The following is a 71,314-nucleotide window of genomic DNA, read 5'->3' as shown; positions in this document are numbered from 1 at the left end:
CAGAAATAAATGCTTGCACAAAATGATGATAAGCTCATTATGTGGCAGTAGTATCTTATTATATGATCTATGACTAAGACTGAAATATGGCCCTGGTGGCACAGCAAGAACGTGAACTCAGAAGTGGGTGTTACAACGAGGCGACATGGCTCCGTTAATATTTACAAGCATATAAACTAATTGTGTTAAGTTTCCAAGCTTTGCTGGAAATATAAGAGGTTGAAACCTCTGGCCTGGGGCTTCTTTTGAGGCAGGAGAGCTTGCCCCAGACCTTTTGACCCTTGCAACGACCATCTTTTTTTTTTTTTTTTTTAAGATTTTATTTATTTGACAGAGATCACAGGCAGGCAAGGGGAGGGGGGAAGCAGGTTCCCTGCTGAGCAGAGATCCTGATGTGGGGCTCAATCCCAGCACCCTGAGATCATGACCCGAGCCGAAGGCAGAGGCTTAACCCACTGAGCCACCCAGGTGCCCCTCGCAACCACCATCTTGAGCGGACCTCCTAGGAGGAGGCCCCAGAAGCCACCCTTGCCCCAGCTCCCTTCTTGCTAAAAGCCGTCTCTAGGCTGGCAGGCAAACGCAATTTGCATACTATCTCTGTTCCACTGGGGTCCTGCATTATCAGTGTGGGCCCTAAAAGCAATCACTGGTATCCTTCTCAGAGAAAGGGAAGAGAGATCGGACACACGGAGAAGGAGAGCACATCAAGACGGAGTAGGAAGAGATCCGAAGATCCCAGCTTTGAAGACAGGGATGATGTGATCACAAGCCGAGGAATGCCAGCAGCCCCCAGGAGCTGGAAGACACAAGGAGTGGCTTCTCCCCTAGAGTCCCAGGAGGGAGCATGACACCAATACTGTGAGTTTAGCCCAGTGATCTGGATTTTGGACTTCTGGCCCCCAGAACTACGAGACAATAAATTTCTGTGGTTTCAAGTTACGGAGCTTACAGGAATCCGTTGCAGCAGCCACAGGAAATGAATCAGATTGTGGAAGTCAGTGTTCTGTATTCACACAGTAAAATATTTAGTAACCCATTGCAAACGACCATGTAGAAGTCCACTTGGTGACGTGGAAGATCACATATCAAGAAGAAAGTGCCAGCTGTGGGGCGCCTGGTTGGCTCAGTGGGTTAAGCATCCACTCTTGATTTTGCCTCAAGTCATGATCTCAGGGTCATGGGACTGAGCCCCACATTGGGCTCTGTGCTCAGTGGGGAGTCTGCTTGAGATTCTTTCCCTCTGCCCCTCTCCTGGGCTCACACATGTGTGCACTCTCTCTCAGATAAATAAAACTTTAAAAGAGAGAGAGAGAGAGAGAAAAGGAGGAGGAGGAGGAGGAGAAGAAGAAGAAAAAGAAGAAGAAAAAAGAAGAGAGAAGAAGAAAGTGCCAGCTATAGAACAGCATGATCAACTCAGCACACGTACAGTCAATCCTCCTGACTTGCAGATTCTGTATCTGTGAATCTGCCTACTTGCTCAAATTTACTCTCAATCCCCAAATCAATCCTCATGGTGATTTCACAGCCATTTGCAGACATGCCAAAAACAGGAGGTTCCTTCCTGATGTGCAGGCCCCCAGCTGAGGTCAGACAAGGCATTACTCTGTCTTGCTCCTTTTTTTTTTTTTTTTTTTTTTAAAGATTGTATTTATTTATTTGACAGACAGAGATCACAAGTAGGCAGAGAGAGAGGAGGAAGCAGGCTCCCCCTGAGCAAGGAGCCTGATGTGGGGCTTGATCCCAGGACCCTGAGATCATGACCCGAGCCAAAGACAGAGGCTTAACCCACTGAGCCACCCAGGCACCCCGTTACTCTGCCTTCTTGTTTCAGCTCATCCTGGAAACAAGTTCTTTTTGCAGTCTACTTGGTACCATGTTTTTCATTTTTATGTTCTTTGTTGATGATTTCACTGTTTAAATGGCTGAAGTAGTGTCACTCCTAAGTACAGGAATGGTCTCATATGTCTTAGGGAGAAAATATGTATGTTAGATAAGTTTTGTTCAGGCAGAGCTGTAGGCTGTCAGCCAGGAGTTCAAGGTTAGTGAACCAATTAAATAAGTGGTCTTTACACACAAACATATATAAAACAAGATCAGGTACCCATCAGTTGATGAAAATGTTGTAGTCAGAGGTTCATAGGAATCCAAGCCTGTATTTCCTCTAGGAGCAATGGTTAAATATTCTCTAATGCACTGTTTGTGGGGGGCTTTAAAGAACTTAACTCCAGAGAATAATGAGAGCCAACTTTATATCCATTTCAATAAATTTTACATGATACACAGATGTATACAAGTATATAGAAAAATCTGAAAGGTCATGCAGACATACAAATGGTGATTATCTCAGGATAATGAATAGAAGTACAGTCATTGCCATTTTATTTTTGGCAACCTGCGTTTTCTAGTTTTTTTTAAATAATATATTCGTTGAATTATAAATATTAGAATGGATTGGGTGCTTCTTCACACAGAAAATATATTCAACATATTCAGGTACTTGATCATTTTCTTTTCTTTCCTTTTTTTAAGATTTTATTTATTTGAGTGAGATAACACAAGCACACAAGCAGGGGTAGAGGGAGAAGCAGACTTCCTGCTGAGCAAGGAACCCGACGTGGGGCTTGATCCCAGGACCCCAGGATCAGGATCTGAGCCAAAGGCAGACACTTAATGAATGAGCCACCTAGGTGCCCCTGATCATTTTTATTTTATTTTTTATTTTTATTTTTTTTTAAAGATTTTATTTATTTATGTGACAGAGAGAGATCACAAGTAGGCAGAGAGGCAGGCAGAGAGAGAGAGAGAGAGGGAAGCAGGCTCCCTGCTGAGCAGAGAGCCCGATGTGGGACTCGATCCCAGGACCCTGAGATCATGACCTGAGCCGAAGACAGCGGCTTAACCCACTGAGCCACCCAGGCTCCCACCCCTGATCATTTTCAAAGTATAACAAAGCAAGAAAAAATAAGGGGATGAGAAGTTTATTTTTTTAAGCCAAAATATGAATTTCAAGGTTAGAAGGCTGCTTTCAACCTTTCATCCATTCCGATGCTGCTTGGCTTTACCCTCAATCCACATTTTCACTGAATGAGCATATCTGGAAGTTTTTCATTAGCCACTTAAAGCTAATTAAAAATAAATGGCTCAGTCAGTTGTGCGACCGACCGACTTTCGATTTTGGCTCAGGTCTTGATCTCAGGGGTGTGAGGAAGAGCTCCAAGTAGGGCTTCCTGCTCAGCAGAGGTCGAGGGTGTGTTTGACATTCTCGCTCATTCTCTCTGTCTCGCCCTTCTTCACTGCTCTCCCTCTTTAAAATAAATAAATCTTAAAAAGAAAAGGCCAATTAAAGCTGAACTTGTGATTAAAAACCCAAATCTTCCTTCCATGGCGGGGACGGATAAACCAGCTGTGTTACAGCTAGATTTACGGAATAGAATATTATTCAAAGATAAAAAGAAATGCGCTACCAAGCCAGGACGCAACATGGAGGAAATGCAGATGCACATTGCTAAGTGAAAGAAGCCAGGCAGGGCTACATACTGCGTGAGTCTAACTCCATGACATTCTGGAGAAGATGAAACTATGGAGACCGTGAGAGATCAGTGGTTGCTAGGGGCTTGGAGGGAGGGAGGGAGGGAGGGAGAATTTTTAGAGCAGTGAAAATATTCTGTAGGATACTTTAATGGCGGATCGAGGTCATTACATAAAACCCACAGACTCTACAACACCAAGTGAACCCAAATGTAGCTGTAGCGGCTCATCAGCTGTAACAAATGTCGCTCGCTACACAGGATGCTAATAATAGGGGACGGGGAGAGGGGAGGAGGGTGGGAATGCTCTGTATGTTCCGCTCAGTTTTTCCATAAACATAAAAAACTGCTTTAAAAAACAAAGTCTATTAAAAACCACACCAAACACTCATTTTGTTTCTTTTGGAAAGTATAAAGGAATGTGTTGGCTTGACTTGGGCAAAGAGAGAGCTATGATCTTTTTTCTTAGAGTGTGCTTGGGTGAGCTTGGGGAAAGGGGCAGAGAGAGAGAAAATCCCAAGCAGACCCCGCACCCGGCACAGAGCCTCACGTGGGGCTCAATCCCAGGCCCCTGAGATCATAACCTCAGCTGAAATCAAGAGTCAATGCTTAACTGACTGAACCACCCGGGTGCCCTTAGAGTTAATGATCTTTTAACACCGGTAGATGCCTTGGCTACTAAGTTTCCCCATTAAGGACAACATAAACTCTGTAATATTCTTCCTCCATCTCTATGGTCCTTTTTTTTCCCAAATTGGATAAGAAAGACAACAACTTAATTGGTTGTTAATTGGATTCTACATTTATGAGATTTAAAATATTTTGTATTTTTCCCTTTTCTTAAAATCAATATGCCTTCATTTGCCTTGAAATAGTCTTACTATCTTATTTGTTCTTTCTTTTCTTTCTTTCTTTTTTTAAGGATTTTATTTATGTATTTGACAGAGAGACACAGTGAGAGAGGGTATACAAGCAGGGGGAGTGGGAGAGGGAGAAGCAGGCTTCCGGCTGAACAAGGAGCCTGACGCAGGGCTCAGTCCCAGGACCCCGGGATCATGACCTGAGCTGAAGGCAGACGTTTAAGACTGAACCATCCAGGCGCCCCTGTGCTTGTTTCCCTAAGCCAAGGTCTCACTGTGGCTGCTTTGTATCCTTTTCTCCATTTCCCCCGTTTATCCATTATGGTTTACAGATATTTATGATCATGTAAGTATACACATGATGGGGCTTTTAAAAAAGTATCAAATACTCTAACAGTAATGCAGAGCAAAACCAGGAAAAAACTCAGACTCTCAGGGGAAAAAACTGTCCATTTTCATTTTTTTTTTTTTAAAGATTTTATTTATTTATTTGTCAGAGAGAGAGACAGCAAGCACAGGCAGACAGAGTGACAGGCAGAGTCAGAGGGAGAAGCAGGCTCCCCGCAGAGCAAGGATCCCGATGCGGGACTCGATCCCAGGACGCTGGGATCATGACCTGAGCCGAAGGCAGCCGCTTAACCAACTGAGCCACCCAGGCGTCCCCATTTTCATTTTTTTATGTAATGTAATCATTGCAGAAATCCAATATTGTATTTTCCTTATAATAATTTATGTGTATTTTCATGTTTTTTTTTTAAGATTGTATTTATTTATTTGACAGAGATCACAAGTAGGCAGACAGTCAGGTGGAAAGGGAAGCAGGCCCCCTGCCAAGCAGAGAACCCGATGCGGGGCTCAATCCCAGGACCCTGGGATCACGACCTGAGCCGAAGGCAGAAGCCTTAACCCACTGACCCACCCAGGCGCCCCTATTTTCATGTTTTTATATAGTTTTGACAGTTATAATTTTAGACGAAAGATATTTCAAGTTAAAATAATGCAATTACTACTTATTTACTTTTTTTTTTTTTTTTTTTTTTTTAGAGAGAGCAAGCACACATGTACCAAGTAAGGGGAGTGGAGAGGGAAAGAGAATCTTAAGCAGTCTCCATACCTAGCACAGAGCCTCACGGCCTTGAGACCACAATTTAGGTTGAAATCCAGAGTTGGACACCTAACTGACTGAGCCACCCAGGTGCCCCTAACACAATTATTATTATTATACATGGTTTGTTTTCATTTTTAATTTTATAAACAAAATGTATGTAAAAGTCTTCATGTATATAACTTTTCACTTTTTATTTTTACTTTTATTTTTTTTTATAAAGATTTTATTTATTTATTTGTCAGAGAGAGAGAGAGCGAGAGCGAGCACAGGCAGACAGAGTGGCAGGCAGAGTCAGAGGGAGAAGCAGGCTCCCTGCGGAGCAAGGAGCCCGATGTGGGACTCGATCCCATGACGCTGGGATGATGACCTGAGCTGAAGGCAGCTGCTTAACCAACTGAGCCACCCAAGCGTCCCTCACTTAAAAAAAAAAAAAATGTTTCTTTAGGGGTGCCTGGGTGACTTAGTCATTAAGGGTCTGCCTTCAGCTCAGGTCATGATCCTAGAGTTCTGGGATCAAGGCCCGCATCGGGCTCCCTCCCCTGTGGGAAACCTGCTTCTCCCTCTCCCACTCCCACTCCCACTCCCCCTGCTTGTATTCTCTTTCTCATTGTCTGTCAAATAAACAAAATCCTTTTAAAAAAAATGATGTTACTTTAGAATAAATTTCTGGGTAAAGGATCCCTGATCTTTTAAATTTTGCTGCTATTATAGGTCAGAAATTCATTTATACCCAGAACTATGTTTTACCTTGAGGCAGATTTTGGACTTTAGGTCTCTCATTAAATGAAATTATAGAATACTTCATATCAAAATGATACCTAGATATAGCAGTGACTCAAGAATAAAAACTAAAACCAAAAAAGGAATTACAGTAAATATAGAAAGATACTGTTCTAATCTTGAATAGGAAGATGCTATTAAGCCAATTAAGAAGTTTAACAAGTGGGGCACCTGGGTGGGTTGGGCCTCTGCCTTTGGCTCGGGTCTTGATCTCAGGGTCCTGGGATAGAGCCCAGCATTGGGCTCTTTGCTCTGCGGAGAGCCTGCTTCCCCTTCTCTTTCTGCCTGCCTCTCTGCCTACTTGTGATCTCTTTCTGTCAAATAAATAAATAAAATCTTTAAAAGAAAAAAAAAAGTTTAACAAGTGACAACTAAAATTCTCTACAGAGTTGAGAACAAAATGCAAGCTGAGAAAATATATTTGCAACACACATGACAGTCAGTAGCCTAATAAGCTTAGTGCAGTGCTCGTAAATCATTAAGAATGGGGGAATTCTCCCATAGGAAATTGGGCAAAATGAGGAGCACAAAGGCAAAAGAAATGCAGATAAAATTAAATCTTCTTACAACTTGCAGCCCGTTGACAAACACTTGAGACAGGCAGACCGTGAGGACCCACAAGGAGTTCATGACTGCCTTAATGTCAGTGCTTTCGAGGGGCAAAAAGCCACCTTAGCTTGACAGTTAATAGCCAGACCTCCTGTAGTCTTCTTTAACACAGGAAAATCCTTTTGGGGAATTCTTTTATCTCTTCCCCCCCCCCCCAACTTGGAAGTATATAATCAATTGCTTCTCACAATCCCAGCATACTATTTTCTGCCCACAGGTCCTGCTCCCATGCTTTAATAAGAACATCTTTTGGTCTCAAAAATATGTCAAGAATTGTTTCTTGACCATTTGCTCCTGGCCCGCATCACATCAAAAAGACCAGAAAAGCAGGGGTTGTTCAATATCCTCAGACCAATCAATGTGATACACCACATTAACAAAAGAAAGGATAAGAAACATAGGATCCTCTCAATAGATGCAAAAAAAAAAAAAAAGCATTTGACAAAATATAGCACACTTTCTTTTTTTTTTTTTTTTTGCAAGAGAGAACTAGATTTTTATTATTATTATTACTCTACCAATTAGCCAACAGATAGTACATCACTAGTTTTTGATGTAGTATAGCACACTTTCTTGATAAAAAAACCCTCAACGGGGCACCTGGGTGGCTCAGTGGGTTAAGCCTCTGCCTTCAGCTCAGGTCATGATCTCAGGGTCCTGGGATCGAGCCCCCCATCGGGCTCTCTGCTCAGCAGGGAGCCAGCTTCCTCTTCTCTCTCTGCCTGTCTCTCTGCCTTCTTGTGATCTCTGTCTAAGCCATATGCAAAAGACCCACAGTTAATATCATCCTCAATGGGGAAAAACAGAGCTTTGTCTCTACAGTCAAGAATAAGACAGGGATGTCCACTCTCACCATTGCTATTTAACATAGTACTGGAAGTCTTAGCCTCAACAATCAAAGCAAAAGAAAGAAAATACATTCATATCAGCAAGGAAGTCAAACTCGGTATTTGCAGATCACATGATACTCTATGTAGAAAACCCAAAAGACTCCACAAAAAAATTGCTAGAATACATGAATTCAGCAAAGCTGAAGGATATAAAAATCAATATGCAGAATCTGTCCCATTGCTATCCGCCAGTAATGAAGCAGCAGAAAATCAAATCAAGGAATTGATCCCATTTACAATTGCGCCCGAACAGTAAGATACCTAGGAATCAACCTAATCAAAGAGTTAAAAGATCTACACTCGAAACTATAGAATTCTCATGAAATTGAAGAGGACACGGGAAATGGGAAAAAACTCCCCATTCATGAATTGGAAAAACAGACATTGTTAAAACGTCTATACTACCCAGCGCAGACTACAATTTAATGCAATCCCTACCAAAACACCACCAGCATTCTTCACAGAACTGGAACAAACAATCCTAAAATATGTATGGAACCAATTCTACTCCCCAAATCATTATTACACTCTATGTTAACTAACTAGAATTTAAATTTGGGAGGAAAAAGCAGAAAAGATATAAACATAGCCAATAAACATGAAAATGTACTCAATTTCTTTCATCACAAAAGCAATACCCATTAAATTAATGAGATTATTTATAGTTATCTGATTGACAGTGTAAGGTTTGGCCATACTTAGACTCCTGGGTAAATGGCAGTGTAAAATGGAGCTTTTTAGAATGCCCATCTTCTTTGATGAAAATTGTAGCTTGGATTTCCCAAAAAGCAGAGCCCGAGGCAAAGGTTTACATACCCCAGGCTTATCCCAGGAGACCAGAGAGGAGCAGAGGACACACGCGGCAGGAGGGAGACCCATCTGGGGGGCTCACTGAACCTATTTGCTCCCTCTTACAGGGCCGGCTCCCCGGAAGCACACACAGGAAGGCTGCTGGGGACAGCCCATCGAGAGAGGAGAGAAGCACGGAACCCCACCCCCCCGCACTCCCTGCTCAAAGCTTCTCCCTGTGGGCTTTCTTCTCCCACACTTGTACATCACGCAGACATCTTGCAGAGTCAAAGGAGAGCGGATTAAAGCAATTATGGGAAAACTGCGACAAATATTTTAAAACTATAGAAATTATAGTTGGCATGGCCATCCTGGGACTTTCCCATGTGAATAATACAGAATAAAACAAATAAGCAATTATGTAATATTCTAAATTCATAATTTTCAGTGTTCAGTGAAAGTATAATTGACATACAACATTATATTAGTTTCAGGCGTGCAACACAGGGACTCGCTAATTCTCTACATTCCGCAATGCTCATCCCACTAACTGTCGTCACCATGCGACGTTAGTACAATACCACTGACCATCTTCCTGTCTTGTACTTTTCATTTCCGTGACTTATTTATTTTATAAGCCGAAATTTGTACCTCTTAATCCCCTTCAACTAGGTCACCCATCCCGTCACCCATTTTCCCTCTGGCAACTATTCTCTGCATTTCAGAGGGCTTGCTTTTACGCCCGGGGCTGTTACCAACCCAGGCGCGCAACTAGAGCTTTTTTTATTGACTTACCAGGAGCCGGACCTGCCTGCATCCGGGTCTTCCCAGCCGACTCGCACACCTGAGCCCGCAGCCAGGTGGCAGACATCGCTGGCGTTTTCTTTGTGCCCTGTAGGTCCACTTCTGACTTCCTGAGTGCCTGTCCCGGCTCAGGCTCAGGCTCACCAGGGTCACCACTCAATCACCTGCCTTCTGTCCCAGGAACCTCTCATGGGCCACACGAGCTGGCTTGGCTTGGCAGTGCAAGAGTGTTAAGATCCTGAGCCAGCCCTCAAACAATGGGTCTAGCAGGTGGATAATGCCCATCACTCTGGTAGGCAATTCTGGAAGGCGTTCAGCTTCCTAGAGGTTCCAGGAGACTTGAAGGACAGGAATAGTACACTGTGACATTGAAGTACCCGCCTTCCCTGCGCCCTCACTCCTGCAGCCTGGGATCGCCTCCAGATAAGCCACTGCTCCCAAGTCTTCGCTTCAGGCTTTGCTTTCAGGAGAACTTGAACGATCGCAAGGGGTGGTCCTTGCTTTTGAGGATTTGGCTTGTAGTGTTCCTTTCTGCACCCTGCTCAGGATGGCAGCCATTGGTGAACCGAAAAGACCAGAGTCTTCTAGTAGGGGAGAGCCAGAAGGAACCTGTGAGAGGTGTCCATGACCTAGCCATGGAGCTCCGTGGGAAGGCTACTTTATCCTCACAGAATCCTTTCTTCTATACCAGCAATTCTCGAAGTGTGGTCCCCGGAAGGCGCCCGCAGCAGGAACGGCCTCAGAGCCTGGTTAGAAGTGCAGAGCCTCAGGCCCTCCCCCCAGAACTACTGGATCAGGAACTCTGGCAGTGGGCCAGCAAATTGTGTTTTAACAAGCCCTCCAGGTGATGCTGATGCTGAAGTTTGAAAACAGATGCTTTCCATTTACCACTGGTTTGAATAAAAATAGCATTTCCTTGCATGGGGGGGGGGGGCGGTGGTCCTCTTTCCTCTGTCCTTATTTTATGTGGACTCCCCTTCCCCCACAAATATAGGGGTTTTTTTCTTCCTCTAGTAGCAAAGCACTTGCTACCTAGATATAAGGCTAAATTCAAAACCTCAATGAACACAAATTTTTCCTTTTAGTTATTATTCAGTCAGAATTGACCTGCTGCTAATAAACTCATGAGTTTTGCTTTTTCACACATTTCCTGACTCCTTGTATGATTGAGTTATTCCAGGCACTTGTGAATTATGGGTTAGAGAAGTTACAAGATAACAGTGTGAAATTAATGATCACCACCAAATTGTATCAGTTATGGTAACAGATTCAGCAGTGAGTTTTGGAAGATTTTCCTTAAAGGTATATTGGATTCTGTAAGGAAGGGGGGAAAAAAAAACCAAAAAAACCCTCTTTTCTTCTATACTCTTAGTTCAATGACTGGGCCCTGCAGATTAAACTGACAAAGCTAGATCAACAGGAGAAAAGATTTATTTCGGACGCACATGGGGGAGCCTGAGAGAAAACAAGTGAAAACCCTCAAAGGTGTGAGGCCTGGGGGATTTTATAGCATTTTAACAAAGGTCAATAAATCGTGCTGACCTGACAAGATGAAGAAGATTTTGGCTTCTCAGAGTGGTCAATGGTGCCAGGCTAAATATATGGGGAAACTAATGGAAGAGAAAGCTGTTTAGTAAGATTTGTTACACAGGCTCAAGTCAGTGCTGTTTCCAGTGACAAGAGTCATCTCCTCTTGCTGGTACAGAAGAACAGAACAGGGGATACTGTTGCAAGGGGAAATTATATGTCCTGTTCTTGGGCAGAAAGGGAGAGGGCCGAGAGTTCAGAAGAGGGTGCTTCCATGTAGTGCAACATTCAAGGAGCATTTTTGGATTCGTTTTAGTTCAAGGAAAGTTTCGTCTTCTTGAGATTCTCTCTCCCTCTCCCTGCCCCTCTCCCCACTCACGTGGGTGATGTCTGTCTCTCTCAAATAAAACAGTAAAAATATTTAAAAACTATCTACAACCAGGGGCACCTGGGTGGCTCAGTGGGTTAAAGTCTCTGCCTTCAGTTCAGGTCATGATCTGAGGGTCCTGGGATCGAGCCCCACATCGGACTCTCTGCTCAGCAGGGAGCCTGCTTCCCTCTCTCTCTGTGCCTGCCTCTCTGCCTACTTGTGATCTCTGTCAGTCTAATAAATAAAATCGTAAAAAAAAAAACAAAAAAAAAAAACCTACAACCAGTGGCTAAGTGTGTGTGCGTATCTGTGTGGGAGATGAGAAAGTGGTTCAGAGGAGGGAGTGTTAATGTGTGTGGATGGGCAGGAGGCCTAGAAGGGTTCACAGAGGCAACAATGTTGCATAACAACCCACCCACAAACTCTAGGACTTATAACAACAAATATTTATTTATTTATTTATTTATTTTGAAGTAGCCTCCATGGCCAGCATGGGGCTTGAACTCATGACCCTGAGATGGAGAGTTACATACTCTACCGACTGAGCCAGCCAGGCGCCCCGGAATACAGTATTGTTAATCTTAGTCACCGTGGGGAACATTACATCCCCAGACTTATTTATTTTATCGCTGGGAGTTGGGACCTTCTGACTCCCTGCACCTGTTTCCCCTCCCCCCTTCCCACCACCTCTGGCAACCACCAAGCTGTTCTTCGAGTCTGAGCTTGGTTTTTGTTGTTGTTTGTTCATTTCTCAGTTCCACACATAAGTGAGATGGTAGTGTACTTGTCTGCTTCCTGACTGACTTCCCCTTCACCGTACTCCCCCTCGGCCATCTCATGCCTGCCCTGGGCCTTTCGAACCGGCCATTTGCTGTACCCGAAATGCTCTCCCCTTGAGTTTTTGCAGAACTGGGTCCTTGTCATTAAGAGCTCAGTTTGAATGTGTCTTCCCAGGGCGAACCTCCTTGGTCACCCAACGACAAGCACTGCCCAGTTCCCATCTCTTGTCTTCATGCCCTTAACTAGCGCCCCTCACCATCCGCAATCTTTGCGCATGTTTATACGTTCATTGCTATGTCCACACATCAGAATAAAGAGACGTTGTCTATGTCTCTGCTTATGGGGCAGTGCCCATCCCATAGGAGCTGCTCAGTAAATAGCTTTTTAATAACTATTTGAATGGGATCCCATTTCAATAAAACTATATTTTCTTTATTTTTTTAAGATGTTATTTATTTTGAGGGAGAGAGAGAAAGTGAGAGCAGGGGGAGGGGCAAAGGGAAAGAGAGAGAGAGAGAGAGAGAGAGAGACTCTCAGACAGACTCTGTGCTGAGCATGGAGCCCAAAGTGGGACTCAATCTCACCACCCTGAGGTCATGACCTGAGCTAAAACCAAGAGTCTGATGCTCAACCAACTGAGCCACCCAGGTGCTCCCTTTTCTTATCTTTTTGAATTATGCTTCTAATTTGCTATTTCTTTTTTGGCTTCTTGCACAAAATTATTACGCACATAGAATCATTTGTGCCAGACTGTGGAGAATCATGTTCCATACCCTCATCATTCATTCTTTACATATCATATATATATATAAAATTTTTTTTCAGTTCTGAGCAAAATTCCAAGAGCATTTTTTAGGGAGCTTCAAAAACTGATTCAACATTTTATATGGAAGATACAGGAAGAGGAAGAATATTGTAGGAAGAGCTAAAAATAATTTTGAAAGAGAATAGTAACCAGAGATATACATAAAACAGTGTGTACCTGTATAGTCTTGGACACATTTTTTAAAAAAATATTTTATTTATTTATTTGACACAGAGAGATCACAAGTAGACAGAGTGGCAGGCGGGGGTGGGGGGCAGGCTCCCCACTGAGCAGAGAGCCCAATGCGGGACTCAATCCCAGGACCTTGAGATCATGACCTGAGCCGAAGGCAGAGGCTTAACTCACTGAACCACCCAGGTGCCCCTTGGACACATCTTAAGAGGGACTGGGACTGCTTAAATAAATTATGAAACATGAATGCAATGAATTATCATGTGGTCATTAAGGAAAAATAAATAGCTATATGCCAGTATGGAAAGATCTTGATGCCAATTGAATGAATGAATTTGGGGCCGACTAAGCATTTGAGGCATCAGGTGACATCGTTGCCCTTCCCCACCTTTCTGCTGAGAACAGAGACACAGGGTCCTAAAGGCTTGACTCAGGGTCTCTGCTCCCACTGGGGACGCGACGAGACAGACCACGTCTTTATACCAAGAACAGCTGGAAGGCATTGAGTGATTTCTAGCAAATGTGAGAGCTGAACATGATTAGGTTTCCATTTTGCAAAGATTACTCTGGCTGCCATGTGGACAATAGATCAGAGAGGATTACAGAGGGATGAGCAACGATGCAAGGAGACCAGTTGGCTCCTCCGCAGGGCAGATAGTGGAGGCTTACAGTATGGAGGTGCTGATAAAGTTGGAGAGAAATGGATGGATTTAAAAAGCACGCATGGGGTAAAATGGATAGATATGGGGCATGTGTGAGGTGGAGAGTCAAGAGTGACTTCCAGGGACTGTCAGATCTCATTCCTGCCTTCAAGGAATTGGCAGTAGTTAAACCAATACAGTAACGGCTGAAATTAGTCTCCTTAGAGGCTTTCCTAGTGGCGGAGTGATGGTATCTCTCTCATTCCCAGCCCCCTTGTATCCCCCGTGTTCTCGTCTCTGGTTCTGCAGCAGCACCTAGCTGGGGGCCCAGCATGTGCTAATCGATGCCGCTTTGTGGAGTGAGGGGGAGTGCGGGTTACCACGGCGTGAACTGAGTATTTAAAACCCTGTAGCAGGGGATTCAACATAGGAGGAGCCAAATCAATGACTCTTTTTTGAAAGGGCCACAATAAAAAGCATGAGCAGTTACTAGAATATGACATGTGGTATTGAAACTGATGAACTGATTAAGATTAAGAGTTTTTTTTTTTTTTTTTTTAAGTCTAAAGAGCATAGAGAACATCAACACAAGGACTAAAGTTTATCATCTCTGTTCTGTCATACCTGCTGTGCCTCTGCTGGAGACAGCTTCCTTCCTGGGGCCCCAAATAACTTGAAAAGCTCCCATTTACTTTTTTGAGATGAGGCTTAACCTCTGCCTCTGGAAAGCTGCTCACAATCTATCCAAACCAAAAGAATTTCAGTGATGGAATTTACACTGGGCTGTACCTGTTTGTGACCAGCTATCCCGCACTAAGGGCAGGGATCCTGTCACATGTGCACCTTTTTTTTTTTTTTTAAGATTTTATTTATTTGAGAGAGAGACAGTGTGAGAGAGGGAGAGAGAGAGAGCATGAGAGGGGGCAGGGTCAGAGGGAGAAAGAGACTCCCTGCTGAACAGGGAGCCCAATGTGGGACTTGATTCCAGAACTCCAGGGTCATGACCTGAGCCAAAGGCAGACACTTAACCAACTGAGCCACTCAAGCACCCCTAGAATGCCTCTCTTATAGTAGTAGAATATCAGTCAAAAATCCTTTCGGGTCAAAGTGATCATGAGAATGAAAGAGAAAAAGGAAGGAGGGGAAGTAAAAAAGCAGAACAAAAATGTTCCATCAGTTATTGATGAATAAGAGATTGAAAAATGTAATAAGTTGGGGCACCTGGGTGGCTCAATCATTAAGCATCTGCCTTCAGCTTGGGTCATGGTCCCGGGGTCCTGGAATCAAGACCACATCGGGCTCCCTGCTCAGCGGGAAGCCTGCTTCTCCCTCCCCCTCTCCCTCTGCTTGTGTTCCCTCTCTCGCTGTGTCTCTTTCTGTCAAATAAATAAATAAAATCTTTTAAAAAAGAAAAAAAACTGTAACAAGTTAAAATGTATCAAGCTCCATGAAGCACATTTGTTTCGGTTCAGGCTAGAGGCAACATGCTTTCAGGAAAAAAACTCAAAAAAAAAAAAAAAGGAAAAAAACTCACGTGCCAGACCTCGAAGGCAGCAGTGCCGGTGTTGACCCTCCGCGTCGCTCAGACCCTCCCTCTGGCCTTTGGTTTCTCACCTGTTAAGTGAGGGAGGCTGGGCCACCTCCATAGGCTCCTTTCCAGTCCTGAAGAGTCAGGACCACAAGCTGGATTTGGCAGGTCTAAGTTCAAATTCTAGTCGCCCATCAAACATCACAGTCAGAGGCTGTGCTCAGCGGGAGGTCAGATAATGACTCCGAGCAGTTCGTCCTTTGTGCTCACATGGTTACTTACCTGTTTCCCAAAGTCAGAGTTGTATGCCCTTTTATACAGTAAGGTCACTCTCTTCCCTACCCCTCCAATCCTGCACCTCCTACCTCTCGAAGGCAATCAATCTGCTTCACAGTTTCCGGGTTAATTACTTACGTTTCCTTTTTCAGGATAAGCCCATCCGCATTGTTGCCTTATTTTCCTCCTCAAACAGAAGGTCGAGCATATACCACACGCGATCTTTTGCACTTTGCTCCTTTCGATTGACAGTATCTCCGAGAAATCACAGAGTATCAGTTCATGGAGATCTTCCATATTCTTATTTTTTTAAAGAGTTTACTCATTTATTTGAGAGAGAGAGAAAGAGAGCACATGACCCCAGCTGAAGGCAGATGTTCAATGACTGAGCCACCCAGGCACCTCAGGATAAATATATTTTTTTTAATGAAAAGAGACTTTTTTTACTTTCATGGAATATTTGATATTGTAAACTTATACATTCCTTTGTAATGTGAAACCATCAGCTGCTTCTCGGCTTGTCGAAGTCAAAAATTGAACCTGTGTAGATTTTTTTTCCTTTTTTTTCCCTCTGGGGAGAGTAATTTAGTGGTGATGTTCTCTTAGTTACAGCGAGTGGGAAATAAAAGTGAATAAAATATGTGTTCATCTCTTGATGTACTTGTTTGAATAAATAACAAAGCTGTCTGAATACCACATCTTAAGTGAGATAAGAAATTGAGATTGTGCTTTATAAATGGTAAAACTCTGAACAAATAATCATCATCTCTACAGCTCAGAGACCACAAGAACACATCAAAAAGGGCATGATGGGGCACCTGGATGCCTCAGTTGGTTAAGCATCCAACTCTAGATTTTTGCTCAGGTCAAGATTTCAGGGTCGTAAGTTCAAGCCCTATGTTGAGGTGGGAGCACCTGACTGGCTCAGTCAGTGGAGCCTGTGACTTTTTTTTTTTTTTTTTAAGATTTTATTTATTTATCCGACAGAGAGATCACAAATAGGCAGAGAAGCAGGCAGAGAGAGAAAGGGAAGCAGTTTCCCTGCTGAGCAGAGAGCCAGACTCAGGGCTCGGGGCTCGATCCCAGGACCCTGAGATCATGACCTGAGCCGAAGGCAGCGGCTTAACCCACTGAGCCACCCAGGCACCCCAGAGCCTGTGACTCTTGGACTTGGGGTTGTGAGTTCAAGCCCCAAGTTGGGTGGAAAGATTACTTAAAAGTAAAATCCATAAAACAATCAATCAGTAAGTGCATGCTTAGGTATTATTTGCAGTGGGAAGGGGACATCTAAATAAATATTATGTCCTAAATCTAAACCCCAAAGTACAAGGTAAGTTCTGTGTTTCAAAAGTCCAAGGCTTAGTTCAGTGCACTAGGTTTTGTTTGTATTCTTTTCTTCCTTCTATTCGTGTATATCCCAATGTCATCAAAAGATCTGGTTTATATCTCTCTATGCCTCTAATGATGTGAAAAATAATTCCCTTTCTCAAGATCACCATGTCTATTTCTATTTTCAGACTTGACAGTAATTGGATTATTGGTTTTGTTTCTGGACCTGGTAAGAGACCACAGCAGCTCCTTTTTAAGTGGCCCATTTCCCCCTTAATAATCATTTCTTAATAGAGAGCTATATTAATTCAGAATTATTGTGCTTATTTTCCTCATATGATTGTATCATTTAAACATTAATTTTCTCACAGAAATTTTGCAGATGATTATATTTTGTTGATTTCAGAATCCTGATTATGTTACCTACTCTTTTAATGAAACACTGTGTGTTTCTCTGCAGGCCCTAATCTTATTTTTTAAAATATGATTTACGTTGATTTTATTACCATTCTAGAAACAGATACAAATTACAGGGAAATTAGAAACCAAATTGGCACAACAGGCTCTCGATTTTATGATGCATTAAATTTGGAGGCAATTTATTACAAGTGGGAAAAGTTCAAGTGGCAGCAAGGACAATATAACTGAGAGCCTGGGGAGAGAGATGATTGTATCTTTAAGATCTAGAGCCAAGAAAACTCATCTATTTCCTGCCTGAATGGGATCGAGTTCATGGGCTTTATTTTCAATAGTGCAACCTACAGATTATTCAGAAATTGATTCTAAAATTTTTACTTTGGAAAATAATATGGCATATGCGTCATGGTATCGGCCACTATGGGGTTGGCAGCCATATTTGAAGCTGCCTGGAGCACTCCAAAAGCTGCAGAAATGCTATCTTCTCTGACGAATTTCTGGGGAAATGATTATGAGGTGAGACAATGAGTTGCATAGGGAAGAGAAGAGGTCGAGTTCCATAGAGATGTTCTCATTCAGTCAGTAGATAACTGGGATTATTTTATTCATTTATTCATTCACTCTACAAATAACCATGAATACTTATTAAATGTCAAGAAATGTTCTAGGCACTGGAAATACAACAAACAGAAGGACAGGGTTCCTAGTGGGAAAGAATGACCAATATTAGTGAATAATGGAAAAAAATCCTATTTAATTTAAATAATGAGATAGTAAAAAGTCATATATAATTTAAATAATGATATAGTTGTAGGATTATACAATCATCTAAATACTAAGCAAGGAATTAAAATGCCTGCATGGCTCAGTCAGTTGAGCGTCTACTTTCGGCTCAGGTCATGATCCCAGAGCTGTGGGATCGAGCCCCGCATCAGAATTCCTGCTAAGCTGAGAGTGTGCGTCTCCCTCTGCCCTTCACCTTGCTTGTGCTCTCTCTCTCTCTCTCTCAAATAAAAAACAAAATCATCTTTTTTTAAAAAAAAAAAAAAAGACTTAAACTAAGGTTGTGTGTGAGAGACAGATGGGATGGCCTGTTTGGACTAACTGGCCAGGGAGTGCTCTCTGAGGCAAAGAGTTAGAATCTGGGCTATGACAGATGAGGAGGAGGCAGCCATGTGAGATCCAAGGGGACACAACCCTTGGAGAGAGCTCAACGCCAATGTCCCAAGGCAAGAACAAACTTAGTAGTTGAAAGAACCCAAAGAAGTCAGTGTGGCTGGATGATGGGGTTGAAGGGGCGCTACACGTAAGACGGGGTCACCGAGTGGGAAGGGGCCAGAGGACGAGGATTCTGTGGATGTTCACTTATACCCCCATTGTTGGCATTGCCCAGTCCCTACCCTATTACCATCCATCCCCATTTCTTCCCTAACTACAATTTTGTTTGGGGTTGCTTTGTATCCACTGAAAAGTCTTCCCCAGAGTCCCTTTCATCGAGGGGTGGTCATGTTACATGGTTCTCTTAATAGTGTGTATCTAGAATTCTGACGGAAAGAGCTTCCCCTCCAGAATAAAAACAGAGGCTTGTCAAAGATGGCTTTTCATTCTTCCCCATTCTTCCTTCTTGAAACATTAATGCAATGCCCCTGGGTGTAGTAGCTGTTTTGAAACCGTTTGGAGAAAACCACACATAAGAATTGAGATAAGAGAAAGGCAGGAGTCTGAAAGACTGAAGATGGTGTCATGGACCTACAGGACCTCCCAGTTCTGCAGATCTCTGCACAGCTTGGTGGATGCAATGAACAGAACTTGGTGAATTTCAGGTCCTGGCATCTGGGCATTCTCTTACTTGTAACCAAACACAATCCTAAATCATATGACACAGAATAGAAAAAAACCCAATAGCCTAGGGAACTAGGAAAAGTATTGATGAAAATAAATCCAGCAATAATGGTAACTCCAAAAGAAGGAAAACTAATCTGGCACAATGCCTATATGTCATCCTGAAATTTGGTCTCAAATATTACAGAAGCCAAAACCAAGAGGAAATCTCTCAGTACAACTACTACTAGTACTATTGTTAATACTAGTAATGGTAATGGAGTGAAGGTATACACTAAAGCAAAGCTCATATTTCTTGTGTTCACCATGAGTCAGATTCTAAGCATTTGATATACATTTATTATTTTTTTTAAGATTTTATTTATTTGACAAGGAGAGAGAGATCACAATTAGGCAGAGAGGCAGGCAGAGAGAAAGGGGAAGCAGGCTCCCTGCTGAGCAGAGAGCCCAATGCGGGGCTCGATCCCAGGACCCTGAGATCATGACCTGAGCCGAAGGTAGAGGCTTAACCCACTGAGCCACCCAGGCGCCCCTCTAAGCATTTGATATACATTTAACCATTTAAGCCTCAGAAGAGCCTTGAATTACTTCACAGATGAAAATATTGAGATACAGAGAACTTAAGTGGCTTGCTTTGGGTCAAAGAGCCAGGATTTCAGTCCAGGTTGTCTGACCACAAGGCCTGCAGTAGTAACCAAATTTTAGCAAATTCTCATAATGTCTGATGTATTTTCTTTTGTTATCTTTGGCAAAGAGTCTGCTTGACTCTCTTGCCTGTCTTACAAAATTGGGTGGGATGAGCGGAAGGATGACTGGAGCAAAAACCCGTGGCTGGTTCTCCCAGGTCATGATTTTCCAGCACGGAAGGACTCTAAATAGCCCTTGATAGCTTGATTTATAACCTACTCAGATATACTGTTATGAACCTCCATTTGTACTCCTTCTCTGAATAATAAAAATGTTAGGAGGTGGGTCTTTCTATACAGAATTAAAATACATGAAAACGATAGTACAAACATTGGAATGGGGATGAGTATGATTGAAATGCAGTGAAACAACTAACACACATTGGTTTTTAAAAAGTTGAGGATTTTGCTATAATATTTAGGGTATCCACTACAAGTATAGGAAGATAATGTATAATTAAAAAGCAAATAGGGGGAATAATAAAAGTACTCGATCACCCAAAAGTAGATAAAAAAGTCAAGAAAGAGTAATGTAGTCCAGGTAGGAAAAATAGAGAGCAAATAGTAAGATGCTAGATATTGGTACACTAAATGATTAAATTCAATGTGAATTTAATGGAATGGAGTAAATACTTCAATGGAAAGCCAAAGATTGTCAGTCTGGATAAAATCATTCCAGTGGTATGTCGCTTATAGGAGACCTAGGTATGAGAATAAAAAAGGTTAAGTAGGAAAAGATCTATCATCTAGACATTAATAGAAAGCTGGTATATTGGGGCAGCTGGGTGGCTCAGTTAAGCATCTGCCTTTGATTCAGGTCATGATCACAGAGTCCTGGCATCAGGCTCCCTGATCAGAGGGGAGCCTGCTTCTCCCTCTCCCTCTGCTCCTCCCTTCTGCTTATGTTCGGCTCTCTCTCTCTCTCACTCTCTTTCAAATAAATAAATAAAATCTTAAAAAAAAATAAGCATCATTATTAGAAGGAAAGAAGATGTCTCCCTCTTAATCATAAAAGTTTTGTTCAGCCAGAAGATACATTTTTTAATTACACGCCTTGAATAACAGTCTTATAGAGGAAGCAAAAAATTAATCAAACTGAAAATAAAGGCAAAGCCCCTTTGAATCACAGTGGCAGGTGTTAATACACGCTTTCTCTCAGTGACTGACAAACAAAAATCAGTAGAGCTACTACTGAACATTTGAATGACATGACTAACAAATTTGACATAACTGATATAAATAAAAATCTATGCCCAATTATTGGGGCATATAAATATAAATTAATATATAAATTGAATAAAAATTCTTTTCAAGTAAGCACAAAACATTTACCAAAATTAACTATATGCTGGCCCCTAAGGCACATTTCATAGCACAGAAGTCACACAAAATATTTTCTCTGACTACAGTGGAATTAAGCTAGAAGTCAATAGTAAAAGAATAATGGAAAATATTCATATATTTAGCAACTAAGAAATATACTTCTAGTTATTTAAACACAATGTACTTTCAAATAATCTCAAAGAATTCAAAGATGATATCACACTGGAAATTGGAAATCATTTTCTTTTTCTAAATTCTGAAGATGAATGCTAAATAATTGAGTTTTGGCTTTTCTTCTTTTCTAACATATGCATTGAGGTCTATAATTTCCCCTATAAGCACATCTTTGAGCTACATCCCAGAAATGTTTTAGATACCCAAATGGAGAAACAATGAATCTTGCCCTCTTTCCTTACCTTGTAAGAAAATCAGTCCAGGTGGATTGTAGATCTACATATGAAATATAAACAATAAAGATCTGACAGCATAAGTAGAGAGCTTCACAATCTTGGCATAAGTAAAGAATTCCTAAACAGAACCCTCAAAGCTTTAGCCACAAAGGAAGAGATTGATAAACTAGACTCCATTAGAATTAGGAATTTGTCAGAAGACACTACTAAGGGGCGCCTCGGTGGCTCAGTGGGTTAAAGCCTCTGCTTTTGGCTCAGGTCATGATCTCAGGGTCCTGGGATCGAGCCCCGCATTGAGCTCTCTGCTTGGCAGGGAGCCTGCTTCCTCCTCTCTCCCTGACTGCCTCTCTGCTTACTTGTGATCTCTATCAAATAAATAAATAAATTTTTTTTTAAAGACACTATTAAGAAAATTAAAAGGCAATGCAGGGAATTGGAGAAGGTATCTGAAATACAAATACAAAAGAATTCATATCAGAATGAAGATTTCTGACAATCAGTTAGGGGAAAAAAAGGGCAACATAGTCACAAAATCTGGTCAGTAAGCACATGAAAAAGATCTCACCTCACAAGTAAGCAGGAATAGTGTAATAAAAATATAATAAAGTATCACTACACCTACTAGAACAACTCAAACTTAAAGGGTCAACAGTACAGTCTTAGAAAGCAGCGAGACTCCATATACTCCGCTGGTAGTGTTGGAACTTGGTAGCACCAATTCTGGAAAAATGTTTTACATTGTTTGCTAACGTTGAAAATCTTCAGACTCTGGAATCTAGCAATTCCACCCGAGAGAAGTGTGTGCACGTGTATCAGAAGACAGGAACATGACTTCATAGCAACGGGACTGTGCGGGTTAACTCCAGCAGACCTACAATTAGCCGGAGCTCTTTTGCTAAAGGTCCCACATCACAGTGACCTCCAGCCAAGGCATGAAACCTACTGATTTGTAGTGTGGCTTTGTAATCACAGGTCTAAGTCGTTTGGGGGTGGTTTGTACCACCTTCTCAACATGGCTATTGATAAGAGTGATATAAACAATTCTCACCTGTTTCCATGAGACTATCAGTTGCTGTTTATGGAGCAGGAATACGCCTACTTGACCAACAAAACATAAAAAACAAAGACTCCAATTCATACTCCCTAATTCTAAAGACTTCCATGCACACATTCCTGAATGTTCCTGAATGGAGAAAATGAGTGTGTTCAGTATGGTCCTTACAAGGGAAGGACAATTCGGGCCTGGGTCTGGTCTCTCTGGACCTCTTGCTGTCATCTGTGATGCACATCCTTACTTTAATGCTTTTCCATAATAGATCCTTTTCCTGCAATAAATTGGAGACTTGTACATCCAGACCTTAGGTCCTGGGGGTCTTCTCTAGCAAACAAACCTTGCTTAATGGCCAATGGCATTGCAAGGCCTTGTTTGTGATAACCTTAAGCTGCAAATAACCCAAATGTTCATGCACAGCAGGCTGGATAAATAAATCGGGCCATATTCATGCAATTGAATACTGAGCAGCAATGAAAATGACTGCGAACTGCACATAGATCAGACAAGCCTCTTACAAACATAATGTTGAAAGCAGCTAGATACAAGAGAATCTGCACATTCTATACATATGCACACACAATCTATACCTGTTCAAATGTGTGCTTACATTTGTATAAAACAGTGCAAAAATAGATAAAATGAACCCAAGATACATGCTGGTCACCTCTGGAGGGCAGGGATGGAGTTATGATTAGGAGAGAGGCTGTAGGTGTGTTCTGTTTCATAACCTGGGCTGCTTCCATGGGTATGTTCAGTGTGCTGTAATTACCAAACTTGCATTTTCTGTGTGATCTAATTTTTTAAAAAGCTTATTAAAGGGGTAGCTGGGTGGCTCAGTCAGTTAATCGGCCGCCTGCCGATTGGTCGTCATGATCTCTGACTCCTGGGATCAAAGCCCCATGTTGGGCTCCCTGATCTACGGAGCGTCTCCTTCTCCCTCTCCGTGCTTCTCCTCCTGCTTATGCTCTCTCTCCCTGTCAGATAAATAAGTAAATAAATAAAATCTTTTAAATTAAAAGAAATAAATAAAAAGCTTATTAAAGACAAAACAAACATCAGTAAGTCCACAGTGTTATTTAAAAAGAGAGAGAGAAACACTTTTTTGGTGACCCTTGAAAGTAACTAAAACATTGACACCTTAATCTGAAAATTGGAAACTATAGAAGGAAACCTCCTTGTTTGTACAGACAAATGTTTGTATATATACAAATAATACATAATATACAAAAATTTTTGTATATTTCAGTGTTGTTCAACAACCCTACTTGATGAAGAAAAGGCTTTCTTTACAAAGGATTCCTGATTAATAAATGTGAAATTAACAACAGAATTAGAAAATCCTCAATGAATACAACGAAAATAATTAATCCAAGCAAAGATCTCTGTGTTAGTTAGTTATGGCTGTATAACAGATCAGCCCAACATGTAGCAGCCTAAAACAATTCTGGGGATCAGGGATCCCTGTCAGGCTTAATCGGATGCCCCTGGCTCTGAGTCTCCCACTAGGTTGCAGGTGGTCAGCTGGGCCACAGGCATCTCTAGTCTTGACAGGGGAAGGGTCTGTTCCCAGGCTCACTCATGTGGCTATGGGCGGCGGGTCCCCTATGCTCAGCTGGCTGTTGGCCAGAGATACAGCGGTGACTTGCCCATGGACCTCTCCACAGGGAAGATCAGAAGATGGTAGCTGGCTTCCCTAAGAGCTAGCAAGGGAGGGCAAGAGAGGGAATCCAAGATACAACCCACATTTTTGTGACTTACAAGACAGAATCCAATTGTTTTGTAACTTAATCTAGAAGTGGCATCCCAGCATCTCTGCTACATTCTATTCATAGAAGCAAGTCATGAGTCCTGCCTAGACTCAAGGGAGGGCTGTAGACAGGGTGTGACTACCAGGAGGTGGAGATCACCAGGAGCCTCGAGGAGGATGCCGACCATCATCCCCAGTGCTGGAAGCCATTAAATGAGATGTTGATGGGTCACCACCTGAATCCATGACTCAATCCCATAATCACTAAAAAAGCAACAACCAGATTACTATTCACCTTCTGTTGTGATGCCATCTGAAGGACACAGCATCACCTAACAAAGTATTCCCTGAAAGATAATCAAGCTTTTAGAAAACATCCAATTTGCAAGAAATATGGATAGTGGAAGAAGTTAAATGACCATGAGGATACAATCTAGTTTGTGTGAAAGTCTACAGGCCAGTAGACCTAGGTCCTTGGTGAGTCAACTGCATGGAAAAAAACAGAAAAACCAAAAACCAAAACGAAACAAAGGAAGAATTTCCCTAGCTTAAAAGAACCTTATGAGACCGAACAACCAAATGCAGTCTTTAGACTTTGCCTGGATCCTGCTAGACAAAGGTAGGTTTTGAGACAATAAGGGGATTTTGAATATGGAAAAACAAATGGTACTGAGGAATAGCTGTTGACTTTTCTCGATATAATGATGACTTAATGGTTATGAAAGAAAATGTCCATATTTTTTCTGAGATGTGCACGAAAGCATATAAAGATGGTATCTTAGATAGGAAGCCCAAGAAATTGCTTTAAAAATGTTTCAGCAAGGGGGCGCCTGGGTGGTTCAGTCAGTAAAGTAGCCGACTATTGATTTCGGCTCAGGTCAGGATCCCATGGTCACGATCCAGCCCTGCATCAGGCTTCGCACTCAGCAGGGAGTCTGCTTCAGGATTCTCTCTCCCTCTGGCCCTCTCTACCCTCCCCACCCCCCATAAATAAATAAATCTCTTTAAGAAATAAAATACTTCAGCAGGGGTGCCTGGCTGGCTCAGTTGGTAGAGGCTAAGACTCTTGATCTCAGGGCTGTAAGTCCAAGCCCCACATTGGGTATAGAGATAACTTAAAAAAAAATTTTTTTTTTAAATACTGCAGCCAGGGTTCCTGGGTGGCTCAGTGGGTTAAAGCCTCTGCCTTCAGCTCAGGTCATGATCCCAGGGTCTTGGGATCGAGCCCTGCTTTGGTCTCTCTGCTCAGCAGGGAGCCTGCTTCCTCTTCTCTCTCTCTCTGCCTGCCTCTCTGCCTACTTGTGATCTCTGTCTGTGAAATAAACAAACAAAATCTTAAAATAAATAAATAAGTAAAATACTGCAGCTGACACAGCAGACCCAATAACAAAAGGAATAGATGAACTAAGCTTGGGAAAATCTTAGTAAGTATTGAATTAAGTGATGAGTATGTGTAGGTTCATTACACAATTTTATTTATTATGATGGTTTAAATATTTTCACAGCAAAAATGGGAAGAAAGAGGTCAGGACTAAATGGTTTTATAGCTGAGTTCTAGCTAGATTTTAAAGAATAAATATTTCCAATATTTAAGTAGCTATAGTTTCCCACATAAGATGAAATCCCTATTCATTTTATGAAGGTCACACAACTTTAAAACTTAAAAAATAAAAAGACCTATAAGATGCATGAAGAAAACTTCATAGTTGTGAGAACATAGCTGGGGGAGTTTCTGCATGCTTAGCACACTTGGGCACACACATGAAAAAACAGAATACAAGGGAAAAGAAAGGAAAAAAAAGAAAAAACAGAATACTCTGAGCACCCTAGAAACTCCCCTCATGCCCATTTCTAGACAGTTTCACCTGCTGAAGATATCCGCTATGCTGAAGGCAAAACTTGATTTTTTTTTTTGAAGATTTTATTTATTTGAGAGAGAGAATGAAAGAGACAGAGAGAGAGCATGAGTGGGGGAGGGTAAAAGGGAGAAACAGCCTCCCTGCCGAGCAGGGAGCCTGATGTGGGACTCAGTCCCAGGATTCCAGGACCATGACCTGAGTTGAAGGCAGTCACTTCATCAACTGAGCCACCCAGGCACACAGGCAAAATCTGATTTTAAAAAATAGTGCCAAAGAAAGAAACTATAGATTAACGACTTAAATGTAAGCAAATTTTCTTTTCTTTTCTTTTCTTTTTTTAGAAATTTTTTATTATTTTATTTTATTTTAAGATTTTATTTATTTATTTGAGAGACACAGAGAGCATGAACAAGAGGAGAAGGGAAGCAGACTCCCCGCTGAGCAGGGAGCCCAACACCGGGCTCCATCCCAGGACCCTGAGATCATGACCTGAGCCAAAGGCAGATGCTTAACTGAATGTGGCACCTAAGCACCCCTCTTTTTAAAAATTTTTTTAAAAGGGCCACCTGGTTAAGCCGCTGCCTTCGGCTCAGGTCATGATCTCAGGGTCCTGGGATCGAGTCCCCATCGGGCTCTCTGCTCGGCAGGGAGCCTGCTTCCCTCTCTCTCTCTCTCTGCCTGCCTCTCCATCTACTTGTGATTTCTCTCTGTCGAATAAATAAATAAAATCTTTAAAAAAAATTATTAAAAAAAATTTTTTTAAAGATTTAATTTTTAGGTAATCTCTATATCCACTGTGGGGCTCAAACATACAACCCCAAAGTCAAGGGTTGCTTACTTCTCTGAATAAACCAGCCAGGTGCCCCAAGTGGAAGCAAATTTTCTAAATAAAATATTGGGGACACGATTCCAGAAATATATTTTAGTATCTACACAATCACACACATATATTATTATTTTTTTATACACATATATTATTGATCATTCACGTGCTCAGCATTATATCTTGGACTCCCCCTGGGTTCTTGCTAGAGTACATACTTTCCTAGTGGTTTTTCCAGTAAGAGATTGTGGGTGGTAAACAAGTTGGCTTTTACATTTAAAAAAAAAAAAAAAAAAAGTATTTATTTTAACCCTGCTCTTTGAAGAGCATCTGGCTGGCTGGTGAATTTCCGGCTGCCCAGTGTTTTCCTTCAGCATTTTGAGTGTATTGTTAACGGAATCTGTCACTTCTGTCCACGCAATCCCTCAACCTCTCCTTCGTAAGCTGTTTTTTCCTTCCTTCCTTACTGTGGTGCAGTTACGCTATGGGGTTTCTGGAGAGAAAGTTATTTTTATTTTCTTGCCAATCATTCAGTGAGGTTTTTCCATTCCAGTTTTCATTCATTTCATCTCTGGAAAATTATCGGTCCTTTCATTTTCAAACATCGCCGTTCACACCCTGGTTTCTTTTGCAACTTCCACTGAATATACTTCTAAACATCTCATTCTACCCGCCATGATCCTTCCTTCAGAATTAATCCTCTCTCTTAAGATACATCCAGTACCCATTCAGATAATTTATTGATGGTTATTATGATTATTTTTTACTTCCAATAATTATATGTTTCACTTCCAAGATTTCCAATTTTTTTTTTCAAATCTTCCTGTTCCTGTTCTGTAAATGTTACTTCCTTCCTCATGTCTTTCGGCAGTTAACATATTATTTTTGAGTTCTCCGACTGATCTCTACATCCTCAGGGATTCATTCTTTGATTTGTCAAATTTGCCAACCTTTTTAAAAGATAATACACCTCTTCACGTGTGTAGAACATTTTAAAGAGCTGTTCTTGCCTGGTTCTCCTTCAGAGGTATCCTTAACTTTTCACATGATCTAGATTTGCCTCAGCTCTGTTCCCAACAGGCTTCACGGGTCCAAACCTGGTTGGTCTTATAGAAGCAGATCAATCTGAATCTTGTTTCCCATATTAATGGTTTAATTTTGGATTTTACATCAATATTGTATAGACTTGGCTCCTATGTCCCATCTGCTTCTTTACTTTTCACATATAAGTTCAAAAACAAAACCCATGTCCAAAGTATTTTAATAAACAACATATTTCATTTAAGAAGAAGCCGCATTTTTGGGGGGATAATCAACCTGAGGGTAAATGAATAAAGACCTACAAACTACAGGGGGGCAGATGACACCAGGCATCTGCTGGCTGTCTACGAATCTCTTCTCACTGTCGTATTTTATGTCTACGAGTGGATCTTTAGTACGGTGCTTCCATGACGCGAGCCCCTTGTAGTATCTCCATTCCAAATCCCTTAGATCCATGAATTGTTTCTCTGCAAAGAATCACATTTTCAAAGAATTACATGAAGGTGTTATTTAACCTTCAGTTATTCAGAGATGCTTCTTGGACAGAATGAAACTTTGATGAACTTGAGTCTCTCCCTTTTGGTAGAAAGCCTGTTTCTAGAGCTTTACAAATGAAGCAGGCACCTATGGTGTTCATCTGTCTAAAGCCCTCCTCCAAATGGGGAGCTGGGTGGGCCTGGCTAACTGGGCTGGAGCAGACACTAGTAGGTGGAGGAGTCTCATTCAGTGCCTGGATAATAATGGACAAATGGAGATATCTACAGAGCACTGAGATCAAGAGATCAAGAGAGAGGAGAAAAGGATCCTGATGAGTGTTTAAAACAAGGACAAAGATTCATCAGAAGTGCATAGGTTGGGGACGCCTGGGTGGCTCAGTTGGTTAAGCAGCTGCCTTCGGCTCGGGTCATGATCCCAGTGTCCTGGGATCAAGTCCCACATCGCGCTCCTTGCTTGGCAGGGAGCCTGCTTCTCCCTCTGCCTCTGCCTGCCATTCTGTCTGCCTGTGCTCACTCTCTCTCCCTCTCTCTGACAAATAAATAAAATCTTAAAAAAAAAAAAAAGTGCATAGGTTGTTAGTGTCATTTCTTCCAAGATGCTGGTTTAAGCCCTGGGTATAAAGGGCCGTGGCTAGCTACTCTTTCAGGACCTACCAACCTGGGGCATCGCTCGTAATTATAATCCCTTCAAGAAGCCAATGAAGCATGGAGAGTCAGGCCACGATACACTGCATATGCTCTTACTCAGCTGTCATTTCCCTTTCCCTTCCTTTCAGTTTCTTTAATGACTAACCAAAACGTAAACCATCTCCCTCCCCAAAAAAGAACAGCAACAAAAAAAAGAGCAAAGCGTGAGGTAGAGACTTGAGTGTAAAACCAGAGGCCCAAGAGTCAAGGGGATGAGTTTGAGGAACAGAAGGTGAATAATGGATACAGCAAACAAGCAGGAGGGCTGGTTTAATTCTCTCTTATCATTCTCCCTGTATGGTGATACTTGAGCAGATCCACTATGGTCCAGAGATGTTCCCTGCACCAATCAGGCTTCCAGCCCTGTCCTGGAAGGGCCCAAGTTTCAGTATACATTCTGTAAGTGCTTGAAGTAGGAGACTGGGGCCAGGGACTGTCCCCTGAGTTCCTACCTTCCCTAGTGGAACAGATACTGCAGCAAGCTTTTGGTGTTGAACACTGGTGGTCAACAATGTCTCCCTAGGGGCAATTACCAAGTGTCAGGAATTTGACAAGATTTTTAGCAGACTTGGCATTGGGAGATCTGGTTAAAAGAAGGAACAGAAGGATGAATTTGACAAGAGAAGCCCACAAAACTGATGACTTTGATTACTACAGAGCTTTATGCTGTGATCTGTGGTGCACCCTACAGATAGTTGGCTCACTGCATACCCACTGCAATCCTCTTCTGTCTTCCTCTACCACAGAGGATTAAAAGCTAAGATCTCTATTCACCACCCAGCAGTAAGGGGCAGCTCTTGGACACAATTCTGACCAATGAGGTGTCGGGAGAAGTCTCTGGAGGAGGAGTGTTCTGAGGAAGTTTGGCTTCCCTATTAAAATAAGACATGGGGGCGCCTGGGTGGCTCAGTGGGTTGATGCCTCTGCCTTCGGCTCGGGTCATGGTCTCGGGGTCCTGGGATTGAGCCCCGCATCGGGTTCTCTGCTCAGTGGGGAGCCTGCTTCCTCCTGCCTCTCTGCCTACTTGGATCTCAGTCTGTCAAATAAATAAATAAAATCTAAAAAAAAAATAAAAAATAAAATAAAAGAAGACATGAAGAGCCAATGTGGCCTTCTTCTTAGCCCTCTTTTGCTGCCTGGAATGTGGCCATAGTACCTGGAGGTGAAGGAAGCATCTTTTGACCATGAAGACAAAAGCTGTACACAAAAAGACGGTTTCTCTGTCATGTTTGGTCAAACACATTCCTAACCTACATAGTCCCACAGTATTCAGCCTGAGCAAGAGGAGCTGATATGATAGAAGGACAAAATGGTAGCACCCATTCTCTTTTCCTTCCCCAGTGCTTGATGCTCATAAGGATATGTTCTATAATATTCTTTGGTATACCAAGATCCCTAAAGTCCTCGTGGCTGAGAATACTTTAGGGACTGGCTGGCTGATAAAATGATAGTAATACCGGACAATACAGGAGAGTAAAAGATGAATTGTTGCAATACCAATTAAACCTAAGAGATTACTGGATGGTCTCCATATGGATGCCTACACCTGGCTTCATGCATATTCCTTGAATAGACAGGATGTGTACTTGAAATTCTGCCTATAGGATCTGAGGAAATGAGGTCATGAAGACAGAGAAGAAACCCCAACAGAGTCTGGAAGGCCACAAGAGAGACCTCTAGAAGTTATGTAGCAAGGAGACAAGCCATACATTGGCAATAAAGGGCAATTTGGCTCTGTCGATGGCAAAACCATAAACATCCCTATCAGATATCCAAAGCCCTCAGCACTTTTTCAATAGGCTCTTTGGCAGGACTAATTAATTCCTAATATTTTGCATACTTTTTCCTTTCTGGTCCCAGACTTTACCTCACGCACTTCTGTGGATTAGCGAGGCCATTCCTACAATTGCCCTGATTTCTACTCCTGCCTGGGCTCCAGAACACACAAAGTATGACTCTATCAAAGGGATCTGAAACCTGCATTAGACTCTGTCAAGACATCAGTGTGGGGAGTTATAGCAAAGACTGTTCTGGCATCTTGGACCAAATATGAGCAGAGTAATCAATCTATGCCTTTGAATTTGTTCCTCTGACTCTCTCACTACTTTTAGTATAAAAATGGTGCTGTTAAAATATTTGCTGTGCAAATGGTTTTATCTTGAGTCAAGAACCTACTTCAGGAAGGTTCAAATATTTCATATCATTGACTTAATCTATTTTTTACAGCTACCTAGAATGACAAATTATTACCTCCCTCAAATTAAGGAAAATGAAGACCTTGTAAGTCACCCCCTTCTCATTGAAACTCACCATCATATATTTTATATATTTTCAACTTTTTCTAAATAGTTTTTTTTTTTTTTTAAAGAACATCTTCCTATTAAAGTGTCAGAAACGAAGGGAGGAGTTTCCTCTCGTTGTTTGTAGAGATGTATCAATAATGAAAGGGAAGAGTTCCCAAAAAAATATCTAAATATACCCCCTCTCAATTGCACTAAAGCCAAGATACTTTAGAAAAATAAGCCATTATTCAGTAAACAATTGGCTAAGATCATGATAGTTATGGGTGACTTAGAGTCCAAGTTTAACTAGCTAATATTAGAAAAGTGACTTTAAGTATCACACCCCAAATACTCCTTTGGGAGACTGGAATGTTCCAGTCTCTTTTCTCTACTTCCCATTGGCACTCTAGGCAGCAGGCACATCAGCCACGAGTCCCAGAACTGCAAGATTCCCATACGTCACCATTTGACTATTCCAGCTCTCATAACCTATGTAAATGTTGCAATAAGATTTCCACGAATTTCCCCCCACATAGCCTCATCTGTTTAGATTACCTGGATCAACTAAGAAGTACTTAGCAATTCTGTCTGCAAAGACAAAATTTTCTGGCGTGATCCTGGAAATGCCCAGCATGCCTAATGTGTTGGCACCCGGAGTCTTCTCCTTTACAGGGACAGGGACCGGTGATGAGGATTTGGAGTGCTCGATGAGAATCTCATAGGGAAAAGTGTGTGCGGGAGGAGGAACCCCATGCCGGAAGAGCCTCTGCTGGGATTTGGTGAGTCTCTCCACCAGAGAGAGCGAGGGTGTCAACAAGCTTCGGTACAGGATTTCGGTCACAGAGTCTGGTTTCTCCCCCTCTCTTCTCACCACCTCGCACACGAAGAGAGGCTGGGGGTCTTCTTCCCTCACGTCGTCGGTTCCACTAATTGACATGGCATTCAGGTTTTGACTAAGCATTTTCTGTGCTTTGCTCGGTGAAATACTGTGAGTTTTGGGGAGATTTGATTTCTTGCTCTCCTTAATAAAGTCCTCGACAGAAGCATACAATTCTGGCAGCTGCGGGAGGGAAAAAGGCGGGGAGTCAGGAGCCTGGATGAAAATGTAACTGGTAGACTCACAAACACTGGAACAAAAGGATACAAGGAACCATGAAAACAGAAGCATCTGTCTTTGGAGGGTATCTCTGCCTAATGAACCTGAGTTAAGAGTGGCAATGTCAAATCTCATAGTCATTCCCAGAAAGGGGTATTCTTAGATGCATCACTTAAACCATGAAACGGCCCGTTAGACTTGGATGGGAAAGTCTGTAAGATCTTCCCAAAGTAAAGTGTGATGGGCTGCCATGGAGAGAGAGAGCGACAGAGCGAGCTGTGGAGGCTTACAGCCTTTGTTTGGAGTATGGCTTTGTTTCTTTCTTTTTCTTCTTTATTAAGGCTACATTTCTTTTAGGGAAGAAAGAGAGCCAGATAATACAGATATCAAAGCTTCATCCCAGTGTCCAAAGGGCTCAGAATGTTCCGGAATGCAATGCAAAGGAAGCTCTAAGAGTCCCTATTCATTGGGATAGTTTACCGAAGCAAAGAGTGTTGGCGGAATGTTTGGGAATAGTTGTTGGCAGAGAAAACAATAAAGAATTCCTTAGAACACCTTCCTTATCCAAAATCCTATCCTGAAGGAATAAAATTGCATTTTCTCCGGCATCTTGCCTACCAACTCCAATATTCCTAAGGAAGTTCTTAGGCCATTCAACTAACTGGAAGACCAGAAAGGCCAAAGTGAGAGCCCAAATTTGGGTCATCAGCCCAGGGCACTTTCCCTTCACTCCCAGGCCGTTCTGGGCCAGAGCAACAAATACCAAGTGGACCCAGGTGGGAGAATGGCCTTTTCAAAAGACAGCCGTTATCGTGGAAACAGCCTAGCTCTCACACGCACCTTCCCTGGAAACGCTGCATTTCACTGTAACCAAAGAGCATCAGTCAGTCGATGAAGGGGAATGTCCGTATTCCCTGCCCGCCCCCCGCCATATCGGAACATCACCGGGTATTGCGGTAGCTCAAACTGTTACAATTTTTTTTTCCCCAAACTGTCACAATTTTTGAATATCGTTTGCCCTGTGGAGTACTGCAGAATTGTAAGCACCTACCGAACACCCGGGAGACTCCGCCGCCGCCTCGCCTTCCTCCGGATGGATGTCATTACTAAGAAACATCGTGAGGGGACTTTGTCCTCTGATTCCTGAGAAAGCAGTAGAAGAGGAGACAGAGTGAAAGATGAACAATCCAGCCAAGTACAGGGCAGGAGGGAGGGGCATGGATAACGCTTTTTACATGCCCAGAACTTTGTAAGTGGGACACTTGTTAGAATTTTTTTTTTTAAGATTTTTTTTTTTTTTAAAGATTTTATTTATTTATTTATTTGACAGAGAGAAATTACAAGTACACTGAGAGGCAGGCAGAGAGAGAGAGAGAGAAGGAAGCAGGCTCCCTGCTAAGCAGAGAGCCCGATGCGGGACTCGATCCCAGGACCCTGAGATCATGACCTGAGCCGAAGGCAGTGGCTTAACCCACTGAGCCACCCAGGCGCCCGTTTTAAGATTTTATTTATTTATTTGATACAGAGAGATCACAAGCAGGCAGACAGGCAGGCAGAGAGAGGGAGAGGAGGAAGCAGGCTCCCTGCCGAGCAGAGAGCCCGATGCGGGGCTCAATCCCAGGACCCTGAGATCATGACCTGAGCCGAAGGCAGCGGCTTAACCCACTGAGCCACCCAGGTGCCCCACTTGTTAGAATTTTATACCATTTTAAGTTTTCTTTTGTTCTCTTCTTACCATAGGTCTATCAAAATACTACATGCCAACCAAATATTTTCTCTGAAACAAATTCGTATATGACCTATATGCTCTGGCATTTAATACTAATTAAAAGAATCCGGGGCTCCCGGTGGCTCAGTGGGTTAAGCCTCTGTCTTTGGCTCAGGTCATGATCTCAGGGTCCTGGGATCAAGCCCCGAATCAGGCTCTCCTCTCAGCTCTCTGCTCTCTCTCTCTCTGCCTGCCTCTCTGCCTGCTTGTGATCTGTCTGTCAAATAAATAAATAAAATCTTTAAAAATAAATAAATAAAATAAAATGAATGCTATTCATGGATGACAAGTAATGAAGTTCTGATATATGCTACAGCATGATAAACCTTGAAAAATTGGGCTAAATGAAATAAGCAATTCACCAAAGGCCACATATTGTATGATTGCATTGACATAAAATTTATAAAATAGGCAAATCCTTAGAGACAGGAAGTACATTAACAGGAACTAGCCTAAGGCTGGGGGGCATGCAGGAATGGGGAACGACTGCTAATCAATCTGGGTTTTTTTGGGGGGGGGTGATAAAAATTCTAAAATTGATTGGGTGATGGTTGCACAACTCTCTGAATATACTTAAAATTATTGAACTGTGCTCTTTGAAAGAATTTAATGGTGTGTGAATTGTTTGTTAATAAGACTGTTAAAAATGATTTGGAGAGAAAATGATAGTTATGAAAGATAGACTAAGGAGATGCAAAATATCGAACTGGTTACCCCATAAGAAAAAACCCTAAATCATAGAATAGAAAAATATTTAAAATTAAAATTCAGGAAGATTTTCCTGGAATTAAGGATTTGAATCTGTCTATTAAAATATCAGAATGGATGGGGCGCCTGGGTGGCTAAGTGGGTTAAGCCTCTGCCTTCAGCTCAGGTCATGATCTCAGGGTCCTGGAATCGAGCCCCACATCTAGCTCTCTGTACAACAGGGAGCCTGCTTCTCCCTCTCTCTCTGCCTGCCTCTGCCTACTTGTGATCTCTCTCTGTCAAATAAATAAATGAAATCTTAAAAAAAAATCAAAACAAAAAAATATATTAGAATGGCTATCACTAAAACATATTCTAGTAAAGTAATTGAGTTTCAGGAAAAAAAGAAAAGAAGCCTTAGTTTTATCTATAGCAACAGTCAGACAAAAACACACACACACAAAAACAACGTTTGAGCCAGGGATTTTTCCTATATATCCAAGCTATGTTTGAAAGAATAAAAGCTTGGGGCGCCTGGGTGGCTCAGCGGATTAAAGCCTCTGCCTTCAGCTCAGGTCATGATCTCAGGGTCCTGGGATTGAGCCTCACACTGAGCTCTCTGCTCAGCAGGGAGCCTGCTCCTCCCTCCTCTGCCTGCCTACTTGTGATCTCTCTCTCTGTCACATAAATAAAATCTTTAAAGAAAAAGAAAAAGAAAAGAAAGAATAAAAGCTCAAGAAAAAATTTTGATCTTGCAAGAACTCAGGAAATATTGTTCCCATGAGTCCTTCTTGAGAGAACTATCAGTTGACTGATGAACTTCAAGCAGCCAAGAGAAGAATGGACTTCAGAAGTAAAGAATCTTCTAGCAGTAGGGCAAGGTTGCTTGTGAGGGAAAACTACAAATGCATATATTCTCTGAACCTAGGATTCCTACTCCTAAATATCTATTCTTACATTTGAAAAACATTTCCATAGATGCCAATGAAACATTACTGAGGTTATTCACGGCAACAACTTTGTTTGTAACAGCAACAGACTGAAAACAACTTCAGCATCCTAAATGAATGAGAGGTCAAACAAACCCAATGCCCACCACAGTATAAAGGATAAGTTGTGCTTTTTCATTTTACAGTGGAATACTCCTCAGCAAAAGATTCTGTACTTTATGTTACAATGTATGTAACATTCAAATATAAGCAAACAATCTATAAGGTTAGGAGTCAGGATAGCGTTTACCTTGGGAGGGGTCCGTACTGGAACATGAGAATTCCACAGCTCTGGTAATATTTTGTTTACTTGATCTGAATGCTACTTGTGTGTAACTGATAGAAATCCACTCAACTTTGCCTTTATAATCCATGAACATTTTCATATGTGTCTCAGACATCCGGGCACCTGGCGGGCTCAGTCAGAATACCGTGTGACTCTTGATCTCAGGATCGTGTGTTCAAGCCCCAGTTTGCACACAGAGATTATTTAAATAAATAAAAATTTTAAAAATATATATTAACAGAAACTTTACCTAAGATGGAGAAAAACAATTTCCAGGGAAATACTGAATGATACTGAACGATTAATGATAGTGGAAAGTGTAAGGGCCTATTTAGCCAGAGCAACTCCACCTTGGTTAAAAGCCATTTTGTTGTTTGTGCAGTAAAACTTAAACTGACCCTGCCCGCCCCCCCCCCCCCCCGAGGAACTTACTGAGAAGCAAGTCTGGGAAACCAGTAAAATATGGTCAGCTAGTTCCTGATAACAGAGCCCAGAATACAAGGACGAGTTGGGCCAGGTGGAGACATCCAATCAGTAAGAAACACACATACTTTTTCCCTAACCACCAAAGAATGTAAACCCCACCATTTGGGCGCCAACCTTGAGCACTAATTCTGACCAGAGAAATAGGTTGGGTCAAACAGCTACTATAGGGTAAATTGTAATTCAATTGGCCACCTGCGTGTGACCTAACATGACCATTGGCCACTTTGGCTCTATAAAAGGTAGTCTGTAAGATGGGGAGGGGTCGCCCTCTTTGGAGGCAGCCCTGACCGGTCAATTCTTGAGCCTGTAAGCTGGGGGTGGTCGCTCTCTTCAGAGATGGCCCTGACCGGTCAGTCTGACTTCTAATGCTTAGCATAGAATAGAGCTTTGCATAACTTTAACTTTGTTTCAGTCTCATTCCCCTGCCAGATCAGTCTAACTTCTAATACTTATCAGAAAATAAAGCTTTTAAATAACTTTCACTTTGTCTCAGTCTCGTTTCATTTAATAACAGACCTAACAGAAAGGATCCAGTATGCTAAATAGATGTCACAACATAGGACAAAAACACAATGGAGGAGAAGTATAAAACAAGTAAAATCTAGGTTAAGGATATTCTAAGACAAAACATGGAACCACGGTTGACAATCGTATAATTGTTTCATTGAAATTTATCATATGAAATTTCTACTTTTCCTTCAATTTTTAAATTATATTCTTATCTCCACATTTTTTGCAATTCTACTTTTGTTTGCAATTTGTCATAATAAATTTTTAAATGCTTAGTTTATGGACAAATTACTCAAAAAAACAAGATAATTTTATAATCAAAATTCTCCATGCTCTCAGTAATTGTTGAATCACTATATTGTACACTCTACATTAACAATATGGGAATTAAAATAAAAAGCTTAATAAAAAAATATTTTAAAAAATTCTCCATGCACTGAGAGAAAATAAAATGTGGGTTCTGTGAAAAAGAAGGGATAGGACAATAGAATATATTGGGGGAAAAAAAGAACAAAGGCTTTAGGGCTGCATAGAAGATGATAATTATAAAAAAAAATAGTAAAGAATCAACATACATATACTTGCTCCTACTAAAGAAGAAAACAGAACAAAATATTAAAAGGTATAATTTTTTAACTTTGCTTAATGAAAGGCCCATAATAATTATCGTAACTGAAAAAGTAGCAAGAATGATAGACATGGAACCACATAATGTCAAGGAAAATAATAACTGCAAATAGATACAGTGTTTACAATGTGTCAGACACTGCTCTGAGTTCTTTAATGTATTAACTAACTTGCTATTCATAAAAATGACTAGATGCTATTATCAGCCCCACCTTACAAACTGGGGATGGAGGTATAGGTAAGTTAAGAATACAGTTAAGACTCCAAAATGGCAAAGATAAAAACATTAAAATTATTTCATGTTGATGAGCTGTTTGGAAAAGAGGCAAGCGTATAGAACACCTGGAAGAATACAGCCTTCTTGGCAACATGACAATATCTATTAACATTCAAAAAAATTTTTTTTATGACTCTACAGTTGAGTTTCTTGAAATTTTTCCTGCAAAAATTGTTGGCCAAGTTTATAAATTAAGAACCACGCTCTTTATGCAGCATTGTTTATAATAACAAGAAATAAAAAGAATTAAGATAATGTGCAGAAGAAAATCAGAGGTAAGGCAGACAAATGCAGAGAAACTATCTCTCCTGAAACTATCACAATGATGTACCTCCTGCATTATAGTTATGTTTGCCCCAAATTTCCCCTTTGCTTATGATCATTTATATTTGGGTTTCTGTCCTCCCCAGCCCCATTTTGGTAAATATATTTGATGTATAAAGAGCTTTTTAAACCATTAAGAAAAAGATAAACAACTCATTAGGAAAAAAAATAATAGAAAAATAGTCGAAGGGCTTGAAGAGGAAATTCTCATTCCGCTCTGGATCCACAAAAAATTCCTGAAGCCATGCATAACCCCCTGATCTCTCCCTTTGTTAGTTGCTTTTGGCCTCGAAAAGCTCTTTGAGAGTCCCATGAGAAAGTGGAACAAAAGGCGATAGCCATAAACGGATTGCCAGCAAAAGGAGCAATGCATAGCTCTGATAAAAAGAAAGACAAGGGATGGTTCCAAAGGATTTCAGTGTTTTTAAAATGGACCTGATTAGGGGCGCCTGGGCGGCTCAGTCGCTTAAGTCTGCCTTCCTCTCAGGTCTGGATCCCAGGGTCCTGGGATGAAGACCCTCAGCAGGCTCCCCGCTCAGCCGGGAGTCTGCTTTTCCCTCTGCCCTTCAACCAGCTTGTGCTCTCTGTCTTTCTCTCTCCCTCTCAAATAAAAAAAATAAATAAAAAATAAACAAGCAAACAAACAAACAAACAAATAAATAAAATCTTTCTAAATAAATAAATAAATAAATCCAAAGAGAAGTCCTAAAATCAGACTCCAGAGATGATTGAACCACTCTGTAAATGTATTAAAAGTCGGTTGACTTGTGTGCTAAAAGGAGTAAATCTTATTGTAAGTAAATTATACCCCAATAAAGCTGTCTTAAAAAAGGAAACAAATGAAAAGACAGAGCTCCCCAAATGGGTCAATTATACTGTGATCTGCTTGGAGAGAAACTATAAACAGAGGGGCAGTGGTCTATGGGGTGCATATTAAAGGCAACCTCGGTGGTTAGAAATTTACGGTAGTATTTGGGCTCAGCATCTGTGATGATGGAGCAGTTCAGTGCCCTGAGCTGTGTGCTAGAGGGAACAGAGGTGCCAGGGCATGCAGACTGGGGGTACTGACTGTTGGTAATGACTGTGAACACTAGCCAGAGTGTTTGGTGAACACTCACTATGCATGCCAGACATGGTTCTAAGAGCATAAATGAATTTTTTCCATATAATCCTCTCAACAGCTGTCGGACATAAGCACAATTATGATCTCCATTTTACAGATCTGGAAATGGAGGTATAGAGAGGAGCAGCACTTTGCCCGACATAACAGGGCTAAGTAGTAGTAAATCTGGGTTTAAACCAAGCAGCCCTACTTCAGAACTTTGGAATATTTAAAAGAAATTTTTTTTCTTTTTTTTTTAAAGTAAATTCTACCTCCCAATGTGGGGCTCATACTCATGACTCGGAGATCAAGAGTGGCCGGATCTACCCACTAAACCAGCCAGAAGCCCCCAAGAACTCAGATTTTTTTTTATGCTAATTATATTGTGCTATCGTGCATACATATGATCTTGTCACACATGCAGTTTTCAGTGTGTGTTTTTTTTTAAGGATTTTTATTTATTTATTTGACAGAGGGAGAGAGAGGGGGAAGCAGGCTCCCTGCTGAGCAGAGCCCTATGCGGGGCTAGACACAGGACCCTGAGATCACGACCTGAGCTGAAGGCAGCGGGCTTAGGGCTTAACCGAGGGAGCCAGCCAGGCGCCCCTTTTATGTGTTTTTATTTGCATTTCTTGTGGCTCCTTCCCCCTTCCCTACCTTCTTTCATTAACCCCTTCATCAGGAAACCTTATACTTAAATTTATTTTTCTCTGTATTTCTATATCACATATTGCCATATATGCATAGTCATAAGTATCAAAGATTCACAGAACTGAGATCACCTTTTGCATCTTGTTCTTTCACTAATGATTTCTCATGAAAAGTCCACCAACTCATCTAGTAAGCCTTTGGCCATGATGGTTGTTCCCTGACATTATTGCTACAAGAACATGTTCTCATTTCTGCTTCAACCCTAGAATTCAATGTGCAGCCCCCCAGCCTGCCCCCAGCCCTGACAGGCGTACCCCCAGGGCCTCCTGCTAGGGAAAGATGCCTTGAGAAAATTGAGACTCCTTGCTCCAGGTCTGGCGTGGAGCTGACCTGCCTGGGGGCATCTATCCCTTTTTCTCCGCGTGGGGGAGCCGCATTGAATTCAGGGCAGCTGGCACAGCTTTGTAGGAGGAAGACAACACGGGACAGAGTCTAAGGAGTCAGGACTCCTCTCTTCCTTGTGCCAACCCTGCGGGCTGATTTTTAAATACAGTTGACCTTGAACAACATAAGGATTAGGGGTGCTGACACACCCCAAGATAGAAATCCATGTGTAATTTGTGAGTCTTGAAAAATTTAACTACTAAGAGCCTACTGTTGATCAAAAGCTTTGTTGAAAACAGTCGATTAACACAGACTTTATATATTATTATAGACAATATTCTTACAATAAAATAAGCTAGAGAAAAGAAAATCATAAGGAAGAGGAAACACATTTACAGCACTGTATTGTATTTATCAAAAAACCCCTCATTTGCAACGGCAAGGATGGAACTGGAGGGTATTATGCTAAGCGAAAAAAGTCAGTCAGAGAAAGACAAACACCATAGGATTTCGCTCACAGGTGGAATTTAAGAAACAAAACAGATGAATACAGCAGAAGGAAAGAAAAATAAGATGAAAATTGAGAGGAAGGCAAACCATAAGAGACGCTGAACTGTAGGAAACAAACAGGGTTGCTGGAGGGGAGGTGGGCGGGGGGATGGGGTAACTGGGTGAAGGAAGGCACTTGATGTCGTGAGCACTGGGTGTTACCTGCCACTGAGGAATCACTGAATTCTACCCCTGAAACTACTAATACACTCTATGTTATCTACATTGAATTTAAATAAGAAAATTTGAAAAAAATCCGCATGTAAGGGATCCCACACAATTCAAACCCATGGTGTTGAAGGGTCAACTGCGTAGTGTATGACTAGAAAAGCTGAGGCTAAGGCCAACAGACCAGGGGGCAACTGCCACTGAAAAGACAGTTACTCACAGTTCCCAAGAGGGAGCTTGCCTGGGGGACCAGATGGAAAAGCACCGGGGCCCATCAGGAGGCAGGTCGGGCTGGGAAATGTGAGCCAGAACCCCCGCTGGTTTCTGCAGGAAGGAACTGGTGGGACAGGACCGGGAGGTTTAGAAACCAGTTTGGATGATTTCAGCAGACTCTGGGCCATGGGGGCTGTCCCCTGGTGTCTGACTCCTGGCCCTGGGGGATAGGGCAGGTGGGTAGTGGCTCAGAGGGTGAGAGCCTGATGGAGGTGGTGGTTGTGGTTGGGATCGGTTGGTTTGCATCGGAAAGGCACACTTACAGACCGGCGGTTTATGGTCTCAAGGAATCAGCTCACCCTGGGAGGGCCAGTCCCTGCAGGGCCAGCAAGGCCTGGGATGAGAAAGTGTCAGAAGCCAAGGTTGATACAGGGCTTCACTACAGTAGCATCTTTTGTCCTCTGCAACCTACAGGGGAGCTGTCTTGTCCTGGAGACATGATTTGTTTCCCTCTTTAGTGTGAACAGAGGGACAAAATCAGGAACAACAATACCCACTTAATAACTTGTAAGGATTATTGTATTATTTGTTTTCATTATCAGCTTCAGTAGTGAGGGTTGAGGAACCTGGATTTCCTTGAAAAACAGTTTTTTAAAAAAACTGTCTAAATAGGCATTTAAATGCTTGTCACTATCAAATACTTGGAGCCAGTCTCCAAGGACGTACTTTCCATCCCTGTCCTCAAGGACACACTCTCCAGAGCCTACCCAAAGAGCACATGTGCGCACCCCCTCTCTAATTAAAAAATAAGCAAATAAAATCTAAAAAAAATAAAAAAACAAAAGTCTTAAGGTAAGAAATACTACTTTATCTTATTCACACAAATCTGTTTTTTGCCCAGAGAGGCTGTGACGCCATCCCGCCACTAGGTGGCGCTCACTGGAGGTTTGCGTCCACTCGTCCTTCCTTTCTCTGTCTCAATCCTCTCTCCATCCCTCCTTCCTTCTTGACTGGGTGTTGGGCTGTAAGACAGCACCAATAGAACAACACTTAGTGTTCATAAGATCGACTGGACTAGGCTTTAGGAGTACAAAGGTAAACGGAATGCAAATAATAAGGACAAATTTCTAAAACATTTACAAATAACTCTTTGAACACCTACCTGGTTCTCAAGCAGGCACAGCTTTGGCCCTGGGGACAGAGACACGGACAAGCAAAAGAAACACTTCTGCTCTTGCGGAGCTCACATGCCAGCAAGGGGTGGCACACAGAAAATCATCTAGCTAATAAATGAATTAGTAAGTTTGAAAGTCAGAGGGCTCTTAGAGGAAGTAAAATATAAAAGGGCCAAAGGGGGAATGGGAGTGCTGGGGGGCCGGATGGAACTTTAAATAGGGTGGTCAGGGTAGACCTCATTGGAAAGGTGACATCTGAGAGAGACTTGTAGGAGGTGTGAGCCCTGAGCATATCTGGAGGGGAGAAGCTTCCAGGAGACCAGCCAGGGCTAGGGCCATGTGCTTGGCTCACTGGAGGAAGAGCAGGCTTCAAGGGGAGTGGAACACAGGGGGGGGGGGGGGGGGGATGAGGGCACCTGTCACCCAGGGGGCCTTGCAGGCAGACACGGACTTTGGCTTTGCTCAGAGGGCACTGGGAAGCCACTGCAGGCTCTGTGACAGGCTCTGACTTATCTTTGTAAAGGAACGCTCTGGCTGCCGTGAGGAGAACCATATTGCTAAAATACGTTCCCTGTATATAAAGCGGATATGTAAGCACAGTTGTCAATTCGTAGCAAGTCATCTGGAAGGACATGTACCAATTTCAACAGAAGAGAGGGAATAGGAAGGGGACAGAAGGGGTGATTTGCCCTCTACTCTTTATCAATAGTGTGCATTTTGCTTAAAGTTTTTTTTTTTTTTAAGATTTTAATTATTTATTTGACAGACAGAGATCAGACAGAGTAGGCAGAGAGGCAGACAACGAGAGAGGAGGAAGCAGGCTCCCCGCTGAGCAGAGAGCCCGATGCGGGGCTCGATCCTAGGACCCTGGGATCATGACCTGAGCCGAAGGAAGAGGCTTAATCCTCTGAGTCACCCAGGTGTCCCTTGCTTAAAGTTTTTATATGGTAAGCATATATTCCTTTCATAATGTCAAAACAATTCTGTGAGGACACGGCTGACTTCCTGTTTTGAGGAGAAAGAGGCACATATGGGAAAGAAAGATAACCTTATGTCTTCTTGTATCTGTATGTGCTCAGTCATGGGCTACGCCCTTCTGAGGATACTGGAAACAATATTTGAAAGTTCTTCTCAATTTTTTTTTTTAATTGAGAGAGAAAGAGAGAGAAAGGGTGAATGAATCGGGGGAGGGGCAGAAGGGAGAAGGGAGAGGGAGAATCTGAAGCAGGCTCCACACCCAGCACAGAGCCTGACGTAGGACTCCCTCTCATGACCCTGAGATCATGACCTGAACCAAAACCAAGAGTTGGACGCCTGACTGACTGAGCCACCCAGGCACCCCAAGAATATTTTTTAATATAAAACTGGACCTGCAGCGTTTTCTCTCTCCCTCTTGAACCCAATATGACAATAAAGGAGTTAGCTGTTAGAACTATAAGCTTACTACTACAACAAAACAGCAAAGAAGTAGGCGCCTGGGTGGCTCAGTGGGTTAAGCCGCTGCCTTCAGCTCAGGTCATGGTCTCAGGGTCCTGGGATCGGTCCTGGGCTTCTGCTCGGTGAGAAGCCTGCTTCCCTACCCCACCCCACCCCCCGCTCTCTGCCTGCCTCTCCGCTTACCTGTGATCTCTCTCTTAAATAAAATCTTTAAAAAAAAACAAAAAAACAGCAAAGAAAACACTTAAGAGGGGAGCCACGAAGTGGTCTTATAGAAGGAAGATTTGGTTTTGCAAACACCAGCTGCCCATCACAGGCACCTCAAGGGGAAACGTGCACAGGGCACATCAGAGTGGCAGCAGAAGTTAGGTGTTTGGGGTTCCCTGAGTGCCCGCACAGGTCTCCTCGTGGGGACATGCTGTCCAGGCTCCCCAAGCCTCTATGACCTTTCACCATACTCCAGCAGAATGACAGGGTCACAAAAACCACCTTCAGCAAGGCTCTTTCCCTGAATTGAAAACCTAAGTTCCAGGTTCACTTTCTCGAATGCATCCAGCCCTCAACTCCCTACAACATCCTTAGGTCTTCATACTAATAACCAGTCCTTACACCACATGCCTTGCTTGATAACTACTGTATAGTATCAACTTCACACCTTAACAGCTCTGAAAAGCAGGATGTAGGCTGCAGTCAGTGGTGGTCTCACAGTTGATGGTGGCGCAGTGGCTGTTGAGACCAAGCCCAGTCAGATGCAGGCTCCAGTAGAAAACAGCTCCACGCACGCCCAGGGCCTCGTCTGACCTCTGCTTATCTGAGTTTCGAGGGTCTCTTTCGAGGGAGTCAGAGACACCGCTGTGACTGCGTCCTGGGTCGCACAGGGTCCACCCCTGCTGGGGCATCAGCTGGGATATGGGGTGGGCCAGAGCAGAGCAGAAGGCCGGAAAGGGTAAGGCACCGCTTCATATCTGTACGGGCAGTCCTCACATGTCTGCTGAGCTGTGCTTGTTGCTCACAAATATGAATGGGGCACTAAAAAGCTAGCAGGAAACGCTACACACACTGATGGGGCTTTAGGCTTTGGGTGGACCATTTTTGGGGAGGATCCTGGAATGTGAGCATCTTTAGGCCTTTCCTGGGCTGGTAAGCTTCCCCATCTCCTGGTCTGGAGGGTATTAAGTATCTCATGGTGACAGGGGAAAAGCAGAGCAGGCATAGGGCTAGAGGCCCCTGTATCAGGCACCTACTATACACACATTCGCAGAATCCCTTGTTTTGTTTGGGTCACTGTTGGTTGTTTTCCGGTAGGATATGAACACCCTCTACTGGGCCTGGCTCTCCCAGTCTGCAGACCCTGTGTTAACCTCTCCCTAGAGAAATTCTCTGGGTTACAGGCAGAGGCCTAAAGTGGCGGACGGCTTCTGGGGGTCCACCTTCTCATACCGTGCTCAATAACCACCCTCTCCCCCACCGCTCCCATCGCTCTTAGTTCTGGAAAGAGCTGGTATCTTCTGCAGTGGAGCCTTTTGAGCATTCGAGGGCATAAGGGGGCCAGCTGGTTCTCAGTTTCCTCCCATTTGCCAAGCCTTTAGTAACCTCTCATCCATCTACCTTCCAACTTCCAAAATGTTCCTGAAATTAACACCTCTCCAGATCTTACCTTTGTATGTTGTCTTTTTAACAGAAATCCTTGTGTTGCAATTTTATTCTAAAGTTGAGGTTTGAACTTATGTGGTTTCTTTTCTTTTCCCTTTTTTTGTTTTTAGATTTTATTTATTTGAGAGAGAGCATGAGTGTGAGAGAGAACACACAAGTGGGGCAGAGGGAGAGGGAGAAGCAGGCTCCCCGCTGAGCAGGGAGCCTGTCATGGGGCTCAATCCCAGGACCCTGGGATCACGAGTTGAAGGCAGACACTTTACCGACTGCACTACCAGGTACCCCTGGTGATTTCAGTCCATCATCTTCACATACATCAATGGTCTCCCGCTATCCCCATTTCTTTACGGGGCAGGATGGACATGTGGTGACCACAACTTGTGTGCTGTGTCCACAGTATCTGTCCAAACAGCATCACATTCAAGAAGTAGCTCCTTGGGAGTGAGACGGTGTGTGGGCGGGCAGGGACGGGTCCTTCGTTTCTGGAGCAATAGCCCTCTTCCACGGCTCCCTCCATGGCTGCTCGGTAGGACACCTGGGCATCGATTTCCGTCTATACCCACCCATCCCATGGCTTTTCACTGCAGGTTCAGTGACACAGAACAAAGCACCACTGTGGCTTCCTGCCTTGTGTCTACTTACAGCACGTACAACAAGAGCTGTAGACCAGCTCACGTCTGCAACCGGAAATGCTTTTGTGGTAGAGTAGATTATTAATCGTTGTGCAGTAAGATCTCCAACGGGGCATCTGGCTGGTTCAGTCAGCAGTCAGCTCTTGAGGTTGTTTGTGAGTTCGAGCCCCATGCTGGGTATGGAGATTACCTAAATAAATAAACTGACAAAATGAAATTTTAAAAAATCTCTAAAGTGGTGCCTGAGTAGCTTAGTTGCTTAAGCATCTGATTTTTGGTATTGGCCCAGGTCATGATTTCAGGGTCTTGAGATCCAGCCCTGCGTCAGGCTCCGTGCGCAGCTGAGTCTGCTTGAGATTTTTTCTCCCTTTCCTTTGGCCCCTGCCCTCACTCTCATACACATACATCCTCTCTCTCTCTCTCAAATAAATTAATTTTAAAAATCTCTATAAAAGGGGCATGTGGGTGGCTCAGTGGGTTAAGCCTCTGCCTTCGGCTCAGGTCATGATCCCAGGTCCTGGGATCGAGCCCCGCATCGGGCTCTCTGCTTCTCAGGGAGCCTGCTTCTCCCTCTTTCTCTGCCTGCCTCTCTGCCTTCTTGTGATCTCTGTCTGTCAAATAAATAAATAAAAATCTTAAAAAAAAATCTCTATAAAATAAGATCTTTAATGAAACTGTATGACCACCAGCTCATTTTGTTTCTCATGGAACACAATGTATGTGAGTAACTTTGTGGATTGGTTTATAACGGAATGGTAACATGTACCTATCTGCTTAAGTAAGTAAAGCTTTTGAATAACAGGTTGGCCATTTTTGTCTTTACTCTGTGTTCCGCAATGAATCATTTTGTCCTGGAAAGCAATTTTTTGTACTTCTTCTGAAAAAGTGCCTTATCGTCACTATCTTTTACTGTTGAAGAACTCAAAAGCTTTGCTGGTACCCTCTGACCAGGTTTTGTGACTTTACTGGGGAAGACCCGGGCAAGCAGAAGCTCCAATCTAATTAAATTCAGTTTCCAGATTTTCATTGTGGCATCTCCTATTAAGTTTCTAAGTAAGCTCTACACCCACTGTGGGGCTCAAACTCATGACCAGATGTATCTTTTATTAAGTTTTAATGTTCAACGGCTTTGTGTAAAATCACACCTGCAGATTCGCTTGACCCAATAAATCCTGACATTCTAAATCAATCTGGACTCACAGTTTCCTGGGATATTTGAAAGATTTTTCTGATCTCAAGGATATAAAATACTGTTTCCATCACTATTTTATGCTTCAGAGAACACTTCTGAGCCACTAATCCCTTTTTTTAAAAAAAGTGAAATGGAATAAAATATAACCCAATAGCAATAATAAAGATTGCAAATTTGAGGGGCACCTGGGTGGCTTAGTCGGTTAATCACCTGCCTTCAGCTCAGGTCATGATCTCTGGTCTTGGGATAAGCCCCGCATTGGGCTCCCTGCTCTGTGGGCAGCCTGCTTCTCCCTCTCCCACTTCCCCTGCTTGTGTTCTCTCTCTCTCTAATAAATAAATAAAATCTTAAAAAAATAAGATTGCAAATTTGATGCCAGCCAATGGTGTGAAAAATACATTAACCAGGATGAATCTTGTCAAATGAATGTTACTTAAGATAATCTGATTAACACTGTCCTTACAGAAAATGTTCAACATTTAAATATGGAATTGTCATGGAGCACAAAATAGGGTTTTTGGGAAGTCACTACAATCTCACATCTCCAATTCAAGATACACATGTGCCTACTACTGTGTCATTGCATTTTCCTCTGAAAACTCCAGATGCCTGTGGCCCACCGGAGAGATTACGGGGTTCCACACTTTGGAAATGCTGGTCTAAGTGAGAAGAGGACCACTTGGGAAGCAGGTGAAAGGCCACAGGGACCCAAGGATCCATCTGGACTTTACTAACTCTCGCATGATTTTCTCACCAAAATGTCCACTGGGCTTTCCTGGTGGATTTCCCTGGATTCCTCAGCTTTGGGATCTGACTGCCCATGCGAGTCTTGCACAGCATGGTGGCTGGCACAGAGCAGGGACTCAGTTATCACAGGCCTTCTGCTGGGCTTGTCAGAGGAAATGCATATAACACAAGTGATTACGGAATACAGCATGCTATTACTGACCATGACTACACAGAACTGGAACTCTGGCTCCATCATGTTCAGCACCTCAGAGACAGAAAAAGTCTGTGGCCCTGGCCAAGAGCAGAGCAGTAGAGTAGCCTTGTTTACCAACATGTGGCAGGGGAGTATGGTGAGGACGATGGCTCCGGGAGTACACTGTGGAAGGTGGCAGGCACCATCCCACTGCGGCCCCTGTGCCAAGAGAGCCTATCAGTCTTGGGCAGATACCAGACGCAAAGACCAGAGTGCTTCCTAATATGTGGATTTTATGGCTGTACACAGCCAACTATTAAAAATGACCTTTACTGGGGCCGTTGGCTGGCTCAGTTGGAAGAGCGTGTGACTCCTGATCTCAGGGTTGTGAGTTCAAGCCCCACATTGGGTGTAAAGACTACTTAAGTCAACTTAAAAAAATGACTTTATTATTTAAATTTTGGCAAGGAAGGGCGCCTGGGTAGCTCAATGGGTTAAGCCTCTGCCTTCGGCTCAGGTCATGATCCCAGGGGCTTGGGATCGAGTCCTGCATCGGGCTCTCTGCTCAGCAGGGAGCCTGCTTCTCCTCATCTCTCTCTGTCTCTCTGCCTACTTGTGATCTCTCTCTCTGTCAAATAAATAAATAAAGTCTTTTAAAAAAAAATAAATTTTGGCAAGGAAAATGAATGAAACTCTCAATCCTTCCTTTGAAATGACTGCTTTCAAAATGCAATTTTCTAAAAACTGAGTTTCTTAGTAATGCAATCTGATTATTTTGCTAAAAAAGATATCTTTTCTATTGCATCATTGTGTTGTCATCTGAAACTAGTATAACACTTCTGAGGGGCATCTGGGCGGCTCAGTGGGTTTCGGCTCAGGTCATGATCTCAGCATTATGAGGTCAAGCCCCACATCAGGCTTGGCCTTCAGCACAGAGTCTGCTTGTCCCTCTCCCTGTGCTTCTCCTACCACCCCCACTTCGTAAATAAATAAAATCTTAAAAAAAAAAAAAGACTTCTGAATAATTCTTTGTTTTTTTAAAGAGCAATTTCGGGTTTACAGAAAATTGTTTGAAAAGTATTCACCTCCCCCCCATCATAAACACAGCTTCCCCTACTAACATCTTGTATTAGTGTGATGCATTTATGAGAACTGATGGACCAGTATTATTTTTCAAATATTTACTTATTTGAGAGAGTGAGCACAAGCAGGGGGAGATAGGAGAGGGAGAGAATCTCTAGCAGATTCCTTGCTGAGCGTGGAGCGCGATGCGGGGTCTCATCTCATAACCCTGAGGTCATGACCTGAGCTGAAATCAAGTTCGAAGCCTGACTGACCAAGCCAGATCAACATTATTATTATTTTTTTAAAGATTTTATTTATTTATTTGACAGAGAGAGATCACAAGTAGGCATAGAGGCAGGCAGAGAGAGAGAGAGGAGGAAGCAGGCTCCCTGCTGAGCAGAGAGCCCGATGCAGGACTCGATCCCAGGACCCTGAGATCATGACCTGAGCCGAAGACAGCGGCTTAACCCACTGAGCCACCCAGGTGCCCCAGATCAACATTATTAAGTCCTTAGTTTACCTTGGGGTTGACTTCGTGTTGTACATTTGTGGGTGTGGACAAACGTATCCACTGTTACACCTCACGGAACAGTTTCAGTGCCCGAGAAATCCTGTGCTCCAATGTCTTATTTTTTATAAGCCACTCTGGGTCAACCCTTCCTAAAAGAATTCCGATCCAGACTTGCTCTCGCTCAAAAGCCTCAGTGGCCCACGGTGTGCAAGTGCATTCGCCTAGTGCTCAGGGCTTCTCAGCCCAGCCAGAAGCCATGAGTGTCCCCAACGCTTCCCTATCGGGCAGCTCTACTTCTGAGTGTCCGTGCCTGGTTATCTGCTCCGCCTGGGCGAAGCCCCCGTGCCCTTCTCTTCACAGTGGCAGCCCACCTCTCTTCCCTCACGGAGTCCTCCCCTGCTTCTCTGAGCCTCCTCGGCACTGTCCCTGAGTCTCCTCAATGGCATCTATTGTTCTCCGTCTTGTTTATGGTTGTACTGGCTTTATCTTCCTCAGCTGAGCACAGTGGCTGAGAGAATCAAGGTCCGTTTTGCTAGGCTTGAGCGCAGGACCCAGGACGCCCACATGTGAAATGGGCGGTGTCAGCTCCCAGGAGCTGCGTGAGTTTTCAGCGCGCTGAGTCCTGCAGAGGGCCTGGAAGGCGGCCTGGCTCCCAGGACCTGTTCTCCCAAGTGCTAGTGGCTTTATCACCGCTGCTGCCGCCACCAGCTGCTGCCACTGTGCTCTTCCTCCTCCTCCTACCTCTCCTCCTCCTGCGGGGTCGCCTCTGGGTGGGTGGGGGGACATCGCTGTGGACAGCCCAACACAAGGGCTCCATGAATACCTGCTGATGAAGCAGGGGGGCCGCGTGGTCCCACGGAGAAAGCCAGCCTAAATGCACAAAAAGCAAGCCCAAACCAGACAAGACAGATCTGCGTGGGGACAGTGGCATTCCTCGGAGCCCTCTCCGAATGAGCCAGCCCCCAGCTTCCCCAAGCCAGGGACAAAGAAAGTGGTAATGAACATCTTGTGGCGATGTCAGCCTTTTGCTGTGTCACAGACTCTCAGTACAGGGGACGTGGGGGCAGCTCGGGGGCCTCAGGAGAGGACAATTTTAAAAAAATGGGAATCAGTACCTGGTGTAGGCTCCAGGGAAGATTTCTGCTTGATTCTGGTTTGCTTGGTGGAGGCAGCAGCACTTGACCTATAGGATAGAACCCCAAAGAGGAGGATCCGGACTCCCAAAGACAGAAACCAGAGAAGAGGGTGCACTGTTGTGCTCAGCATCCTACAGAAGGAACAGATGTCCTTGGGGTTTCCCTGGGCAATGCCAACCGTGCCCAACCACCTCCACACCATTTCCACTTCACTTCCTTTGATACCAAAGACAGCTGCGCAGCTGAAGTGGGGCTTACTTCTCACCTCTTCTCCAGGGAACGGGCTAAGGTACTGAGCAGGTTCCAAGGCCAGTCTGGAGGCACTGCCTGGGTGATCGGCCTTAGCTTTGTCTGCTGTCCACACCACTGCAGTGTGTTTACGGGCGCCCCTAGCGCCTGAAACGTAAGGTAGCATGTATGGAAGGGGAGAAGGAAGACAAGACCCTAGGTGGATCGCAGTTGGAGTAGGAAGTGGTGAGATGCATTGGAACCATATGATTCCATCCAAGGGATTGCCATGGACCGATGCTGACTGTCCTCTGAGCTCTGTGAGTGGTCCCCAGGGAATGATACCTGCTCAGTGACACTGGCTGGGCTGACAGGCCTGCTTGGGCAGGGGGAGGAGGTAACACCTGGCAGCTTTGGATGGAAGCCAGTTTGATGAGCTCATTTATTTCCACCATGCAGTTTGGCCCAAGGGGAGCCGGGAGAGGGAGCGCTCTACTATCTTCTGATCGCCTCCTCTTTCAAACTGTTGCATCTACCAGGGCCGTACACTCCCAGGGCTGGGTGTGAGGACAGGCAGAGGGAGAGGAGAGCCAGGTCAGGGCTCAGAGTCAGTGGGAACACGGTGGGTGGGGAAGAAAGGCAGGAAGAGGGCAAGGCTGCTAAGTGATGGCCCCAAGGGAAGAGGGGGGCTGGTGAGTTCAGTCACGGCCAGCTGGGACCAGCTTCCCGCTGACCTGCTGGAAGGAGGCCCTTTTCCCAACCCTGATTGGCAGGTGAAGCCAGCCACCACCTCATCCCTCAGCACCAGCCTCTCCAGTCTCTCCGCATGTCCCACCTCACCCCTTCTCTCCTAGCCACGCCCACGCTGGCTGAAATCCCCGTTCTCTCTTCTCTCATTATGCCCTTACGGGTGGCACTTACCACTTGCTTTTAATTGTTTATGTGGCCATCTTGTTCAGGAACCGGCATGTCTGGGAGCAGGGCTGGGTCTCATTCATCTGATACCCCTTGGGCTGGCCTGGATCTGGCAATCCTAATGCTTAGTGTTGGTAAATATGCATTGTGACATATGGACCTCCTCAAGGTCACATAATCAGCTGCATGACACGAAGGGTCATGGGACTATCTTCCTGTAGGAGGGTAATGGGTGGAATGTGGAGGCTGGACATCTTAAAAAGTGGCTGATTAAGTAGTAAGTTAACTGAAAAAGTAGTAAATTAAGTAACTGAATTGTCAAGTTTTCCCTTCTATAGATATGGAAAGATGCAGAAGAGAAATCGAGGCAGTTACCGGAGACAGACGGCTTTCTACCTCTGCCCACAAGGTCTGGCTACAAGTGGACTGGGGCTGCGCTGGGAGGAAACGGAGGGAGAAAAGATCTGTTGTAGCACCAAATTATGTCGCTGGGCTTTGTTCCCTGACAAAAGTGAGGGTTACGCTATATATTTAACTTCGTTTTACCTGTTTCTCCCAAGTCCTCAGAAGGAATTTTGTCTGGGTCTGTTGAGTGCAGTCTTTTGATGCTTTTTCTCCTGATGTTTTTCTTAAACTGCCCTCAATTGTTCATTAACAACTATCAGCAGACACATCGTCAGTGGCCAGTCAGACTCCACCAGCATGGGTTAAAGCGCAGCGGTAGTAACTATGTAGGCCATGCCTCCTGCTGATGAAGATTAAAACTGTATGCCTTGACCAGACACACGAGACACATGCTGTGTGACTGCGGGGCTGAGGTGCCTAGACTGGACAAGTCCAGAGACAGGAGACTGGCGGCGGGTCGGAACAAACAGTTAGTGTTTAATGGGTATGGAGTTTCAGTTTGGGAAGATGAGAAAGTTCTATAGACGGATGGTGACGGTTGTGAAGGTACTTATGGCCACTGAACTGCACCGTCTAAACTGGCTTAAATGGTAAATTCTCTTCTGTGCAGTTTACCACAAAACACATTTCCTGAGGAAAGGCAAGGCCCTGTGCCACTTTCTGTGGCTGCTCAGAGAAGGGCTGTGCAAGATTCCCCTCCCTGAGATGTCAAACTGGGTCTATCTGAGAAGATTCTGGTTCCAGAATATTAGGGTCAAAACGACTTATGGGCTGTCCAGGTCGCCTGGTTGTGCTGGGTAATACAGTGGGGACTGAGCTGGGCACCCAGCCACCAAGGAAGCTAAGTGGAAATGGGGCTGGACATCCTTGAGACATTAAGTATTTCACAATATTGAAAGGTATCAGACAGTGCTTACAGTTAAAATTGGCAGGTAAGCAGTCTGAGCGGTCCCATCATCTCAAGGGTGGCAACATAGCCACATCTTGGGCCGATCAGAAGCCCTGAACACCGTAGTGGGGCAGTCGGTAAAAACACACACAAGTGCGAATTATCACTTAATACAAGCAGGTACTCTCTGGAGATAGTTAAAAACCTTCCTACTCAAATGTGGTCTGCAAAGCATGAGCATGGGCTTTACTTGGACCTTGGCTCAACATGCAGAACCCCAGGGTCCCCTAGACCTTTGGGATCAGGTCTGCACTATTAACAAGATCCTCAGATTCATTCATACTCTGAAGTTTGAGGATTGCTTGAAGACGTGGAATCTATGGAGAACAATAAACACGTAAAGTTATTTTAGTAATCCCTACGGCCAGTGTGGGGCTCAAACTCAAGACCTTGAGATCAAGCGCTGCATGCTCTTCTGACTGAGCCAGTAAGGCACCTCTAAACGTGTACTTGACAGTAAACAGGTGGGAATTACCTGTTCATGGAATTAAACCTATGATGCAATCCACTAGGGTTATCAAAGACCTAGGGAAATTTTATGTTGGGGCGCTATCACTGGTACAGAGCCCTTGCTGGGGGGAAGATTATGTTCTTCATTCATGAGAACCCTAGCCTTTACCGAAGGTTTTGGTGAAGAGCAAGGGAGGCAGTCGCTGTCGCATATCCCACTGTGGCTCACCCCCCAAGACGGCTCCGCATCACAAAGGGACAGGGTAGGTGGATCCCCAATCCTCTAGCCCAAGGAGGGGGTTCAGCTACTTGGTTAAGACATATCTCTCTACATGGGCTTTTCTTTCATTTCTAAGATTTTATTTAAGGGGGTGGGAGAGCATGCACAAGCAGAGGGAGCTGCAGAGGCAGAGTGAGAAGCCCGCTTCCTGCCGAGCAGGGAGCCAGACATGGGGCTCAGTCCCAGGATCCTGGGATCCCGACCTGAGCTGAAGGCAGATGCTTAACTGACTGAGCCTCTCAGGCCCCCGGACATGGGAATTCTCTTAACGGCTAATTAGCTACAAAGAGAAAAACATTTCTCTATATGATTATATTTGTGGTCACGTAGAGAAATAAGGAAATCTCCCCCAGATTTTAATATGGCGCAGTAACTTCCTAATTGAATGGAAATATTCCTTTCCCTAAACTCTGGCTTTGACTAAAAACCAAAGGTGTAAAGGACTAAAACTACAAACTCTTTTTAACTCTAACGTGCATGCTGTTTATGTGTAATTAGCTCATCAAATTCCCCCAAATCCTGAGACTGTTCCACAGAAGGGGCAACAGGCTCAGAGAAATCACCTAACCCATGTGTAATTATGGGCTCTGTCGTTTTGTAGCCTTTTAAGGTGATTTAAATCCAGGTGTATCTCTCCCCAGACCTACAGGTTTGCAAGCCGGCATCTCATGAACCGCTGAACTGAGCCCCCACATCAGGCTGGTTACATGTGTTCACCCTTGAGGTGATGTGATCTGGCGGCCCACAGCACGTGTGCACTGAGGCACAAACTGGACGCCTGTAAAGAGCTCTGCAGGTTCCACAGGCCTCACCGCTGACGGCATGAAAATGACCAGGCGGCTTAACATCACAGACTTTTTGCATTTCCTGGTCTCAGACATCAAAACACGACAAGAAAGGCTGTTTTTTAGAGGTATTTCCTGATGAATGAAACCTAGGAAGTACTGGAAATCTTACGGACGTCTGATCTAGTAGGGATTTTTCCAAACGCCACCCACCTCTTCCTCTTTGCCAAAGAGAAGATCATTCTCATGGGGCAGAGGACAGAGAGACAGCAGGTAGCAGAAGAGTGCTATAGCCTCTGCCTCCTGAAATCCTTCCTGGGATAGTTCAGCCACTGGAGTGGGCTTCTAGTTTGCTCTTCTAACTAAAAAAACCATCGGTCCTGTCTCTGCGTGACGCTCCCACCACAGCAGCTGATGTCCTCCATGTCACACGGGGGCACTATGAAGTGACCTCTCAGAGGGTCCACCCATGGTCTGAAGAGGAGCTTGGCTGAAATGGGTAAGAAAAGGATGTGGCTGTTGCAGTCTTTTTGTCAAAAATAATAACAACATGACTGGTGTTAAATGAACACCGAAGAAATGATTAAGCTCCGTATTCAAAAACCTTTTGATACTGTGCAAGACTAAAACAACAGAAATCCCCATTAAAGTGTTGCTAGTGTGATTAGCCAAGGGCCACAACACCACAGCCCTGCTGAGCTTGGTCTGGTCAATGGAGTCTTGCCGACGGCACGTCCGAAGCCTCTCACCGGTCTCCCCCTCAGGCCCCACTCGGGCTTCTGCAGTACCTCCTTCTGTCTTCCTCGCTGGCAAGCTTTCTCCATGCTCCACAGGCAGCCAGCTAGCCAGACACTTCTGAATGCAGATGCTTTCATGGCCCCCTTGTAATGACTGAGTGGTTCCCTGCCTGTGCAGAAAGTAAAAGCCCCAATGTTCTCTGTCCTGTTGCCCTTCTGCTTCATATTCTTTGGAGAACTTAGCTTCCTACATGCTTTCAATCCTTTTTAGTTTTGTCTGTTCTCTTCCCTCTTCCCCTAATCTCTCAGGGTTTTTAAAACTTGGCCTAAGTGTCACGACTTCGAAGACAACTTCTTAGAAAGCGCAGCCATCTGGGTGCTAGAACATGCAGCATGGCCCGACTGCTAGGAGCACAGGCTGGTGCCTGATGAAGTGGGCGGTCACTCTGACCTGGCCGCTGACCGTGTTACTTAGGTCCACTATTTTGTTCACGTCATGCTTCGATTTCTCATCTATGAAATGACAGGAGTCAGACGTACCTCACTGGCTTACTGTGAAGGTTGCATTCAAACAGCTCCTGGCATGGAGCAAGCAGGCAATACATTTTACCTACTGCAACACTTAGAGCGTTCTCTTCATTGGTGTCTCATTTGCCAACCCTAAGATCTCTTGGGGTTGAGGAGTAGCTCCAGTCATCTGTGAAACCTCAGAGCAGGCGGAGAGCAGGTGCTTATGAACATGCCCAAGGTGAACATAAAGCCTGGAAGACAGATCTGGAAAGAGCATTCCAGGGAGAGATTATGACACGAGAACATGAGAAGGAATCTGTGTGAGAGGACGGAGGAAGCAAAACAGGGAGAAGACAGGCTGCAGAAGAAAGGGAATGCTGGCGTGTCTGGGGCCAAGAAAAATCCCAAATGGCTCTGTCAAAGGGCTGCATGGAGAACACAGCAGCAAGATGATGATGCAACAGAATCTGGCACAGAAAATGCCTGCTGGTGACGACACTGGTTAGAGAAAACAGCCATTATTCATTAGTCGCTGGAAGAGCTACTATTCCCAAACCCTTCTTCATTATAAAGAAAAGGCAATTTTATGATCACAAAGAGGCCATGTTCTTTTTTTATTGACAATTCAATCTCTACATACGTACAGTATTGCACAGATAATAAGTGGGCTGACAATCATTAACAACGTGGACTCAGGAGCACGTACATACAGCTACTGCTCGGAGCGGTGGTGTACTCTGTGCCAGGTACTTCAGTAAACACGACGGACATAAAGAGGACGGCGACTTCAATACAAAGTCAGCTTTCAAAAAAAAGCGTATGTGTCTTCTCATAGAACACTTAATATGTCAAACCCAGGAAACCCAGTAACTAAATGGCAAAAAGAATGCCTTCAAAGGAAAGTTGGTGACGAAATGTTAGGTTAAGAATTTCAGTCATTGAACTTGAGATCCAGAAAGTGTACATGTATTGGAAATTTTAAGAAAAGACCCTCATGTGCTGCTTCAAACTGATGACTATATTTAAAAGGATATTTCGGGGTTGCTACAAATGTCTTCTCTGCTAGCATAAACCACTGTTTCAAAGTTCTAAGGAAACAAGATGGTAATTCACATAAGTGGGTTTTAAAATAAGATTCTTCTCACTCAAAATAAAATAACCAAAGTATGAGCTTCAACAAATTACAAAGAAACCTTATCAAAATGCCAATCAGATGAAGAAGCCAGACCACACACTGATCTTCACTGACTGCAGAGCTACTGTCCCCTACACGGGCGGGAGGAGAGAGTCGTCCCAGCTCTGCGGCTACACAGCCCCCGGAGTGAGGGTGGACGAACTGGGGGCTGCTTCCCCAGGAACGGAATCGAGGGGGTGTGCTGGAACTGGGGGCTGCTTCCCCAGGTACAGAATCGAGGGGGTGTGCTGGATGGCTTATAAGACACCAGCCTGAGATTCAACCTTTGAGGGGATGTTTTGGGTGGCAAAAGAAATGGATTAAAAACAGTGGGTGAAGTCTTTCTTACCTTTTGATGCCATCTCTCAGAACTGTTCTGCACTGCAGTTCAAGGAAATCTCTGTTCGATACTTTCATCTACTGGCTGGTGTTGCTAAAGAGTAAAGCAAATGAGGCATCTGACAAAGACATTTTGGATACAAATGTAGAAATGCTGTGTCAAGTTTGGGGAGAAAACCAGTGCAGTTCCACGTCACGCCCGCTCTCAGGATCTTCTGCCTCCAAATTTTACGAGCCATCGATCTGGTCGGAAATGCACGTTCACGCCACTCTCAACAGCGAGCTATGGCGTGCACACGTATTAAAAATACATTTCCTGAAATCCTCCCAGGTAGACAGCGTTCATGAAGCTGGTTCTAATAGAAAGGATGCAAGACAATTAAGTGCAGGGTAGGATTTTTTTTTCTTTACAAATCAGGAAAATGACCCAAAGAGAGGAATGGCTTCTCGTTTTCTGCCTCTAAGAAGAATACAAGTATCGCTTCTTCTGGAATCTAACACACTGGCTTCACTTTCAAAATGCATCATTTTATTTTCCGTGTAAGGCAGTCATACATTATAAACTTTAAGCACGTGACAGTCACATGATTTCTTCAGTAAGCCCTAGGACTTCCATGAGTGTTCTTGGAGCTTACAGCCAGAGTAGTCAAATATTAAAGCTTTCTCCACAGCCACACGTTCCTTTGATGTTTGGGTTATTGAAAACAAACTCACTGGATAATTTATCTTCAACATAGTCCATTTCTGTTCCTAAAAGTGTTAGCTGTGCTTTCTTTTCGATGAACACTCTGACTCCTTGGGGAGAAGAAAACACATGTCACATAAAGCCTGCAGGTCTATGGAACCTGCTGGTTCAAAGCACAAGTGAACTTTTAAAATAGTTAACCACTGACAAAAGTCTAACAGGAAGCTTCTGAATCTATCTCATTATTTCCTTTAAGAGCTTTAGTGCTCAGTTTCCTGTCTGTCCCTTTTCCACCCAATGATCTAAGTTAAACACAGTATTAGGCCTGACAGGTGCAGAGAAGCATACTCCATGACAGTTCCACGCAAAACTAGAATTTGCTTTTCACTGTATTTCACCCATTTTTCCAATTTGCAACATGAAGGAAAGGCGTATATTCTGAGACTTTGTAAAAACAGAGTCAATAAATGTGTAAAAGCCTGCACGGACATCTGTACACATGACACACTGGAAAGCAGACACACATACACAGGACTGTGATACATGGGGCTGGTGTCATGAGGCCCACCAGTGCAACGTGGCCATTTTCTTCTTCTGCTCATGGGCCGGAAAACTGGCAGTAACGTAACTCCCTGGAATTACGCTGGTAGAGGCTGGTATCTTCATAAATATTACTGGTGTAAGAAAGCTTTCTTCCTTATAAGAAACTGAGTAATTACTCAAATATAAACTGTATATAGTTATTAGAAATCATCTTCAGAAAGATTTAATATTTAAAATTTAAAAATTTAATATTTAAGGTATTTTATGTAGAGATCTAAAAAACAACACAAAATGTCATCATTGGTCAGTAACTTCACTTTAAAACAACTTGATAAAAACAACAACAACAACAAAAATGTCATCATTGGTCAGTAACTTCACTTTAATGAGATGAATTAGCTAGGTAATAGCACAGCTCTGACGCAGAGCTACCACTGAAATACCCAGAGCTACCACTGAAATACCCATGCTAGTGCTCTTTGAAGTTCCCCTGAGGCCGTGACATTATTTTGTTCTAAATAGGTTTTATCAGATTATTGGGTAGGGCCAGGGGGCAAGAGAGAATTAGAGCACTGGCATTTTTAATAAAAATTAAAACACAGATTCTTCAAAAGCACGAGATGACATTACTTATTTGGTATAGACGTCAAATTGCTGCTTCCCAAAAGATGGATGGTTCTGTCTGAAGTTTCAGCATTTAACATCTTTCTGCAATGATTATCTTTTCTAATTGAAATAAAACAAATGATAAGAGCATACCCTCTGGAGCCAACCTGAGTAGGTTCAACTTTTCCCCAGGCCACTGAACTAGCCTCAGTGACCCTCAGACAAGCTATTTTACCTCCCCATGTCTCAGTCTCTTAATCAGCAAAATGGGGGACAATCCGGTACCATTCTCACTCAGCTGCCGTGTATCAATCATCTGATACATGAAAGTCCATCAAACCACCCTACCTCACAGCAAGCACTATGTATGCTTGGAACTCACCATCTTGAACAACTTCTTCATCAGAATCTCCTTTTGTCTTTGTATATTCTAGAGTATAAGAAAGGCCATTACAACCCCTGGTTCGGACACCAACTTTCAGACCTACCTGAAAAAGCAGTGTAAATATACACTTAGTTTTAAAGTAGTGCATATTAAACATTCATAAACACCCTGGCTATTTGACATTTGTTTCTTCATAAGCTTAAAGAGATATTAGATTTCTGGCTATGAAATGTCCCACCAAGAAGTATAAGTGGAAAGGGAAACAAGCATTTAAAAAATGTAGCTATTTAACAAACAGCACTGCAATACTAGTGGGGATCCTAAAATAAAAACAACTAAATGCAAAAACCCCAAACCAGTCACTACCGCTCTACAGAAAACATTTTTTTTCCCTTTTTAGTTCCAGTCCTTGTCATAGATACATATAATCTAAACACAGGCTTCACTAGAACCGGAATAAGTCTTAGTTCTCTGATTTGTTTTTGCCACTTAAGGCATCATCCTTCCATGTGATTAACTGTCCCAATTATCATCTGCATATAATGCCTTGGCAGTCCACTATACCAATGCATGTTAACTACTTAACCCTTGCTTTTGGCAGATTAGGCTGGGAATAACATTTTTAAAGGAAGAGGGTTTTTTTTTGGCTTCTGTTTTTTAAAGTAAGTTCTGCCCAATGTGAGGCCTGAATTCACAACCCCCTGATCAAGAGTTACCTGCTCTACCAACTGAGCCCGCCAGGTGCCCCTTAAAGGAAGAATTTTAATTCTAAACATGAATAATCCCTTTTTTTAAAGGAAAAAGAAAAGTACCTGATGGCACAAATGACTACCTAATAAAAAAATTTAAAAAAAATTAAAATAAAGATTTTGTTTGTTTATTTGACAGACAGAGATCACAAGTAGGCAGAAAGGCAGGCAGAGAGAGAGAGGGGAAAGCAGGCTGCCTGCTGAGCAGAGAGGCCGATGCAGGGCTCTATGCCAGGAGCTGGCATCATGACCTGAGCCGAAGGAACCGAGCCACCCAGGAGCCTATACCTAACAAATTCTCAATTCCTCATTTCAAGAGATGTTCTCAGGAAGCTTCCCTATGTTTAGGTTCAGTGAGGTCCCTAGGCCATCCCCTGGAAACCATCCTGCCTTTACACAGGGCCTTAATTCTAATGCAGAACTATGCAAACATTCTCAAGTACCAGAAATCAAAAGACTGCAGCCCGCAGAGATGTTAAGAAGTTAAAATGGGACCAAACTGCACTTTAAAAATATCAGCCTTAATCTAATGTCTATCTTAATGTGATTTCCTAACAATATCTACCGAACATCTAATCTTGGATCCTATCTGCTTTTTTGAAGTATACAGTAAAAGTATTATCATGAAAAGTAGGATTTCGCCAAGCAGATCCTGATTCTCTTAAAAGCAGCAATGTGTATTTGCTTCAGGAAAGTAATCACGGAGCAGGAAGACACTTGGTGAGAGCGGGAGCTAGAATGCTAAGCTGCCTGGGAGTTCTAAATGAAGCAGTCCGACTGAAGTCTCTTCTGTCCTTAACAAGGAGAGAGAACTGTGGTCTTATTCACTCCCAGAGAGAGAGAAGAGAACGTGCGGGGCGATTCACACATTCAGCGTGACCAATAAGAAACCATCTAGCTGGAATTCTGGAGCACATGTCCTGAGTATTAACTTGACTTAGCTTTTATCATTATAAACAGGAAGACTCAAGCAAAGCAGGAGGTCCAACGACTAGGAATGAATACAGACACTTACAGAAGACAGAAAATACAGCTTTAGGTACCTGGAGTTTGGAAAAGGGACTGCTCGCGCCAGCAGTGATGATGAGGGAGCAGGAGGCTGGCTGAGGACAAAGCAAAAGCTGGCGCCTTGCACCCGCCCCCTCATCCGCTCCCCTCCATATGTGTAGCATTCCTCAGGCACCCCTGACTGCCATAAAATGATAAATAGTTAACTTGCTGAGATCACAATCCTGCAAGACATGAGTCTCCCTTGGTTTGCAAATGTCCTTGAGATTACAACAAAGAAGTTACCTTATCAATAGCCCAATTTCCAAAGACACAGAACTCAGTTCCTCAAGCCCTAATGTCACCCTCCCCTCCATAAAAAACCGAAGGAGGCGGAGGTAGAAGGAAAAGTAAATAAAGTTAAATTTCTTCTAAACCTAAATCTCATTAACAAGGATGCTTGATAGCAGGAATGTAACATTCCACCAGGAGACTCTCAATTGTCCTTACTTGATAGCAACTAAGACTTCAATATCCTGATAGTATTCTTTGCCCCAATAGCCCTTCTGAACACCCCTTTGTCCTCACCTACCCAACTCCTATGTATATAACCAACCACTCCTAACAACCCGGGGCAGCCGCATCTCTGCCTGCCCACGGGCCCTGTCCCCATGCTTTAATAAATCACCTTTTGCACCAACAACGTCTTAAGAATTCTTTATTTAGTCGTCGGCTCCGAACCTCCTCACCCCACTGAACCTGATTTAGGTTCTGGGACTTCATCAGTGACACCCCATGAGGCGTGCGTGCTCCATCCTCTTCATGTCACTGCCATCCCTCAAACCTACATGCAGCTACACCCGTGTATATATACTCTTTCCATCAGTCTATCCTAACGGGGTTGCCACACGGATACATTTTAGCATTTAGTAATTCTTAGGAGGAATGTGCCAGAACTTCATTACACTGTAATGCAGGTTGTACAGCAGAACCTAGACACCACTCCAAAGTCTAATTACTAAATATTAGTAGTTTAGTACTTGGATGTAATTTACAGTATTCCACAGGCAACAATGCCCGAAGGTGAAGGGGATGCACACTCCCCTTACTCAACAGTTTTGTGTCTAGGAGGACAGCCTACAGGGGTGCACTAAGCCAGGCTCACAGGCTTAGTCCTCTAGAACAATGGGCCTGACACACTACAGACAATATTTGCTGAACGATATTGGTGGCAGCACTAGATGTAACCAACCCCAAAGACCTTAATATGGGGCACTGGCTAAATAAATAGAACCTGTTCAATAAAATACACTAATATATCCAGTCCTAAGAATGATAAAAAAGGTGGGTCTTTCTGTAATGCTCTGGAAAGAACTTCAAGCTATATTATTAGGGGCAAAAAGCAAAGCGTAACCACAGCATGTATGGAATGCTTTCTCTAAGTAGGGAAGAAGATGGACACACAGATGTTCATCTCAGGAAGGACACTTAAGAGGTGGCCCCTTAGAAGGCTGAAAGACAGCCAAGAGTTTGGGTCACAAAATGACGTCCTTTTCCCTCAATACCCTGTTATATTTTATTTGAGCCTCTAAAAATCACAAGCGGGGACGCCTGGGTGGCTCAGGGGGTTAAGGCCTCTGCCTTCGGCTCAGGTCATGATCCCAGGGTCCTGGGATCGAGTCCCGCATCGAGCTCTCTGCTCAGGAGGGAGCCTGCTTCCTCCTCTCTCTCTGCCTGCCTCTCTCCCTACTTGTGATCTCTGTCCGTCAAATAAATAAATTAAAATCTTTCAAAAAATAAATAAATAAAAAAAAAAAAACCACAAGCGTATTTTACTTTTTAAATAAAAATCCCTAACCAATGAAAACATACTGTGTATCACAAGATAATTCATTGTGAAAATACAACTTCAATTTTTTTACTGAATATTCATCTGATTGGTTTTACTTACGTGTTCGGGCTTATCTTTAAGAAGCTGTTTTATCTTGTTTACTGCTGAAGGTGTCTGAAAAAAGAACAAGTTATTAAGTTTTTAGCTACAAAACCTGCTTTCTTTAAAGCCTTATAGTTCCTTAGTCTTTTAAGACTATTCAAGTCTATTAGCACATTTGTCTGACAAATTTATATTCCATTCTTGTCTGAGTACCTTGTGGCTTTTGTACATAAACACATGAACTCTCCTCAACTCAAAACATCCTATTTTTATTAACATACCTTCTAGCAATATCCTTTGAATCTTGTTCCCCCCAGTCAAGATCGGCTCCCTGTCATCAGTTCTCTGGTTCTACTTACATCACAAACCCACGTTTGCTGGGCAGCCTCTATTCTGTGCTCCTGCTGCATGCTCGGCAACAAGACAATCCCTGACACAGAGAAGGTGCTCAGTAGCCAAGAATCAATCAAGGAATCGCTGGGGAAGCAAACCTTCAGGCAGTTTTCCTTTTGATTACTATTAACTCTACTGTTTTTGTTTTGTTTTGTTTGTTTACCCCAAATCTATTTCAAGCCCATTAAAATGCAGAGAAGAAATAAGGCAGCAGCATCAACCCAGAGGGTGCCTCTCATAAAAGTCCCACCACGTGTTCGCACAGCTACTAAATGTGGCTTAAAATATCTCAGGATATCCGGATGAACAGAATTAAGCTAGTCAACTACAGAAACAAGCGCCGGGAGGCATTTTTCAGGAGCAATGCTGTTTAATTACCTGGCCCATTTGTCTTCAAAATGAGGAAAGCACCACGATGTATTAGGTATATGGGTCAGGATCACCAAGCCCCCCTTCCTGGGAAGAGCAATTTTCCCACATCTACTTTATTTCTATCTTGGGTCCTGTCTGCTTTTTCATGGTGTTGTCAGGGACAAAGTCTGTTCCAGGGCATTTCTGCCCTACTTCCTAGCTATGTCCAAGCCTGTTACTTGGCTTTAATGGGGAGAACAGACCCTCCTCCTCAGGATTCTTGGGAGGATTAAATAAATGAGTTCACGAAGTACATTTACAACAGTGCCAGGCACAAAGAGCTCAATATAAACCTGCTACTTTACAATGATGAGAGCATATTAACAAAGAGATCATGTCCTTCCTACTTTATTAGCTTAGCTGGCAATGCTGTGCTGGTCCTCCAGTTTTTTTTATTGGCATTTTATTGGTTTGTGGAATCCCAGAGTGGACATTATGACCTATAACTTAGAAGTAACTGTAGCCAAATCCCAAGCCTGTGCTACGGGAGCAGACCAAGAGGATGGCCTCCAAGTGTGCTCTTGGGCCTGTCCAGTGGGGGTGCTGGCCAGATGAAGATGTGGAAGCAGAGTCCGGACCCAATTTAGAAAAGCCATGAAACCAATTTAGAAGGCTGACACTAGCATTTTTTAAAAACACAAACAAGAAGAGAAAAGAAAACAATGTATTACACTAAATAAAGATGAATGTTCAGTGAAACTATGACTTCAGTTATTAATATACAGTGGGTATACACATATATACTTATTGTATGTAACTATAAAAGAAAAAAAAAAGGTTAAAAAAAAAATCACCATCAGTAGTGATTTATAAAGGCCTTTCCCCACAATTCTACCAGAACAGGAGGACAACAGTGAAAATAGGGAGCAGTATGCCAGAGAAAGAAGGAAATGAAGAAGAGAATTACTTTTTTTTTTCTTCTTTTGAGATCACAGCGTCAACCTCAAATAGTTACAGGAATAGTCCTGAAGAAGAATGTTAAAAAATGCTCATTTACCCTTCTAAACAAATGTCAGAAAAACTAGCTTCTGCTGGTCTCATGGTCTTATTTCCCATATTGAGCCCTGAAGAAATTAATCTAATTACTGTCAAAGAGCAAAGGATTTCCGCTAAGTTTTAAAAAAAAAAAAAGCACAATCGTGGGAAAATATTTATTGCAAGTACAACTTGCCCTGTAATGCTGGGGAGTCAAAGGTGATGAGTGTTCACTGCTACAAGACCAAAACAAAAGTCAGGGAGTACACACCACTCTGTCAACAGCCCCACGCGTTTCTATCTCCACATGATTATTAAATTACCAAAATTGATTTTACAAAATAATTTTTCTTCTTTTCCCAACTCTTAGTAGAAAACACACAGTAAACAAAAACAATTCATAGAGTGGTCCACCTATCCCAAAGTGGTTGACTTCACACCCCTACACTGTCCAGGGAAAAGTAACCTGTGTGCCTGGGAATGGTCATCATAGGAACCAAAATGAGTCTTTCTTAATTTTCGTCTGTCAGGCCAAAACCAAGCATACTCCACTGGCAGAGTGTTACTGATGGAAACCCAGCAGAGTACGTACTTAAGGGGAAATATACAGATCTTGTCACTTTCTAAGTGAGGGATTTGATTTTCAGAACAAGTCAGAAGGACAAAAAGGGAACATGTGGCACTTGAAAAAAAAAATGCTACTATAAAAAAATACTTTCTGTATCCTCCTGGGCTCTCCAGTCTTTGCAGGCTCTGGCAACTCTGCAGTAAGTACACTCAATCTGGCCAACAGTCCAAAAACTTCACAACAACATGCCGCAGGCCTGGTAGCCTCCCGTTTCCATGCACTCCCCCAAACGACTAAGACACCTACACTTTTCTAAGAAATGTATATATAATTAATGACTTATTCACCTGCAATTTGGCCAATGAATTAAAGTTTAAGATTCCTGAAACTCAATGAAACAGAATGATCGTTTTTAATCTACTCATAGGTAGATCATAGAACAAGACAAAAGGCCCTTAAAAAAGATCTTTAGTCTGTTTTGGTATCAGAAACTTCTCATCCTTAACACTGTATTTCCTTAAGTAATTCCCCAGGCAATTTTAATATTTTGCTGCTCAAGAAAAAAAAACTAAAACCAAAGCTAACTCCATGATTATGTATACGAAACATGTGCCAACAACTACAACCTATTTTAATTTCATTATAAATATGGCATTTTAATGTTTAAAAGACGGCAGATAAATAGCAGCCAATGAACAAGTTACAGTATCTTTCAACTCATTCTTTAACAGCTACAGGTGGCATTATGATATTTTCCCTTTTGTCTTTTCCTAGTCATCTCTGTGTGTGTATATTTTGTGGCCTTTCTTATGTTTCTCATAATACACATTAATAAACATATTAACCATTTACTGAGTACCTTCCAGGTGTTTAATGGTTTATATGCATCATCTCATTCTTACAATTCTGTGATTTAAGTATTAAAGATTAAATAACTGATAACGGGACAGTAAGTTAAGGAATGAAGAGTTAGAACTCCCAAACTTAAAAAAAAAAAATTATTTACAGTGACTACATAATCGGTCACCAACTGGATCTACTCTAATTTATTTAACTATCCTCTTATCGTTATACATTTAGGCGACCTGCAATTGTTTCCTGGAGAATGCCCTGTAAATTGCCTAAATATACAAATTACTGCTTGATCATTGCTCCAAAACACTTCTGGTACTTGTCCTTCAATGAATTAACTGGGGCTCAAGTAACATTGTTTCCTCATCCTTCTCAACCAGGTGCCACTAGAAAGTTAAGTCTTAAAGCACTCACTGCACATAATGCATTAATTTCTGTCTGTGTATGAAAAATGATGCTGGCTGTGTACCATCATTCTCTTACAACTTTGGCTGCACTTTATGGACAGGTGTCCATAATCCTAAATTATGATTGCACTAACTCTGATCTGTAGAATGATGGAAATAAAAGCCTCTGCTAGCAGGGTAGTGTTAGTCTTCAGGCTTTCATCATATTTTACTCTGGTTCCTAAAAATTCAATTTCTTTTGTCAATTCCTCTGCAGGTGTCCAAAAGTACTCACTTTGAAGTGGTGGGGTGGAGACTTAAAACATTCAACTAAGAAACCATCTCTGGTTGCAGAGAAGTGTTAAGCACAGCTAGCTGGTCACCAAAGTAAGCCTTCTGTTCCAGCAAACCATGAGTCCTCTCCTGGACTAACATCAGTTAACGCAGATACCTGGGCGCTGACAGCATGGAACCATGTTTTCATTTCATCAACTCCTTTTCCTTTTCCTAGCCTTTTGATGACCTCTGCTGGCCACGTAGGTACAGGACTTAGACAAGTTTGCACCATGTCAAATTACTGATGTCAAGTTTATGTATCTAGGTAACACTGATCTCTTCCTACCCATTTTATTGAATCATTTCTGGTTTCATTAGCTTTTATCTGTATTCACTCATTAACCCTTTGATCACCTTCCTGCTTCTGCACTCCACAGAACATGCTAGGATTTACAAGGTTCATGCCAGGGTCTTGGGAGCAGGGAGCATATGCTGATTAAAATGACTGCAAGCCTGCTATGCGGGCTATGGGTGGAAAACAACCAGGACTTGCATTTTCTCTGGCATCAGCTAAGACTACAGGGAAAGGAACTTTTAAAGTTAGCTAGACAGTTAAACAGGCTAAGTTCACACAATGGCCTCTGGTAAGTTAATCAAACACTTGATCAAAGGCAACACAGAGCCCTTGTGAACTAAGAATTGACAAGATGAAGAACTGACACAATTCTGTTAGCAGAATAAGCCTGGTGACAGGTCATGAAGCAGGAGCAAGTGCAGAGAGCGCAGGTCTGAGAATGTCAGCTGTTATTATCCCTGGTAATTCCAGGGGTGGCAATGGCCTGGCCCACAACTATGTCCCTGGAGGGTGGGAATTGGGTAACTCAATTTATTTTTTGTCCTGAAACACAGGAGGTCTTAAATGTCAGCTGAATGAATGATGAGGAGGAAGGGAATGACTCAGATTCTGAACAAGCAGGTAATATGTTAAATGATGGACAAAGAAAAGGCAAAAAAGCATCTCCTCTTTCTGGCTCTATCATTATCAGTAGTAGAATTCTTTTCAGTTTTCAGTATTTTTTGACTCAGACTGAAAGACACAAAGTATGACCCAGGCCCTTCAGTTCTTGTGATTTTCAAGACAGTGGGAGAATTCTCAGATCTGATGATGTTATCTTCTGGACATGAAAACAGGGTTGGTGGCACAGAAAACAGGAATATAGAATAATCAGAAAAACACTTATCCATTATAAATATGAATCCTCCCACCTGATCACAACTTCCTTCTATTTTGTTTCAACTGATTTTCTGACAACAGGCTTTTTTATAGCATTAGCTTGAATGGAATCCGTGATCCAATTCGACTTCCCACTCTCCAGATGCGGAATGCTTGCACAAAGGCTTCTCCTTAACCAAGACTGGGGTGAGAAGAAGGCCGAACTGATTCATAAGCTCTCCTATGAAATCCAACCCTTTCGGAACGGTAAACACAAGTGACCGTCTAACTGATACGGAGTTTTCTTGGGGTGAAATGTTTTCTAACGACAGAGGTGATGGTTGCACAACACTATGAATGTACTAAATGCCACCGAATGGTACATTTTTTAAAGGCGTAAATTTTTTTGGTATGTGAGTTTTCCCTGTTAAAACAAACTGCGCAGAGCACCAGGGATCGCGTCTGCGTGGTAAACCCTGCGGCGACCGTGCGCGGTATGGACTCCGGTGCTCCCCCAGGGTGTTCAACCTTTCACCCAGAAAACGCCCAACGCTCTCTCAGGGTAGAAATTTTTATCCTTCTTTGTCCTTTGTGAGAGCCGACTACGGCCGAGGCCCGCTGGAGGGACGGAGGGTGTTTCAAAAAGCCTCCCCGACGCCAGGAAGGAACCCTTTGTGCACTAGAGCCTTGATCTCAGTGAGGGGTGGGCTTTGTTGACGCGGTGGCTCTCACGTCGCTCGCCGCGCTCGCCCCGTCGTCCCCCGGCGAGCTTCCGCCCTCCCCGCGCCCCTCGAGGGCAGAAGTCCGGGTTCCCTCCCCCAGCTTCCCGCTCCTCGAGCTCCTAAGGGCCCGCGACCCGAGCACAGTCGCGGCCCCGGCTCGCAGCGGGCCTCCCCGGGGGCCCGGGGCTCCGCGCACACGCGGCGCCCCTCACCGCCCCGCAGACAGCGGCGCACGGCCTGCTGGGAAACGTAGTTCCCGGGGCGCCCGGCTCCCACGGAGCAGCCCCGCCCGAGCTTGTTTATCTCCCCAGCCAGAGCACGGAGGGCAGGGCGGCGACGCGGCGGCCGCACAGCGGGCCGGGCGCCGGGCCGCCGTGACCTCCTCGCGGGGGCGGAGGTGAACCAATGTCACCCGTCCGACCGCGCGCCCCGACCACTCACCAGGGTGAGGGCGGCCCGGGTGGGCTGCAGCTTCCTCTTGCTCACAGCCCGGACAGTGGCCCGGACTAAAGAAGCCGACATCCTCGCCGTCCCGGAGCCCCGGTGCCTCGGGCCGAAGCTCGGCCACTTCACCCTCTCTCCATGGACACGGCGGCCGCATTGACGCCACAGGCTCCGGCGCACGGCGCCCCACGCCCCACCCCGCCCGGGCCCGCCCCGCCGCCGTCATTGGGCGGCCGCATGAGTGACAGGCGGAGGGCGGGGCGCGGCGCTCGGGCTGTGGGCACGTGACGCGGGGCATTAGCGCGAGGCTGGGGTGCGTGGGGGGTGTAAGGCCGTCTTCTGGGGGCTGCTTAGGCGCGTCGTGGGGAGTGGGGTTTGGGCACGCGGAGTGGCTGCTGGCTTGACTCTGGAGGCTTGTCGCTTCCCCGACCTGTCCGTGGGAAAGGTGCGGCGTCACTGCTTAGGAACGCTGAACGCGAGAGCTGGTGTTCCCCAGAGCAGTAGGGGAACACGCACGTACTTGTCTTCCTTCCTGGTCGAGCTAGACGCTTCTTCAGGCATAGACTTACCGCAGGGGGCCCGAGCACACCCCTGCGCGTCCTCCCCTCACCGCGTGCTGACTGGAAGAGCTGTTGGAGGTTGGTGCTAATACAGCTTTCGCTTTCAGGGGCTGACTCGAACCCAGCGCCCTCCGGGGATGTGACGGGGCGGCTCCGTCGGCCCTCAGCGAGACCCACGGAATAGACTTGAATGAACACCTGTTGTCCGCCAGACCCTGCCGTGGCTGCTCAGGGGCCTCTGCCTTATAATTCTGCTTGTTAATTGAAATACACCTAAGCCTGGTAACTGGAGAGTCCAGGAAAGAATGAGCAACCCTGGGAGGACAGAAGTGCGGCAGGGTTAGCGCCCCGGAGGGCAACCTCCCCATAGCTGGCTTTTCTCATAGGCGGCAATTCCTCGCGGCGGTGCTAGAGGTAAAGGGAAAAGGAAGGTCGGAGGGGCGGGCCTGGGGAGGAGGGACTCTGCTCAGTGTTTCCGTGGGGAAAGAACTAATCAGCGAAGTGTGTTTTAGAGCCCGGTTTCTTTCATCT

General features: G+C 43.6%; 2 protein-coding genes across 8 annotated transcripts; both read right to left on the bottom strand.

The window, feature by feature from the left end:
* Window positions 1-23,336: 23,336 nt before the first annotated feature.
* On the bottom strand, window positions 23,337-57,030 carry C12H9orf153 (chromosome 12 C9orf153 homolog). Of its 4 annotated transcripts, none has more exons than XM_059142756.1 (5): window positions 52,473-57,030; window positions 51,303-51,719; window positions 33,631-33,722; window positions 32,039-32,543; window positions 28,222-28,484 (listed from the first exon to the last, which is right to left on the bottom strand). In XM_059142756.1, exons 2-5 carry the CDS (start codon window positions 51,523-51,525, stop codon window positions 28,258-28,260), a joined length of 1,047 nt encoding a protein of 348 aa, XP_058998739.1. In that variant the 5' UTR covers window positions 51,526-51,719; window positions 52,473-57,030; the 3' UTR covers window positions 28,222-28,257. The 4 variants fall into 4 exon arrangements, with proteins under 4 accessions (XP_058998738.1, XP_058998739.1, XP_058998740.1 ...); XM_059142757.1 differs by having other exon boundaries at window positions 51,303-51,454; XM_059142755.1 differs by lacking the exon at window positions 28,222-28,484 and adding an exon at window positions 23,337-23,521 and having other exon boundaries at window positions 51,303-57,030.
* Window positions 57,031-58,602: 1,572 nt separating this feature from the next.
* Window positions 58,603-70,435, bottom strand: ISCA1 (iron-sulfur cluster assembly 1). 4 transcript variants are annotated; one of them, XM_059142760.1, is made up of 5 exons: window positions 70,221-70,435; window positions 64,002-64,055; window positions 60,312-60,359; window positions 59,349-59,476; window positions 58,791-58,890 (listed from the first exon to the last, which is right to left on the bottom strand). In XM_059142760.1, exons 1-5 carry the CDS (start codon window positions 70,299-70,301, stop codon window positions 58,824-58,826), a joined length of 378 nt encoding a protein of 125 aa, XP_058998743.1. In that variant the 5' UTR covers window positions 70,302-70,435; the 3' UTR covers window positions 58,791-58,823. The 4 variants fall into 4 exon arrangements, with proteins under 4 accessions (XP_058998742.1, XP_058998743.1, XP_058998741.1 ...); XM_059142758.1 differs by having other exon boundaries at window positions 59,349-59,472; window positions 60,312-60,417; window positions 70,221-70,432; XM_059142761.1 differs by having other exon boundaries at window positions 60,312-60,417; window positions 70,221-70,431.
* Window positions 70,436-71,314: the final 879 nt, after the last annotated feature.

This window comes from Mustela lutreola, chromosome 12 (genome assembly GCF_030435805.1).
Source record: "Mustela lutreola isolate mMusLut2 chromosome 12, mMusLut2.pri, whole genome shotgun sequence".
Classification (NCBI taxonomy): domain Eukaryota; kingdom Metazoa; phylum Chordata; class Mammalia; order Carnivora; family Mustelidae; genus Mustela; species Mustela lutreola.
This window is presented reverse-complemented; position numbering and strand designations above follow the sequence as displayed.

Bases quoted from the DNA above. Each gene is read 5' to 3' on its own strand.
- ISCA1 (XM_059142758.1), bottom strand. From the start codon at position 70,301: ATGTCGGCTTCTTTAGTCCGGGCCACTGTCCGGGCTGTGAGCAAGAGG. The intron at 64,056-70,220 runs GTGAGTGGTCGG...TTCTTTTTTCAG, and splicing joins CCCGGGCCGCCCTCACCCTG to ACACCTTCAGCAGTAAACAA. The intron at 59,473-60,311 runs GTGAGTTCCAAG...CTTATAAGGAAG, and splicing joins TGAAGAAGTTGTTCAAGATG to AAAGCTTTCTTACACCAGTA.
- C12H9orf153 (XM_059142754.1), bottom strand. From the start codon at position 51,738: ATGCTACCTTACGTTTCAGGCGCTAGGGGCGCCCGTAAACACACTGCA. The intron at 33,723-51,302 runs GTACTGATTCCC...CTGCTTTCTCAG, and splicing joins TTCCCTGGAGCCTACACCAG to GAATCAGAGGACAAAGTCCC. The intron at 32,544-33,630 runs GTAGGTGCTTAC...TCCCTCCCGCAG, and splicing joins CGGAGTCTCCCGGGTGTTCG to CTGCCAGAATTGTATGCTTC.